We start from the raw sequence: 72,089 nt of genomic DNA on the forward strand, positions 1-72,089 counted from the left end.
CCACAACTCGGTGACCAGGACAACTGAGCCCTGCCATGTCAGCATCAGCACACCGACTTTACTAAGGCGAGTAGTGACGTGGCCTCACACGATTCGGCAGATGTCCTGCGATTGTAGGGTGCCCGGGAATTCTACATTGACATGCCGAACATCTGATTCATCCAGCTATACAGCCATTTCCTTCTCAACAAGGTTCCAGGCTCCGGCTCTCAGCCCCCGCTCCCACTTCTACAAAGACTTGCGGGCAGCCGTCCTTGCTCACTATGTTACCTCGAGCGCTCACTCTCCTCCAGCTGGTGCTCCACCACAACAGCTCTCGCCATCTACCGCATCATTCTGTATCTTGTTGTCCCACATCACCTGCGTCCACCTGTGCCGGTCGTCAGCAAGCGCCGACCTCGGCATCAAACCTTTACTTGGTCTGTGAGCCTCCTCCCCAGCTCAAAGGCAGCTGCTCGACGATTATTTCCAAGGAATTCACTGGGCCAAACGCAAACGCTTTCGGCTACTCTACAACTTGTCGGTCTCCTTCCTTAGACGTTCCCACAAGCTGCCTGCTTTCCACTCAGGGCACCTCACTCATCACCAATTCAGAGGCTCAGCCACCGGCTCCACAAGGCGCAAATTTCACTCTCACTGGCACGGCGACACCACAAGCACAACCTTTGCGATGCATTCAGTGACCACTGCAACCCTGATGCTATCGGCATTCGAGATTCCATTGCAAGCAGCCGCACGCAAGCCTTCCGATGTTGTGCTCACACCTTCCGCAGATGCACGGCCTACCGAAGTTTTGCAGGAGCAACTGTGCCATCTGGTTTCTTCAGCTCGAGAATCACTTCTACGTCAACAACATGAGTGACCAACACCTACGCTATCTCCACGCAAGTCCCGAGCTGCCAGACGGTCTACTTTTGGAGCTCCGACTTCTACAGGCCCGTGCATCTGCGAGTGCCTGTGGCAGATGGCGATTTTTCGCTCTGGTATCATTGTGGCTGTGCCTCACTCACAACCTATGCTGCCTGGTATGTATCTCTCTCAGATTGCGTGAACCCGACACTACCAATGACCGCACGGTCTGCACACTTTACCTGGGCTTTACCATTGGACTTTATTTCAACTGCATTTCGCACTAGGAGGTCGGCCCTGTAGCCGCACGACTATCGCCTCCAACGCAGGCAAAGAAGATGGGCTCACGCACACGCAGAGCAAGAATATAACATGCTAGTGCGCATGACCAGAACGGCTGCTCCTGAGATCCCGTGACACCATGGCTGGCTGGCTTGAATAAGCCGTGACTACCTTTTGATGCTGCCTCCCATAAATTGGTGACCAGGACGACCGAACCCAGCCTTCCCACATTTTTTTTTTACATAAACCTCTGCTCACAGTGCTTCCGTCGCAAGTCAGAAAACATTGCCTTAGCCTGCAAGTCATAATTACATTCATGTAATTAACCATGAGGACTTGTTCATTTGCATTCCAGCAGAAGGCTTAAACATTTACACAAGTCGGAAATCAAAATGGAGCAACTCCCATGCATTATGGGAACAAACGTTATGGTAACTTCTTGCTGGTAACCCAGCATTGTTATGATTAACGTGAAGTGTTGCTAGGAAGACCGACATGTTTGTGTAAAATGATCAACTATGTGTGTAATGACAGCAAAAAGACGTCAGTGAACATGATTATGCGACACTGACGGCATGATTTCTACTCCGGCCATTTGAAGTCAGCTTACGACATGCAGACTGTTGCATTCTACGTGTACTGGACGACCACATGAAAGAGAAGCATGGATTGTGAAGTCATCAGTGATTATGTGTCATATAAATGTACGTACCTATGGCTGTGTCATGTGATGTATGTTAAAACAACGATGGCTTCATAGGTTTCTCAGCTCAAAGCAGTTTTTTAAAAACCCATATGGGTTTCTTTGAAAAAACTTCATAGCCGAAAAAAAAATGTCTCCTGGTCCGGGCATGGAACCCAGGACATTGTGCTGAAGTCAGGTTGATAAGAATTTTCCTTTTCGTGAAGCCTCCTTGATCTTGTGGGCTTCCAGAGAACTGATTTGCCATTAACTGGGCTTAGGAGCAGGCAAATGGTCGACGCCCTGACTTTGACCGCCTCAATGCCTTGGGGTACCATACAAGAGTTTATTGGCTACTAGCCTGCTTCTAAGGTCACATGCAATTAAAATGACTTATATTTACTAACACATGCAGGATCGTTCTAATAACATACGCCTCCATGAACTCATGCACTGCTCAAGATCATAACACGTGAAAAGCACAGTTCACATTAGCAGGCCTTGCAAAGCATGCCAAGATGCACACCATGAAATTTATTTGAATTGGTTGAGTGCTTCCTAATATGGCCATTTAATGGGACACTAAAGGCAAATACTAAGTAGATGTGGCCTATTGAAGTAGCATTTCATAAACCTCACAGTGCTTGTTTTGTGCCAAGAAAAGACTTAGTTTACGAGAAAATTGCATCTGAAGGGTTCGCATACCTAGAGAGCAAATGAAATCGCCTGCACCTGAGAACAGAGTGGTGACGTTGCGCCATCACTGCCCTTCACTTCCATCGGTGAGTAAAACAGTGCCCTACAGACGGTGCTACAGGTTTCTCTGCAAAATGCGTATGCGCGGCCATGGAGCAACCGAGCCAAGGCAAAACGCTGGACTCGCCACTGCAGCTGCTTTTGATCAAGTAGCATGGGCTGTTCGGGAATCCTGCAACATCACATGAACATCGAATTCTCTGTAACTTGCTGTTTGTGCGAGTTTCGCGAGCCAGAAAAGCCAGCTCAGCACTACATGATAACGAAACTACTGAAACGTGAAAGCGTGGGCGATGCTTTCAAGGGTAACCTCAATGGGTTCTTTTTTCTAAAAATCTTACAGAACTAGACGAGTAGCATTTTTTTATCTTATAATGCAATGCAGCAATCTTTTTATTACTAGGAGATGAGTCCTAGCGACAGAACTTTAATGAGTGCCTTCGTCATCGGGCTAGTACGTGAATGTCCTGGGGCAGCCTCTAATTGTGTCCTGCATTTACTTCAGTTTCTCAATTACTGAAGCTCTGTTCGCAATAATAGTGATGCCTTAGACATTCTCGAGCACTAATCTATTACTTTAGCTTGACTTAATATTTGCCTTTAGTGTCCCTTTAGACACTAGTCCCTCTGACCTGCATAGGACTTGCCACAGCAGAGAGGTATGGCGCTGATAACCCCTACAGCACAACACACAAAGTGCTTGGCATGGCTCGTCATACATCCTTGTCTTTCAGTATTCGTGGTACACAGACACAATTGGGCTAATCGCTTCGGTGCAGGAGAAACCACTGGGGCACCATATCTACCAGCCAAGTTTTTAAATTTGTGGCTAATTCTGAGCACACATGGCACAAAGTCATGTCTAGTGATGTCTGTTCTTTTTATGTACCATGGTGTGTCCTAATGAGCAACGCTTCACCTTTCAAAGAACAGATTTGATAACAGCATGTACAACAAATTGAGTGAAGCTGGATTTTAAATGCCCGTTCATTTGATGAAATCACATCAATAGGCCACTTGCCCCAATTGTGCAATTGGCCAATAAACCATCGTAGCCTATCTTAGGGCATCAAGGGGCAGCCGAAGTCGGAGCCCTCGAGCACTTGCCTGCATGATGCCTGCAGTTAAGACGTGTGCTGCTGTGGTAGTGAGTGGTAGTGGCTTATGCCAAGGGATGGGAGGGTGGCTGCCGCGGTAGCTGAATTGGTAAGGCACCACATGCCTGATGAAGGCGATGTGGATTCAGCTGCTACCTACAGCAAGCTATCTTTTCGGCCACTTTCATCTCCCTTTCCATACTATCTATAAATTCCAAAAATGAACAATTAATTTACCCTATGCTTTCTCCGATTTCATTGTCTATTTTCATCATCTGGTCAAAGAATGATGGCTCAGCTCCATACGGGCTACTTCAGCTTGGAAGATAAGAATGTCCGAGGAGGCCTAAGGAAGTGACCTGCTCGGCAGTTATGGATACTGTTCAGAATAAGTTTTTAAAAAAAAGAAGGTTTTGAGCTAAATGCATAGCAAAAACTTGATTTGTCATAATGGTGCTTAGAGTAAATACTCGTGCAGTAAACATGAAAGTTTTAGCTAAATGTACCCCAATTTCTGACAAGAAATGCAGAAATAAGATAACTTCTCAATCTAGTATATGCTCCTGACAGTGCAGCTTGTCAGTGAGCACCGCAACATTGGTCACAGCAGAAGCACAACTTGGGGACAGATGGGGAATAGGCACCCTGCAAAACAGTGCAGTTTGCAGCTTTGAAGCTGGTCAGGGCACAGCATGGTATTTGCGAATTGAATAAAAGCATGAATCTTTAAAAGGAGGGAGCTGACGCATACGCTTTCCATTCCGCGCTGTGGTAGTTGTTAAGTCGTCAGTCCTCACATCACTGGCAACTGCACTTTCTGTGCTCGAATGTGGACATTCCTAACGGCATCGCCGTACATTTGTGTCATTCTTCTGCCTGTCCGTATGGATCCTACGTTAAGATGTCCTCTTTGGCACGTTAGGGCGAGAAAATAGTTTAGTAAATCACAATTAACATAACATACATGTTTTCTTTAGATTGTTGCTCCGGGTGATCTAGTGCCTCCCTTCATTCGCCCCCCCCCCCCCCCCCCCCCCATGCTTAAAGGCTTCATCGCCTCTCTTGTTTCATGCTGGTGGCCAGACCAGGCTCTAGTTACTTCAGCGTCCAGTGAAGGTATGCGCCTGGGGGGTGCTATTTACATGGAGCAGCAGTGTCTCCCTAATCGGACCCTTTAATCTGATTTGCAACTAGAGACAAGTTTTACATTTAAAATAGCGCGAGGCTTCTCACCGACTTGTGATAGCACTGCAATGCATAATGATAATGCAGCAGAAGTTGACGTGAGGCAGCCCTATTACAAAAATCCGGACTTATATCTACCTTAATGGGCCCCTAAATCAATTTTCCATTTCGCTTTCTTCAATGTGTGGCCGCAGTAGCAGATCCAGCGAAATGCATAGATGTTTCAGTGACGTGAATATAATGGTCCCACTTCATCATTACCTCCGTGCATTAGCTTGCGAAGCGGCTACTCACTATGAGCACGCTAAAGTAAGCAAAAATTGAAGGCTCACTTGAGCGTCGAAGCAGTGCCACGAAAGTGCGAGCTACACGAATACCAAGCCGAGTCGTGCTCGCAGACTCTTTTGAATTGCTATCTCAAAGCATAAATTCATATATGGTGTGGAAAACTGAAAAAATATATATATATATATATTTGTGTGTTTCTATTGCTATGAATGTTGGCACTCCAGCAAAAAAAGACCCCTTCTTTCACGCCGAAAATGTGCACAGCAGTGTACAACATTTGTCGTATGTGAAAGCGAATAATTTTGCTATTGGCTTCAAGTAACAAAACAAAATTCGTTCCATTTCTGTTGCTCTAAGCAAGAGCTCTGCACGTAGCGCCGTCTTCCGTAAGTTTGCAACAGCGCTGGTTCTCGTCATGCATTCTAGATGGCGCCACTTAATGGCAATGTGGCGCACGACTGTCAGAGAATAAATGGCGGACACTGCGAGCAGCGCGGCGGACTGGGGATTGGGGCTCTCCGTTGGGTGTTATTGTCGGTCACCTATGAAGCTGCTAACTGGGTACCACGTAGTTTGGAAGTACAACGGTAAGCTTCCTGATTTCACTTCCTTGCATTTTAAGCGCGTGCAATGTGGTGAACAAAACAAATGACGCCGAATGCTGGTGCGCGTTAGGCTTACGCCTGCATTTCCGGTAGCTTTACGTCCTCACGCTACCAGAACTTATTGCAGCGTCTTGGTTGCGTGTTCTGTATTTCTAGGTTTATAACTGTCGCTAAGTTTGCACGAGCAGTGTGTGTTCTGTAGCCTAGATGGCCTATCCCAGTCACGATGCCATCAAAATGTGAATGGCATATCGCCGAGAGCACCGCGAATCCTGTTTTAAATAGGTTACCGGATCGGAACGTGCTCGTGTTGGGAGGTTATGTCCGCCCACAAGTCGCCGGTGAGCGTGTAGTCGCACAGGAGTGGCTTTTTGTGCGTACTTGCGTGAAATGCAGGTTCGGTTGCGCTTTTTAATTTGTGGCTTACATTACGCAGAGAGTTGATACCAGCCTGCTGTAGGAGCGCTGAAGACCCCGCCGACTGACGCCAAAATGAATTCGAGGCACACTGAGGTGGCTCTGAAGAAAGGTACGCGGTCATGCTTTGTTTTTGCTTCTTCGAATGGGTCGTCGCATCTCCGGGGAGGCCACGTGTGGTGCCTACATCGACCCTGTGACGTAATCGTGTACAGACATGTTTACTTTTCCTAGCGCTGCTTCCATTCGCAGTGCTTTGCACGTAGTGTCTTCAGAATGCGTTTGTTCGTAAATTATTGCAGTCGAAACGTTGACTGGTTGACATGCGTATATCGTAGAGCATGCCTTCCGGACTCTTGTTTGGTTTGATCAGCAGATCTGAACAGTGCATCGGGTGACTTCGTACCGTGAAGTGATGCGAAGGGTTGGTTCGTTAATGGATTGCACAAAGTTGGCGATGAGGTGTTTGTGTCTTGTGTACCCATGAACGGCTTTGTGTTTGTGCGCGCGCTGGCAGTAGTGCCGTGTCTCTGTACAGCCAAGAAGAGTTTTCTCGCAGCGTCTAAGGCTGGGATAGGACAACACTTGGTTGTATAGACATTTTGAATTTCCCCTGTACATGTGGGAAGTGTGCAAGTGTCTCTTCTTGAGTTTTCTTTTTTTTTCCTTCATGTGTATACTACATCTGTTACGATTCTGTACTGGCACAACAAGGGCAAGGGATGCAGAAAAGGCACTCCAGGTGATGGAAAGCTAGCCAGCTGTTAAACTCATTTATGAAGGAGCAGTAAATAAAATTTTAAGGCAAACTATGTGTTCCTGCTGTTATAATTTAGATCAGGGCGTCAGAGTACTATAGTTAAAAAAATTGACCATGACGCCTGTTCATGTGTAGCACATGAAAGTAGCACAGACACCATTAAACATGCTATGTTAACACCTCGCAGTATTCTGCCATAGGTGTAGTTTCCATGGCCATGCCTTTGCTTGGTTTTAACTTGCAGTAAATGGGAGGTAACCTTAAGTGATGTCCCTTGATATTTACAATGACCACGCGTGTATATATGTGTGCCAAGTCATACGACACACAGTAAAACAAGAGCTCAACTCCACGTCGACTCTCTTGATGTCGCCAGATAACTTTAGATTCCTGCTTTTTGGTGTTGTAATTGTAGATCAACACTGCAGAAAAGAAAAGTACATATACTGAGACCCTCCTTTTTTTTTTTTTATCAAGCATCATATCGGGTCATGTGATGGCATGCATAGATTCCATGTGTCGCTGTTCTTAGACATTTGAGGTAACACTTAGCGAAGACTTCAGCCACATCTTTTAAGTGGCCATGACATGGTTCTCTATATATTCTCAAGTTATCATTGTAACTGAGAGCAAGGTGTAAATATTGTTATACACAATGCAGATCTAATGGACTTTATTTTAAATTATTTTTAGAAGGTCCCAAAGTAAGAACTGTCGGGGAGGGACCTCCTGTTGTAACATGTATAAAAATATAGAATATACAATTAGCAACAAAGGTAAAAACAGCATGAAAATACAATCGACATATTAGAAATAATTAATGACAATCTGGTAGTTTGGTAACATATGTTAAGCGACGCTTTCATGAAGTGGTTCATGAAGTGAATAAATTTGCCCATTTTGTTCCCACATCTTTGACGTTAATGAAACAGGCGTGCAAGATTTGATGGGTATGTGTAGAATGCACCCTCTCACACAGTATGTTTGCAGGTGCCTTAACTAGATGGTGCCATCACATTCAGAGAGGCACTGGATCATGTCCAATCGCGTGGCTTGTCTGAATCGTATCTCGTCTGTGCTTGCTGTTGACTTATATTCTAATAACTCAACTTTACACTTACTAGACATGGCAAACAGAAGCAGGGTTTTGGGTACGGGCTAGTTGGTATTCCATTGCAAACATCGTTTACAAGCACATACATAGACAGGGACCAAAAGGACGTCATTCTTTTTATCGTTCTTTTGGTCCCTTTCTATGTATGTGCTGTAAGTGATGTTTGCGATGGCAATAGCTTATTTCAGTAGGGTGAGCTTTTATTGTTCGACCTCACTATGCAGTCATGTTGTGTGCCAACATAGTTTTATCATGGGGCTGCACGTGATGTTGCCAATGCCTGGCTGTTATGGAGAGCTTGTTCCCTAGAGTTGATTATGCTAAGTCTATGGCATTAGGGAAGTCTCATCTGATTGCATACTTATGTCACAGTGCAGAGAGAGTGAAACGTACATCTTGGCATGCTTGCATTAGTTTGGAGAGGAAGCACATCTGCGTTGGTATCCGCTGTGGTTGTTTAGTGGCTATGGTGTCTGGCTGCGAAGCACGAGGTCGCAGGATCAAATCCAGGCCACGACAGTCGCATTTCGATGGGGGGGAAATGCGAAAACGCCCGTGTACTTAGATTTAGGTGCATGTTAAAGAACCTCAGGAGGTCTAAATTTCCGGAGTCCCCTACTACGGCATGCCTCGTAATCGGATCGTGGTTTTTTTGGCTCAGTAAACGCACAGTAAACGTCACAGTAAAGGTGCGCTGTGTAAGCAGAGGACATTTCTACGGTAGCCATGGGACCATAACATATTCAAGCGAAGAAGCAGCATCGTTTGTATTCGCCATGTGGCACAACATGTTTTGGAATGTGATAAGTCAAACATGAAGCAGAATGTCAGCATTTGACATAGAACAAACAGGAATGGCTGCTCACTAGAGATTGTGAATGGGTACGGGAAGCAGCGATCATCCACTTTCATCGAGGAATAAAAAAAGTCATTCACTCTCGTCTTTCATGCTAGCAGTGTTATACATTGGTGCAACGCAAGCGTATACACTTTCCCATAGAATCTGCATATTATCATTAATAGGACGAAGCTGGCTATTTATTGACCAGTGTTCTGCTGCTGAGTGGGTTTAATTCACAGCATTCTGATGGATTGTGATGCTTCACTTTGAGTGTGCACCCGGGTGGCCAAAATCTGCTGCGGCCCTGGATAAGACGCCAATAATTTAATCTTTTTTAAATGTAAGGGCTCCTACTACACTTCATTGTACGTGCCCTGTTAAAAGATCTAGTCAAGATGAAGGTATGGGCTGTCAAACTTGGCTGCAGTGGTAGCATATGCAAATGCTACGTTGCCTTCTCTATTTTTCACAATTGCAAAGCAAATTTTTGTTTGCAAAAACTACGTGCAGGATTCTGAATCCCTGTCATAAACACTTTCGTTGCCGCACCTATTGAAGTCCAACAAATTGATCAACAGTTTTTCTACATGTTTTGAAACATTTCCATTGGAATTCTTCTACGAGCAACATCATGCACTATCTTAAATGATGACTGAACTTTAACTATTTGTTAGATGTGACAATTTTTGGCAGATTGGAGAGTCTGGAAAAATAAAACTTTCACTGTAGGTATCGTCGAAACTGATCACCAGTGCTCCTAGCGTTTCTTCGCTTTTGTCGACTCGTCAACACAATTTTTATGACAGCAGTGAAGACACGGAAGCTTCTCTTGGCTTGTCAATAGACACATTTATTTTAGTGTGTTTAGCATAATAGCAGGCTTAGCAGGACAGTGGGATTGAAATGCGCATGGGCAGAATGCTGAACTATGCATAGCGATTAGCTTACGCACGCTATTTCTCGGATTTCACGTTACCGTCTTTGAGCGGTTTACTTAAAACATGGCGCCGGTTCCAGCAGCCCACTTCGAACTCAATTTGGCATTGCTTTTGTAGAATTCGCTTCGTTCGCGACTGTGTAAATGGCTTTCGCTTAGTCTCGGGCTGCTTCGATGACTGAGTATTAGGGATAACCTTGTGGAGTTTTTGAGATCGCTTCTCGTTTCGAACGTGTCAATGCCTAATGAGAGAAACCTTCAAGGTGTCAGCCCCACTCATTGGTGAAGTTAGGAGATAGGCGTGACAACTGCATATGGCCTCCGAGATCAGAATATCTCGGAGGCCATATAGGAGGCTCTTGTAGACAGCCTGTACTGCTTGTACAGGCTCGTCCACTCTTAGGGTGAACACGGCTCACCGTGGCCGCACTCCACGGGGCGCCAGTGCGTCCGGTGCGGTGGCGCATCGAAGCAAAGCGGCGCAGGCGCACACAGACCTCGGGGAGGCGCTTCGCGTCGTCTGCTACAACGCTGGAGCGCACAGCTCTTGCTTTGCAGTAAAGTACGTTTCGCTACACCCAGGTAACTGAGTGACCGAGGCGGCGTTGCGGGAAGGCGCACTTCACTAACTGGAGCATTTTCCATCTGGCTCGGTCTATAGCTTGTGAACAGCCTGCTTAATCAATATACATTAGCAGAAACAAGCGTCTCACCACATAAATCACTTAGCATGTTTTTAATAAGCGATGAGGGTAAAAATACGGTCGTCTTTTGGCGCTCTTTATTAGGCTGGGGCCATTTTATTTTACTCTCACAGCACTTGGTGCAGTGCATACCGAGAAACCTATTAGGCGCGCTCTTCTTCGTTGGAGTCATCATGTGATGAGCCTAGCGCGCCGTTTCGCACATGTGTTGATGCCAGAACGAATTTGCTTAATTGAGCTATGAAAGCGACCGAAACCCGCAATAAATTCCACAGAAAGTTATAGAGCGGTTGTTCAATCATGCATCATCATGTTTGTCATCGATATTACCATTAAGGAGGGCAATAATATTATTCAACAGCAACTAAGAAGTGACATCCGCTACTTCGCGACTCTCTTATTGACGCATTAATGTCGCTGGTAGGGGTGCATGGAGCGCTTTACGCGATGCAGGAAAGTGCTCTCCTCGGCATAGCGACTGATTTGGCAGCAATTTTACTCCCGCTTTTCATCTATCTACATCCTATAAAAATACACAATTCATTTTTGTTGTCACAGTTTGGGTAAAATCACCGAAGCGGTGCCAGTCCTTTGACGGCTACCTGACGCGAGAAGTAACATTCTCATTTAGAGGAATCGTCAGTCAATTATTTGATTACATTGATTGGGTGAAGTAAAACATGTGGCGCTGTCGTTTTTTTTGGTTGTTTTTTTTTTTCTCCTTAGAGTCAATGCACGCCGCATGCGAATGCTGTTTCTGTCCGTTTTGAATAGGTAATTGGAGTGGAAAATCTATAATCTACATGTCTGTTTTCTAGCTTAAATTACGTCTTGCCGGGCAATTAATTCGTTATTCACTTCTATTTCATTTGAGTACTTCCTCGGAATAGGTCATATGCATATTCTCACTAGCATATAATAATCTGTTAATTGTGCGGTATACGTTCCGAAGCGACACATGGCCTCTGCGTTACGCCATATAGGTGGGCATCGGATAAATTTGGAGAAAAGGAGGAATTGATTTCGCTTTCTTTAGGGGTTGAGGGGGGGGGGGGCGAGGCAGAGTGGGCAAAACCCAAATATGAATATGGCACAGGAACCCTTGCCGCGAACAAGTGATGCTGTTGCCATCGTGGAGAAGGGGCAGGTCCGTGTGTTCGACGAACGCGGCCACGATAATTAAACTGGCGGTCATGAGGCCAGCCCAGTGTCGTCTACCGTCAGCATGCCGGTGGTCGGCAAACGGGCTCGACATTTGTAAAAGCGAAGCCCGGCCCAAGCCATATTGCTGTGGTCGGGCCAGTCTACTTTTTAACTGACCATGGGCGTCAGCCGGATCTACCACCGAGCCCCCCTACCCTTTTTTTTTTTGCTTAGGTCACGCTAGCCCATCTTAGCATAATATGATGATGCGCTGCAGCCAATGGGTCCTCAAGCGAGTGACTGGCCGCTCACGAGTTAGATTCTGGGATGACTCGTCAAATCGAAAGACACCAGAGGTGTTTCCATTAAACGCATTTCTGTCGGCTTGCATGATGAATTGCATTTTATTCGGTTGCTGGTTGCCATGGCACTTCAGCGATAAAATCGCTGTAACAGTGCAGGATAATTTTATTTCCCCGGTGCACTTTCGGAAACTAGCCATGTCGCGGGCACCGGAAAAAGAAAGACGACGCATTGTAGATCTGTGCTTACAAAACTATTCTCAACGCGTATATCGGAGATGACAAAAAGGCCACTGAAAACTGTGAATCGAATCGTCCAGGCTTACAAGAAAGATGGAAGAATTGCGGATGCTTCCCATAAATCCCGGCAAAGAGTGACCACTGAAGTTGAATACATGACCATTGTTGTGGCGGCTGCTGCAAACCCGACCTCCACCATTCGGGAAATTAAGAACCGCCTCAGGCTGGGTGGTGTCTCTGATACGACTATCAAGCGTCGCCTCCATGCCCCAGCCTAATAAGAGCGCAAAAAATTACTGTATTTTTACACTCGTCACTTATAAAAACATGCTAAGTGATTTATGTGGTGAGAGGCTTGTTTCTGTTAATGTATATTGATTAAGCAGGCTGTTCACAAGCTGTAAACCAAGCCAGCTGGAAAATGCTCCCGTTAGTGAAGTGCGCCTTCCCGCAACGCCGCCTCGGTCGCTCAGCCACGTGGGTCTAGCGAAGTGTACTTTACAGCAAAGCCAGAGCTGCGCGCTCCAGCGCTGTAGCAGATGACGCGAAGCACCTCCCTGAGGTCTGTGCGCGCCTGCGCCGCTTTGCTTCGATGCGCCACCGCGCCGGACGCACTGGCGCCCCGCGGAGCTCGGCCACGGTGAGCCGTGTTCACCCTAAGAGTGGACGAGCCTGTACATGACCTTGCCACAGATTGGTGGACATGGAAAGTACAAATGCAACACGCGTCTGGTTTCTATTGTACTGCCTCTCACACTTTCCAAACACACACAGATAGAATCACTTAGGTGCACTACGTACACGAATTTCAAAGTGTAATGAAATAGCATAGACTACGGTGTCACGCTATACTAAAACTCACTTTCTGCAAAGTTCATTTGTGAAACCGTAACGCCATTTTCCTTAACCCCACTGTTACACTAACATTAAACTAAAAATGTCTAATCTTCTGATCTGAAGTATAGGCTGCCTTAACAATGTCGCAAACAATTATAGATGCTCATGAATGCTTGTTATGCCTTGGTAATTGTGTTCGACTAATGGTAATTGCTGATATTATTCTGCTTATCTTTCAGTGCATACATCTTGGTTTGTCGTATGCCAAGTTTCCTTACTGATTTCATGCTGCATCTATTTTTTACGGCTTCCTCAGTCCTCCTCGCGTTGTAATTTCGCATATCCCTTATTTTCTCCTTCCTGATCAGTTTTGACAGTTCCGCGAATTCTATCTTATCTCTTGAGTTGGACACTTTCATTCTTTGTCATTTCTTTATTAGCTCCTTTGTTACTTGGGAGAGCTTGCCTGCTGGTTGCCTTGGTGCCATGTCTCCCACTTCAGTTGCTGCTTCTGAAGCCATCCAAGTTACGGTTTCATGTATTAGCTCTATCTTCATCTCTCTATTCTAAGGCTACATATTTGTTTGTAAGTACCAGCCTGAATTTGTCTGCTTTTACCCTTACTGCATCAAGGTTGGCCTGTTTCTTCTTGACCAATTTTACTCTCTCTCTTCAAACTGAAGTGAATCCTAGCTCTCACTAACCTATGATCACTGCACTTTACTTAACACTTCTACATCCTGCACTATGCTGGGCTCGGCAGAAAGTATAAAATCAACTTCATTCCTTGTCTCACCATTAGGGTTTTTCCTGGTCCACTTTTTGTTGCTGCGCTTAAATTAAGAAGGTGTGCCTTATTCGCAGCTCATTCCTTTCCACGAATTCTAACAATCTCTCTCCTCTAGCGTTTCTAGAATCGACACCATAGTTGCCAATTGCTTGTGCACCAGCCTGCTTTTTCCCCACTTTTGCATTGAAGTCTCCCATTACTACAGCATACTTAGTTTGCACCACGAAGTAAGATACACAGGAGCGGCAACGCCGCGCAACTCATTCGCACGAGACAAACCGTCCAACACTGATGCTGGGGGTCTAATTCATTCATTTGCTCTCCCTCCGGTCCTCGTTGCGCTTTCGCACATGTGTTCTCCTTACCTTCCACTTCCCGCCGACTTCTCTCATCGCGTAGGTCCGTCTGTGCATGCGCTGAGTGGAAGAGGCCGGCAGCAATGGCATCTTGGAACGGGTGGAACGGGTAGAGGGTGTTGTCTGGTAGAAACTTGAACCCTCGCCTGCCTCAATTGGACAGTCATCATCATCATCATCAGCCTAGTTAAGCCCACTGCAGGGCAAAGGCCTCTCCCATACTTCTCCAACTACCCCGGTCATGTACTAATTGTGGCCATGTTGTCCCTGCAAATGTCTTAATGTCATCTGCCCACCTAACTTTCTGCCGCCCCCTGCTACGCTTCCCTTCCCTTGGAATCCAGTCCGTAACCCTTAATGACCATCGGTTATCTTTCCTCCTCATTACATGTCCGGCCCATGCCCATTTCTTTTTCTTGATTTCAACTAAGATGTCATTTACCCGCGTTTGTTGCCTCACCCAATCTGCTCTTTTCTTATCCCTTAACGTTACACCCATCATTCTTCTTTCCATAGCTCGTTGCGTCGTCCTCAATTTCAGCAGAACCCTTTTCGTAAGCCTCCAGGTTTCTGCCCCATGTGTGAGTACTGGTAACACACAGCTGTTATACACTTTCCTTTTGAGGGATAGTGGCAACCTGCTGTTCATGATCTGAGAATGCCTGCCAAATGCACCCCAGCCCATTCTTATTCTGATTATTTCCGTCTCATGATCCAGATCCGTGGTCACTACGTGCCCTAAGTAGATGTATTCCCTTACCACTTCCAGTGCCTCGCTACCTATTGCAAATTGCTGTTCTCTTCCAAGACTGTTAAACATTACTTTAGTTTTCTGCAGATTAATTTTCAGACCCACCCTTCTGCTTTGGCTCTCCAGGTCAGTGAGCATGCATTGCAATTGGTCTCCTGAGTACTAAGCAAGGCAATATCATCAGCGAATCGCAAGTTGCTAAGGTATTCTCCATCAACTTTTATCCCCAATTCTTCCCACTCCAGGTCTCTGAATACCTCCTGTAAACATGCGGTGAATAGCATTGGAGAGATCGTATCTCCCTGTCTGACGCCTTTCTTTATTGGGATTTTGTTGCTTTCTTTGTGGAGGACTACGGTGGCTGTGGAGCCGCTATAGATATCTTCCAGTATTTTTACATATGGCTCATCTAGACCCCAATTCCGTAATGCCTCCATGTCTGCTGAGGTTTCGACTGAATCAAACGCTTTCTCGTAATCAATGAAAGCAATATATAAGGGTTGGTTATATTCTGCACATTTCTCTATCACTTGATTGATAGTGTGAATATGGTCTATTGTTGAGTAGCCTTTACGGAAGTTTTGTTTCCACAACCGCAGATTGCAAGATCAAAGCTGGAGCACGAATGTTTATGTGGTCAATGCAGGAAGCGGTAAGCCGGCCAGATAGGTATTCTTCACGCGTTGCTTTTTGAACAGTAGTCTGCAGTCCCCATTTCGACAATGTATCAAGATAATCTGCGACCAAGCCAACTGCAGGGCGTAATATATCGATATTCATGTCGCCTATCAGGCAAACGTAATCTTCGTGTGACTGAGTCGAAAGTGCTTGATCAAGTTTGGCTAAGAACAATCGACCGTTGAAACAAGGAGGCCGATAAATAGCGAACAGAACCAATGACAAAGTAGGCTTATTTAGTCGGAGGGCAATAACTTCAGCGTGGTGAAAGCTAAAACTTAGCTTTGTTACGATCAAGGTATCTCTAACAAATACTGCAACTCCCCCACCCTGTTGTATTTGGCGCGTGTAGGAACACAACCTGTAACCAGGTAACGTGTAATGCTTCAGGCTGTCTGCTGTGACATTCATTTCTGTTATTACAAAGACATCATAGTCGGAACGAGTAGATGCCGTGACTGCACAAAATTCATCCCAGTGTTTTCGAACGCTGCGAATGTTAACATGTGGGGCACGAAAAGCATCACCTTTGCAAGTATTGAAAAACTTCGAAACTTCTACAAAATTATTGCAAGTCAGAGAGCCAGTGTCTGCCATGTTAGCTTATCTTATCCAGGTCCGACTCCTTCTCTACACGGATGAGGGATGCGCCCTCACATTTCTTGACGTAAATCTTGCCATTCCTTGTCCAAATGAACTTGAAGCCCTTTTCCCTTCCTTTCAGACGAGCCAGTCTGAACAGATCCTTGTTGTGGCGCGTCAAATTTTCATTGAAATAAAGCCGCGGCAAAGACCCTGCTTGAACCAAGCCCGAGAGACCCCTTCTTGCTCTAAACCATTTGTCTTTTGTTGCAACATCGCAAGTCTGGACCAGTATGGGCGGAATGGAATCCGTTCTGCTGGGCAGGCGATGTATAGTAGTGATCATATTAGATGTAAAGTCTGTTATACTTAAATGCTGGGCCAACTCACCCATAAAAGACCTCAAATTCTCATTAGGCGTGAGCGGTAGCCCATGCAATTCAAAATTGAACTTCCTACTATATTGTTCGAGATCATTTACTTCGCTCCTTAGTTTGTCCAGCAAGTCAGCCTGAGTGACAGCAATTGAAGACAATGATGCCACTTGAGCGTGTAGATAGGTAATCTCCGCTTGGTTAGCTTCCATGGTAGAAATTATGGTATCATACTTATTAGACAAAAATTGAATTGAAGACTGAATTTCACTGACTTTTTCAGCCATCTCTTCCCCCGTAGCTTTAAACGTAAGCAGTTCTTCTACCTTAGTAGCAAGTGCCGTAACTGTTGTCGTCAGTTGATCTAGTTTAGCATTTACTGCAGAAAAATGATTGGCGAATGAAACGCCATCGCGGTTTGAGCCTGTGTCTGGCTGAATGTTTTCGACACGTTTGCAAGAGGGACAAGTCCAAGTCTCACGCTTTGTAACTGACATCTTTGCGTACGCGCTCTCAGTTACTGAGGAACAGTTCTTTCCAAGGTGAAAACTCCCCTTGCAATCAAAACAAGACAAAAAATTCCCTTCCAAAATAGAGGTACAGGCAGAACAAGCAGAGGCAGAAGACATTGTTGCAGCCAGCGGCATAACACACTATAGGTATGTATGAATATCGATGGCAGAGAACTCACCTGCCAAGAATGAAAACAGGGTTTAGCTCGAAGAAGCGGCTTGCCGCTGACTGCAACGTTTCCCGAGAATTCCAGGCTTTATGTAGTCAGCGTGAGGTACCACGTGATCATCAGTCAAGGTGATAGCGCCCCGGCCCGCCGGTGGTTGACCGCCAGTGGATGAGACAGCCGTCCAGGTGTATGCATGCATGATAGAGCAATCCAGGGGCTTGCGTTCCCAGCCGTAATGCCGCGATCCTCTTCAGCAATACACCAGTCCGGCCTGCCAAGAATGAAAACAGGGTTTAGCTCGACGAAGCGGCTTGCCGCTGACTGCCTATGTCTCATTCATATTAGTAATGATATTGCCGGCGCTGTCTCTTAACGCTTACATCTGATTCTTGCCAATTCCTAGTTTCTTCTTCACTGCTTTTAGGCTTCCTCCGTTCCTGAGAGCATACTTCCTTATGTCAGCTGTCTTACGCTTGTTGATTAACTTCGAAAGTTCTGCCAGTTCTATTCTAGCTGTAGGGTTAGAGGCTTTCATACATTGACGTTTCTTGATCAGATCTTTCGTCTCTTGCGATAGCTTACTGGTATCCTGTCTAACGGAGTTACCACCGACTTCTATTGCACACTCCTTAATTATGCCCACAAGATTGTCGTTCATTGCTTCAACACTAAGCTCCTCTTCCTGAGTTAAAGCTGAATACCTGTTCTGTAGCTTGATCTGGAATTCCTCTATTTTCCCTCTTACCGCTAACTAATTGATCGGCTTCTTATGTACCAGTTTCTTCCGTTCCCTCCTCAGGTCTAGGCTAATTCGAGTTCTTACCATCCTATGGTCACTGCAGCGCACCTTGCTGAGCACGTCCACATCTTGTATGATGCCAGGATTAGTGCCAGAGTATGAAGTCTATTTCATTTCTAGTCTCGTCATTCAGGCTTCTCCACGTCCACTTTCGATTATCCCGCTTGCGGAAGAAGGTATTCATTATGTGCAAATTATTCCGTTCTGCACACTGTACTAATAACCCTCTCCTACTAATCCTGTAACATATGGCATATTCCCCCACTGCCTTGTCTCCAGCCTGCTTCTTGCCTACCTTGGCATTGAAGTCGCCCATCAGTATAGTATATTTTGTTTTGACTTTAAACATCGCCGATTCCACGTCTTCATAGAAGCTTTCGACTTCCTGGTCATCATGACTGGATGTAGGGGCGTAGACCTGTACAATCTTCATTTTGTACCTCTTATTAAGTTTCACAACAAGACCTGCCATCCTCTCGTTAATGCGATAGAATTCCTGTATGTTACCAGCTATATTCTTATTAATCAGGAATCCGACTTCTAGTTCTCGTCTCTCCGCTAAGCCCCGGTAGCACAGGACGTGCCCACTTTTTAGCACTGTATACGCTTCTTTTGGCCTTTTAATTTCACTGAGCCCTATTATATCCCATTTACTGCCCTCTAATTCCTCCAATAGCACTGCTAGACTCGCCTCACTAGATAACGTTGGAACGGAAAGATAACGTTTCAACATGGAAAGTGGTGAAAGGAATGAAGTAGGCGTCTGCTTAAGAATGTTTGGTGCGTGCTTACCGCTTGGTTTGTCTTGGAAGAGTCGTCCACGTAGCAGTAGCTAGACTTGGCACACCACATATCGCTGTGGCAAGTTTGGGGTGCAATCATTACAGGGGAAACAAAAAAATCTAATTTTGACGACACAATTCAGGGGTGCGATCATTACGCGAGTGCGATTATTATGCGAGTAAATACGGTATATGATGCCGGTAGGGCGAGCTATCCGATTGGCTGCCCGGGGCGCTTCATTGATACTTTTTCCAACTTTATGGTGAACAAATGTTTGTAATAACTGTAATGTTGATTTGTTTCTATAAAAAGAGAAACAGCAAGAAAATGCCTGAGGGCAGTTTATCACTAGACTCTGGGCTTCCGGCACACAGAAAGTGTTGTCTGCTTGTGTTACAACGTGCTCCGTGTTGACAAGAGCTCTGCGGTGAGTGTCGGTCTCAGTTTTTTTCGAGAGCACCATGGTTTGCCCTTGTTATGTTGTCAATTGCTACGTTTGCAGCCCATAATATGTCAAGCTGCGACGTAGTGTCGCTCTGCAAGACAGCAGATAAGCGGAGTGGCTGCAGCGCATCAAACTGTCGGTACCCGATCGGCGCCAGGATTTGTACGCTTGTGGCCACCACTTTATGTGGAAGGATTACGACCACAATGGCATGTCCAGTATTCAGGTAAACGTAAGCACTAGTCCACTGGGCCTGAGTGTTTTACGTGATGGGCAGGAGGTGCAAATGTGAATGGTCTGCACAGTGGAGCCACCTGGTGGCACACAGCCGCACAAAACGCAGAACTAATAGCCCCAAGAACGATCTACATGGGCGTTTCGAGTGCTGCTCGCGTGACGTCGGGCCACGGACTTGTGCATGTCATCGGTTACAGTTCGCTTGGTGTCCGGGCACCTGCTGCAGTGTTTCCATTTGTTCGCTCTCATTGCCTATGCCTGTATACTTATGACGCTCCTCTCAGATATATTTTTATGACTTCTTCGTTCGCGAAAATGTATTCAAGGAACTCATTTCCTAGGTGACAGTATATTTCTCCAAGGCAATGCTACAGTGCCAACTGCAGAGCTCAGACCAGCCTATTGTGGGTTTTTCAAGCGCGGATCTACACTTGCAGCGGTAGCTCACTTAACGAGGACTTAACACGGCAGTTTAGATTCTGTTTTTAACTGTCGTGGAGGCATTACGGAACCAGGGTGTAGACGAGCCGTATGTAAAAATACTGAAAGATATCTATAGCGGCTCCACAGCCACCGTAGTCCTCCATAAAGAAAGCAACAAAATCCCAATAAAGCAAGGCGTCAGGCAGGGAGATACGATTTCTTCAATGCTATTCACAGCGTGTTTACAGGAGGCATTCAGAGACCTGCATTGGGAAGAATTGGGGATAAAAGTTAATGGAGAATACCTTAGTAACTTGCGATTCGCTGATAATATTGCCTTGCTTATTAACTCGGGGGACCAATTGCAATGCATGCTCACTGACATGGAGAGGCAAAACAGCAGAGTGGGTCTAAAAATTAATCTGCAAAAACTAAAGTAATGTTTAACAGTCTTGGAAGAGAACAGCAATTTGCAATAGGTAGCGAGGCACTGGATGTGGTAAGGGAATACATCTACTTAGGGCAGGTAGTGACCACGGATCTGGATCATGAGACGGAAATAATCAGAATAAGAATGGGCTGGGGTGCATTTGGCAGGCATTCTCAGATCATGAACAGCAGGTTGCCATTATCCCTCAAGAGAAAAGTGTATAACCAGCTGTGTCTTACCAGTACTCGCGCATGGGGCAGAAACCTGGAGGCTTACGAAAAGGGTTCTGCTTAAATTGAGGACGACGCAACGAGCTGTTGAAAGAAGAATGATGGGTGTAACGTTAAGGGATAAGAAAAGAGCAGATTGGGTGAGGGAACAAACGCGAGTAATGACGTCTTAGTTGAAATCAAGAAAAAGGAATGGGCATGGGCAGGACATGTAATGAGGAGGCAAGATAACCGATGGTCATTAAGGGTTACGGTCTGCATTCTAAGGGAAGGGAAAAGTAGCAGGGGGCGGCAGAAAGTTGGGTGGGTGGATGAGATTAAGAAGTTTGCAGGGAGAACATGGTCACAATTAGTACATGAGCGGGGTAGTTGGAGAAGTATGGGAGAGGCCTTTGCCCTGCAGTGGGCGTAAGCAGGCTGATGATGATGTGCAAATTGATGTTTTGTAAATTTGCAGCAGTATTAAATATTGCAGCTCTGCTTTAAAAGTAAGTTTATATTTATTAGTTACAATGTGTTGTTAATTTTAGTACCTTATGCTTAGCAGTAGGTTGTCTGTGTGAGCCCTAACCTAAACCAGCTCATCAAGTATTTTTTGCTATGAAACCCTACACTAGCATAGCTGAGAAAGAGAGCTTTGTTGCCATGCATGATTTGTTTTACTTCTCTCCAGTTTGGACAGTCTTATCACTGCGGTGCCAGATGCACTTGTTGTTTTTGAAAATTATTGACAGTTCAGTATAAAGACAGGCACATAATGAAATTGTATGTGCAGCATGAATAATGTAGTACAGTCTGTACTCATTGCAGCACAATCCGAAATTGGGGTTGGGGTATGTTGTAAAATGGCAAAACATTGTATATGCTGCTGTGTAGTCTGAATATTGCAAACCAGGAAGCAATCGCAAAAACAATCAAGATTGGAAGTAAAAAAAAAAAGTTGTATTTATGCTAATGACACAAACACAACTAGCGGACCACCACTGTTACTTTTAGCTGAGTATTCATATTCTGATCCATAAAATTTGCCAAAAGGAAGTGTTAACCCAAAACAAGTGAAACAAAGGCACACCTTGTGCAGTATCTGCAAGGCGAAATTGACTGTCTTGAACACGCACCAACTGGGATGAAGTGACTTCTTACATTCTTCATCAATATGCTAACATTTCTTTTCAGGCCTCTGGTAAGATGGTGTAGGTAGGGCTTCACATTTGGGATATTGTCACCACTCCACAAATGTTATTTTACCACCTTCTTGCTTGACGCCGAGACGACAGTGCTATTGACAGAAAAGCTGAATGGCACACATACACACATTGCCGATGCAAAATATGTTGTGTGGGCCTCGTGTAGATGAAATTTGTCCAAAATTTAGTCTGGCAAGTGCATTTTAGTCAGGTCTATTAGAAGTGAAAGTTGTTGCAGAAGTAATATAGACAGGTTTAAGAATTGCACGACACAAAACACACCGACATAAAGGACGAGTGCCAGCTTTCACCTGATTTATTCTTGAAAACGGATGTTGAAGTAAACATTGGGCGCATGCGTATACAGACAACAGCATATCATATTGACCGCAAATAAAGACAGGGACAGAGGGAGAGAACACATAAACAGCACGGGCGGTAACTTTCAACTGTTTTATTCACGGCAGATCGTAGCAAACAAGAACACTCATCAGCCTTGCATGGCAACCAATTATCAAAAAATTTATTTCCGATTGAAACAATCTAATAGAGCTGTCACTAACGCAGTCTTGGCCTTTCTTTTTTATGTGATAAGCCTCCATAAGTTCGCGTGCAGTCTGGTCATGGCTTCTCCCCAGAATCTTTATCTCCTTAAACAGAGGTGCACAGCGACAGGCATTGCAGTGCGCAGTCAAGTGCGCCAATTCATCTTTCATTAACTTTTGTTCGTGTTCCCTGGCTCGATCATTCAGGCACCGTCCTGTCTGCTCTATGTAGGACTTGCCACATGCCAGGGGGATTTCGTACACAACTCCTCCATTGCATTTTGCATACGGCTTGGTGTGGCTCTTGCCACAGCCTTGCCTTCCTTTAGGATCACGGGAGTTGCAGGGGCAGAGCCGCGCCAGCTTAAAAGGGGCTGAAAAGACAAGGGGGACTCCAAACCTGCCTGCCACCTTTTTTAGGTTGTGAGTGACCCTGTGAATATACAGCACCACTTCAGGTCTTACGGCCATAGTAGTCCTCGCCCTTGCTTTGCTCCTAGATCCTTTTACCTTCTGCAGGAGGGTTTCCACCACTGGCGTTGCCATCGAGTCGGGGAACCGTGCCGTCTTAAGACGGGAAATCTGATTGTCAAAGCCAAGCTGCATCTTGTACACACACGATTTGCGGGGAGCCGATTCTAAGCAGAGTATCGCTACTCCTCGTTTAACAATCTTTGACTGGGAGGAATCGTATGGCACCAAGCCCTTTTGTGCCCAAGGGAAGTACTGCCAGCACGCGTGGCCTTTAGCAAAGGAAATGCGTAGATCTAAGTAACGCAGGGAATTGTTGAGTGGAAGTTCGTGAGTAAAAGGAACCACGTTGCCAAGTTGTTTAAAAACTGCTAGAATGCTGTCACAAGAAGTTAAACTTCCTTGCCCGTTAAAAACAATTAAAAAGTCATCCATATACCTAAAAACTTTGAAATGTTTAAAAACGCCCCCCCCCCCCCCCCAAGCGCCTGATCAAGCGCTCTGTCAATGGTAGCTAAAAAAATTTTACACAAAAGCGGCGCAATGCACGAGCCGATGCAGATTCCACATTTCTGCAGATAGAAGTGTTTGTCATAACAGATAAAAGTGCTATTAAGATAGGTTTCTAAAAGAGTTAAAAAATCTTCCACCGAAATACCAACTGCACTCTGGAAGGGAATGGTGCCGTTTTCTTCAATACACATCCTCACAGCAACAAACAAATCTTTATGAGGAACAGAGTAGAAAAGATCTACATCAACCAAAAATACCGGACCTATGTCCTGGTTAGCTCTTGGAAAATAACAACCTCGTCGGAGCTTTTTGTAACAAAGGGGTCAGATATAACAAGCGTCTTTAAACTCTTTAAAATGAAGTAGCTAACTTGAACCGGCCACGTTCCACGTTCGCTAACTATTGTCTTGAATGGGATGCCGGGTTTATGTGTCTTCGCAGTAAAGAAAACACTTAGCGCGGCGCCTGAATCGCTACTGACGTCCCTAGCTAGTTTAGCGAGATTAAGAGACATGCACATTCTTATAACCCTGCTTTTTACTCTAGTTTCAGAGTTCCTAACAGGTTTAAAATTCTTCTTCAGTGCCTCGGAGGCTTTAGCACCAAACATGCCCTTCGGGAGCACAACAAATCCCCCCTCTTTGTCTGCTTCCAAAAGAACAAGCTCGTTGTCTTTACAAAACGTCAAAGTCCTATGAATGGTGGATACTGTTCGATTGGAAGCCGGTTTCGAGACACTCCTGCTAAGACAGGCAACACCTTCCAACAGGCACCTGTCATGGTGATCCTATAACAATTTACATTGCTCTATCTAAAAACTTCTGCTCATTGCGAAAGAATGCACTGCAGACCCTTCTTGATATGAAGTCCCTCTATCAATTCTCGGTCGCAGCTTTTCCCACGTAATGTAGTGTCTGCAAACAGCGGTGCAGACAGCGATGCTGCAGTTGGCCCATCCTTTACGAAACGCGGCTGCTTAAACCCAGAAACGAGCATCTTTACAGCAGAAACCTACGCAATATTGTCGGCTGTAAGGCGCATCAAAGAACTAAAACTACAAAAGGCTATCATATTTACAGATCCGTTAAGCATCGTCAAAGCCTTAAAGTCTCTGCAAAAAAATAAAAACATTGTCTTTACTTAACTTTATTCAATCCTGTGTACTTTGTATGCATTTCGTCAACATATCGTACTATACTGGGTACCTGTCCACAGAGGAATCGAGGGTAACATGCTTGCTGATCGTATAGCTACATCAGTAACTACCAAACCATCAAGTTTTTCCATAGATGTCACTGCTACAGATTTAAAGCCTTTCCTAGGCAATAAACTGTGAGGCCACTGGCAAAGCACGTGGGACACTGAAACACTCAACAAACGTCACCAGCTGCTCTCAATGCCAGCGCTACAAGTGTCCGTGACAAGCGCCACACGGCCTGCTTCAACCAGTTCCCCCTTCTAGCGTCCCCTTTGAGCAAGTTGGTATAGATCTTCTGGGCCCTTTCCCGCGATCCTCCAAGGGCAATTGTTGGGTTATCGTTTGCGTAGATCACATTACTCGCTATTGTGAGACTGCCGCATTGCCATTGGCCACAGCTACAGAAGTTTGTCTTTTTACTGGCTCGCGTTATACTCTGACATGGGCCTCCTCGCATGGTAATCAGCGATCGTGGGCGACAGTTTACCGCGGACGTGGTTGAAGAAACCCTTCATCTTTGTTCATGTAGCTTCCGCCATTCTACGCCCTACCATCCAAAAACTAATGGTATGGTCGAGCGCACAAACAGAAAGCTTGTCAACATGCTGTCCATGTACGTCGATTCAGTGACACAAGAATTGGGTCTTGCCTTTCATTACCTATGCCTTCAATACCGCGAGACACGAGACCACTGGTTACTCACCATTTTTCCTTCTTTATGCTCGTCCGCCGCGCTACACCCTGGACACCATATTTCCCTACTTTGCTCATGACAACGAATCAATTGATGAGATGCTCTGTCGAGCAGAAGAAGCGCGGCGCCTCGCTAGACTACGCACCCTGGCATCGCAGGACCGGTCCAAGATACGCTATGACGGGTGTCGCCGCCATGTTTACTTCGATCCTGGTGACCTAGTGTGGCTCTGGACGCCGTTGCGGAAGCGTGGCTTGTGCCAGAAGTTCGCCCACTACGTCGGCCTATACGTTTTTCTGGAGCGCCTCAGCGAAGTGAACTATCACATTGTGCGTCTCGTGAGCAGTGGACGACGCTCGGCCAAGGCTGAAGTGACGCATGTCGCTTCAGCCTTGGCCGAAGACGTGCGGTTGTAACACCGCACGTCTGAGGTGTTACAACCCACGAGATGCCTGACTCGCCCGGCGGTCCCCGTCTGCCAGCGGGGAAATGTCACGAGCTCTGTCATGAACCGCAGCTGCCGCGCAGACAACCAGAGGGAAGAAAGGAGTACGACGTTAGCCAAGCTGCTGCGGGACCGCTCTTTAAACCGCGCCTATCAACCAGATTCGTCTGGTCCTGCATTAAACACCTCGTGTGTAATAATGTATTAAAAACATGAGTGTGCCAAATATTGATCCCTGTGGCACGCAAATGTTTATCATTGATTTAGAAAGAACACCATTAATTGTTACTATTTGTGTTCTATCTTTTAAGTAATTTTGTATTAAAGTTAAATCAGGACCTGTTATTCCGATAGATTCAAGTTTAAAGGATAAAATGCAATGGTTATTTTTATCACAGGCTTCAGTTAGATCTACGAACACTAATCCAGTATGCGTGCCTTTATCGATTGCCATCTTTAATTGTTCAATTAAGGCAGTGAGAGCACGTTCGGTTAATAGCCTTTGCAGAAGCAGAATTGGCATGTTGAAAGAATACTAAATTTAGATAGGCAATTAGTTAAGTGTTTTTCTACCAGCCGTTCAATGCTGAGAAGGGGTAGAATGCATATTGGTCTGTAATTAGTAATGAAGGCACAGTCACCCTTTTTGAATGCAGGAGTAATTCTACCTTGTTTTAATTCTTGTGGGAATGTTCCAGTTTTAAACACTATGTTAATAAGAATTGCAAGAACCTCTGAGATTAGGTTTGCAATTAGCTTGATGTGATTTGAATGCATATTACCAAAACCCGAGCTAGTTGCTTTTAAATTTCTTATATTTTCTATTTCCTGTGGTTTGGTTGTCAATGGGTCATGGCGTAAGGGTCATTGACGTAAATATACGGTGCCACGAACAAGTCCCGAAATGGATGGCACCATATATTTACGCCGCCATCTGTACGTTTAAAAAGTGCGCCTTTTCTGTGATGTGCTGCCACTATGTGGGAATACAGGGAATTTTTTTCGCGCGCCTCCCTCTCTTTGTTTTTGTTGCATGATTTGTTTTAGCGCTAGTTTGCCCCCACGCATTTATATACTACCGCTGGCGCATTGTTGCATGGGCGGGCGGCGGTTCGGCTTTTGTTCCGCGGGCAGTGTTGGTTTCTTGCGCTTGCAAAACTGATGGCTAACTCGTTACTAATTGCTCAAAGAGCGACCGCTTCTTTCCCGCTCGTTTATTGCTGGATGCCGCCGTGCATGCGTTTCCGTTGCTTTTTTTTTTTTTTTGAAACTCGCGAAAACTAATTGCCTCTGGTTGGTGATCAGATTAAGATTAGCGGAAGTTTGTCACACGTTGTGCTGTTTTGGCAGGCACAGAACCACAGATTTCTGGAGTGCGCGCACCTATGCACTTCGATTACGCTATGGATGTACATATTAGTGTAAGAGCAGGAACATTTGAGTCTTGCAAAATATTCTCGTGTGTGCATTTTTAAAGCCTTGAACTATGTGTATAAAGATGCATCAAATTTATAATGATTATAAGTTTATTTCCTGTTTTATTGTTCATATTCATGAATGAAGAGTACATATATACCAATGCAAAATATTTTTTACTCACTTTACGGTAACCCTAGAAAAATTGCGGTAATTTTTTTCGAAATAAGTCCCTAAGAAGAATTGGAATCTGCAATAAAAAAAAAAATTGACCCTGGGTGGTCGCATATGGCGAAAGAGATTGACCCTCAAAGGGTTAAATGGTTATTTTGCTTCGTTGTCACTCTTTCACAATGAGCAGCAGTGTTTAGATACAGCAATGTAAATTGTTATCAGTCCTTCTTGGTTGCCGTTGTTGCTGAATGTTGTCTGTATGCGCATGCGCCTGATGTTTACTTCAACATCTGTTTTCCAGAATAACTAATTGAAGTTGGCACTCGTCCCGTCCTTCATGTCTGTGTATTTTGTGTTGTGCCATTCTTAAACTGTGTAGCAACTAGCCCAGAAGAGTTTTAATCAACAATGTAAACTGAGCAAACTAAACAAGAAGCACCTATCCCAGAGTAGGTGGGTGCACTGTAACAGGCATGGACTGTAGTATATTAGTATGAATACCCAAATCAAAGTGAGCACCTCCGGCTGTCGTGCTATGTACAATGGCACACGTATCATACAGGGTTTGATTTGATCACTGCAGATCATGCTTGCCATTGTAAGTCGTCTTGCTGTGCTTTCTCTATGCAAGTTTGCCTAAAAGAGATGTTCCTTTGGTCACTCTCTCTGAGTGTTCCTATGACTACCATGTAAGGATACACGAGAGGCGTTCAGGAACCGTCGACTGGAAATTGCAGGCAGTGCATGTGTCAAAGTTTTGTGGTCTGCACAAATGTTGTCCTTTGCTGAGCCAACTGCTCACTGTTTCATGCCACATTGACAAGAGTTGACCAGCCCAGCTGTTTGCGCTTCTTCTTCTGGAGTGGCATGCTGTGCTACCTGTTGGCTTTCGGGTGTGCATGGAGCAGGTGGCCACTAGTATTAATGCAGGGACTCTATTGCAAGCTCCCTCCTGCCACAGTGCTTCCATTTGCGACGAAAGACCGTAGAGGTTGCGTAGCCTGATTCTGCTTCACTTGATGTGCACAACTGGAGTGGCAACAGCTGTTGAATAGCTATTGCCTCTGGACACCAAGGCTGATGAACGTTTTCACTGCAGTCGCGAATTGAGCAGCTTACTTGCCATCACAGGGGTGGTGTGGAGGTTAACAATGGTTATGCTGAGCTTGTGATGCCAGCAGCACTGTCGGATGTGGGAAAAAGCTTCGGAGATGCAGTTATATCTTTTTTTTTTTTGCGTAAAAGATTGGCAAGAAAGAGAACATAATACAATTTGGCAAAATTGTCTGTGTTGTCATGAAGCGAAGGTCTTGCATGACCATTTTTTTTTCTTGTCCTTCACTACTCCACTCATTTCACAAGATTGGTGAAGTGACGGCACAAACTTGATTGGCCATTATGTCACAGACAACTGGGAAAATAATTTATAGAGAATAATTATTGCAGTTCTCTATTGCAGTCAAATCTTTGATTGGGTGATCATCTCCTAAGTACCCAACCAGATTTGCCTTTGATATAACTTTTTTGTAGCCTTCAATACACACACTTTGCAAGGCGTACAGCTTATTTTAATGTGTTATCATTGTGTAAGTGCCTCCCATCACGCATTAAGCATTCATTAGCAGTTGTCAAAAAGGAGTTGCTATAATTTCTTATCAATACCTAATACTTTCAATTCTTGTATTTGTTGCTTTGTGTTGTGAGAATTGTTCTTCTCTTTTTTTTTCTTATTTTGCTGTGTTTTCTAACATCCTGTTGTTGCACTCCACATTTATTGTTTATATAACTTCCTGACACCCCTACATACAGCGTTGTGCTCTTGGACCTCCATCTGCAAATTTATCAATGTACTTTTTATGTTTGTGAAATAAAAAACACCGGTCAATAAAAAAAATGGTAAGAACTTTTCTAGAGTTTTTGCAGCTTGGCAACCTCTTTATTAGGAATGGTAATAATTTGAAGTGTTTGTTAATTGGCTGCGGTAACCAGTTTCGTTGCCGCCAGTCTAATGGGGCATACAATCGCTGCAGAGGCGGCAAGTGCCGAGGATGAGGACCTGACAATCCCGCGTGCTGCCATGAACAAGATGATCAAGGAGCTGCTCCCTAATGTGCGCATTGCGAATGAGGCACGTGAGCTTATCTTGGCCTGCTGCACCGAGTTCATCCATCACCTTTCCACCGAGGCCAACGACATCTGCAACCGGCAACAGAAGAAGACCATTTCTGCAGACCACGTGCTGGGTGGTGAGCTTGTCTTCATCGTTCAAAAGACTCTCGAAGTGGGTCAGATCTTTTTAATTGCATATTTAAATTCTCCAGGGTGACAAGAAAAGAGGGCATCATTATACATTCTGAGTTCATAAAATGTACGCAAAAATGCTCGCAAAAAGTATGTGGTTAGTTATTGAAGCAATGATATCTAGAAGATCATTCCAAAGTGTAATGGCTTGTGGCAAAGCCAAAGAATTGAAAGCTTTAGTTTTACCTAATATGTGTTTGATGCTGATATGATTATGTAGGTGCCTGGATGTGCATAATGGTTTGTCAAGTGGCAGTGGAGATGGCGTTACGCTATGAATATATCTGTGGATTAACCCTTTGTCAGGCTCGAGAAATCTACTCATGGTTTCCACTGTATGTTTTGCCAGATGAACTGTACCACATAGAAGAACCGCCAAGTAAATTACTATTGTACAAGAATATCTGAAAAATCAGCGGGGCAGTCCCTCTGATAACTTGAGGTCATGGGCGAAGGTGGGACACACTTCGTCCCTCTGCACACCTTAGGCTCCATCTTTTCGGGCTCCGAGGTGATTACGGCTTCATGTGAAATGATTCCAAGCACACAGTGCAAAGAGCCACTTGGCAGTCTCTACACACAAGCCTTGTGTGTGTTTCCTGCAAACTTGTCAAGTGCCATTGGCACCTTTTGCACGTAGTGGGGGCGCGTGGGTAGAGCCCTTGCCCATTGAACTGTACGTCTCTTAGCACTCCTGTCATAATTGAGCAGTTCTTGCTTTCGCTCGTGGGATCTACTAGACTGTACCGACCCGTGAGAATTGACAAGCTATCTGCCCAGGCTGACCTGAAAGAATGCCTATGTTATGCTGTTGCTACGCAGTATGTTGCTACGCAGTATTCACCTTTTTGCAGATGATTGTGTAATCTTACGAAGATAACTTGTGATAATGACGTCGCCGTTCTCCAATCTTGCCTTAACAGTCTATTCATGGTGCAAGACGTGGCTGATGGAATTGAACATAATTAAATGTAAATTTACCGTATATACTCGTGTAAGGGCCGCCCTCGTGTAAGGGCCGCACCCCAACTTTGAAAGCGGATATTTCGAAAAAAAAAAAACAAAAGTTCAAAATGTCCCGCCAGAAAAGTGTAGTTAGTTCATTTACAGCCAGATGGCGCTGCACGCTTTTCCGCTTTTATTCTACTTCCGCCGACGCGCCGACCACGCTGTTGACAGCGCGCCGCCATATTTGCCTTGTGCGGCCTCTTTGTTGGCATCGTTCCTAGCATCGTGTCGATACGTTGGCAGCGCGACTTCAGATCGGTGTCGTCGGTGTCACTTTGTTGGTTGTAGTGAACCCTGCAGAAGCCAGCGCACGTGACGGACGATGGGCCGGCATCTGAGATCATTCACTGCAGCATTTAAGCTGCAAGTGATTGACTATGCCGAGGAGCACGGGAAGCGGGAAGCTGGACGAAAGTACGACGTCGATGAGAAGCGCGTGCGTTACTGGATGAATCAGAAAGATGCCCTCGCCGCTACTAACAGGAGCCGAAAGGCGTTTCGCGGGAAAAAGTGCAAGTACCCGCAACTCGAAAGCGAGCTCGTCAACTACGTCGTCGACACACGAAGGGACGGCTACGCCGTATCGACTGACATGATACGCGTCAAAGCCCTCAGCATCGCTCGCCACATGGAAATACCCCCGGCACAATTCAAGGCAAGTCGGGGCTGGGCTACGCGGTTTATGAACCGTAACCAGCTTTCTATTCGGCGCCGAACGACGATTTGCCAAAAACTGCCGCGCGAGTACGAAGACCACGTCATTAAGTTTCATCGCTTCGTGAATGCTCTCAGGAGGGAGCATGAATACGACCTGTCCCAAATTGGGAATGCGGACCAGACACCTGTGTGGTTCGATGCACCGGAAAGCACCACAGTGGATTTAAAAGGTGCGAAAAGTGTGTCTGTGCGCACGACTGGTGCAGAACGCCAAAGGTGCACTGTGATGTTGTGCATCACGGCAGACGGCAGGAGGCTTCCGCCGTACGTCGTATTTAAAAGGAAGACTCTCCCAAAAGAGAAGTTCCCTCAGGGAATCGTCGTACGTGCGCAAGAGAAGGGCTGGATGTCCGAGGAACTGGTCGTTGACTGGATTAAGACCGTCTGGGCAAACAGACCTGGAGGGCTGTTACAACGGAAAGCCCTCCTTGTTTTGGACAGCTTTAGGGGCCACTTGACCGACCGCGTCAAGAACCGAGTTGCCGCAACTCGTACGGACTTGGCCGTCATTCCCGGTGGCCTGACGAGTGTGCTGCAGCCGCTCGACGTATGCGTCAACAGACCATTCAAAGTGGAATTTCGCCGATGTTACTCTGAATGGATGGCTGGAGGCGTCCACGAGAAGACCCCTACAGGACGGCTGAAGCGGGCGTCGCTCCAACAGGTGTGTGAATGGATTTTGAATGCGTGGCGTGCCATGTCAGTAGAAGTAGTTGCTAAAAGCTTCAAGGTAACGGGAATTTCGAACTCCATGAACGGCACCGAAGATGACCGTCTCTGGGAAGACGCGGACGCCGAGGCGAGCTCCTCCGAGAACGAGGACAGCGAAATGGAATCCGAATAAAAACATTTCTGGCATGTCATTTGTGACTCTTGCACTCTGCTACTGTTGCATAAACAGTACAGACCTTTGGCCTGTACTGCCTGTACTAAATCGGCCTGATTCGTGTAAGGGCCGCACCTAGCAAAATTTTCGAAGAAAAAGTGCGGCCCTTACACGAGTATATACGGTATGTGCATAACCAGATCAAAAACAAAGCTGCCTTTCTACAGACTAAATAACATACCACTGGAACCTGCATTATCGTACAAGTGTCTTGGTGTACACACAACGTCTAACTTTACCTGGAATGATCATATGGCATACATTACTGATAACACAAATTGCATGCTCGGCTACGTTCATTTTACCTGGAATGATCATATAACGTACATTACAAATAACGCAAATCGCATGCTCGGCTAGTTCATTGAAATTTTTTAAGATCAGCTCCTTCCTTAAAGCTTCCCCTATATAAGTCGCTAATTAGAACTTGGATACGCTGCATCAATATGGGATCCCTTTCAGGAAAATCTGTAGCATGCACTCGAAATGGTTCAAAACAATTCCATTCGTTTTATTTTCTCGGAATACAGCCACACCGCCAGTATAACAGCTATGAAATCTAATCTTAAGCTACCTTCTCTCATATCCCGACGTAAAATACATCGTTTAGTTCTTTTCATAAGCTTTACTACCATCCACACTTGCGCAACGAACTAATTTTTGTTCCCCGATGTGTTTCTAACAGAATAGATCGTATTCATAAAGTTGAAATTCCATCATGTAGAACTCGCGCATTCCTTCATTCATACCGCAAACATTGAAAGAGTGAAATTGCCTTCCCACGCAGACGGCTGAAATTAAAGATTGTGAATTGTTCTGTGTGCTTTGACAATGATGTTATAACTTTTTTGCATATATTGTACTTACTGTAACTGCTGTAGATGTTTTTTTTTCTTATTTTCTTATATACTGCGTTACACTGTGTTCTTATTGTATACAGTCGCCGACTGATTTTCCGGACTCCCAAAATTCGGACATGCTCGATTATTCGGTTTGCTTCGCGGCACCGCCATTCTCCCCATAGACCATAATGTATAACAACTGCCGAAAGTTCGGACACCTTGCAACCCCTCGTCTGGTTTTTCGGACACTCCTTGAGCCAACTCAATCGAGAGCACTATGCACCGACTCTGACCGGTGCATTGTTCGATTTGCCGAACGCCATTTTTGTTTTGAACGGAGCCTCCTTGCTGCCCCACGAAGTGGTGCTACTGCAAATGCCCGCTCATCATCGTTTCTGCCTGGTTCGATAGAGTGGTTACAGCAGTTGCGGTCTCCCTTAGTAAGCCATGTCATGACAATCCAGCAGCTGATTTTTCTTTCTTCGTGCATGAAACTGCGAGTAGGCCACCTTTTTCGTTTTTGCGACTGGTGACGGTGTGGTGATGTTTGCTTTGTGTGCTGTGTCGAGGTAGCGGTGATGCAACGCGGCATACGGAAGCATCGCGTCAATTGTCTAACGGCGCCAACAGTGCCCGCGCAGACTGCGCTGGGGAATGCCGGCAAGTGGGTGCTGGGAGGCCTAGGATTTGTTGCTTTTCGATGTGCTCCCTACTGATGCCGAAAATGTTCTGCCGAGACCTGCACAATGGTTGCATTGCGATTCCGAACACCGTCTCATTTGGCAGTTTCACAGGTGCTGATACTGCTGTACTGACATGCGCAGAACTCGACGACGGTGAGATCATTTGTCAGGTTTCTGCTGCTCCGCCAGATGATGACTCAGAGTCGGAAGATGACGCACCATGTGCTACGCTGCTGTCGCATGCGGAGCGTGTACAAGCAGTGACTGCTTTCAGCCGCCTATAGTGACAGTACAACCCTCTCCGAGATTCAGGCTTATCTGATTGCGCCTAAACAGAACAGCATGCAACGGCGCATTCACGATTTCTTCAAGCGTACTGCCGAGCCCGAATAAGTGCGTGGAAATAAAGGATTTCTCTCTTTTTTTTTTTTTCTTAATCTGCTTTTTCAGACCCCTGTTTATTCGGACATTTCCGCAGTCCACGTGAGGTCTAAATAAACGGTTGGCGACTGTACATTCTAAAGCTTTAAGCTGTTGTATTAAGCTATTATTGTATATATAGGAACGACCTCTTCTATCTGTGACCACTCCCCTCTGTAATGTCTTTGACTCTGAGGGTAAGTGCGGTTGTGTTGCCAGACCTCGTTGGTGCCCGGCCCCCTCCTGGTACAGCTAGTGACAAACCCCCAATCTTTGGTCGACGTCGTGGGATGCTGCTTCACATTCTGCTGGAGTGTTGGAAAGCAGAAGCACTTTCCTTCAGCATACTGGCAGTGCATATGTCTCCAGCGAGATTTCTCGGTGCAGAACTGTTTTTTGACACAAAAGCGGTTTAGCTTTCTTAAGGGATGTTGTCCTACATGTTACAAGCCCATGAAATTCACAGCACCTCTCTCATCAGAGGGTGCTGCTGTGATGTATCATTTTGTATAGCACGTGCCTTCAGGTTCTTGCGTTCAAGGACTCTGTTAAGGCCGTAGTGCTTTTTTTGCAAACTTTCGTCACTGACAAATTTTAGTATATTTTGTCAGCCTTTTTCAGTGTATCTCTCAATGTTCTTAGTAAACCTCATTAGTCATTGCCATAACTTTATTACAGATACATTTTATGCACTTTACTGCAATTGTTGTTAGGCCTTGTACAGCTATGTCACGTCATTGCCAACTCATTCACACTGGTCCAGTACTTATTTTCGCTTTACTTGACGCTCGCGCCACAAAAGGTTGAATTCGTCATCATCATTGGTCCTGTCACACTTGACAAACCTTTCACTGGCAGAGGTGGCCGAGGCGGTGTCGTTCTGCGGTGTGAGGGCGCTCCGTGTGCAATCCCCACTTTTGGGCCGACGTCAGTGAGCGTATAAGGCACAAGCTCTTGCAGAGCCAAATTCCACGTCGGCAAGGGCGGGGTGGCCCTTTTGTGCCAAAAACAACAAAGTGAGGCGCTCGCTCGCACAAGAGGCTCCGCGGTGCATGCGACTTGCAGCATTGTGCAAATCTCTTCATCGAATACATGAAAAATCAAATGTATGCAAATTGAATGATTCAATTGTTCATTATTTGATTTGATGATATTCGTTTGCAAGTATGTGTTCTTTCTTCACTAGTTTCTTCACCAGCTCGCCGCATACTGTTTCAGCCCTGGACAGCCTGGGCTTTGGTGCATACCGGCAAGACGCTGAGGCAGTGCTCAAGGACTGCAAAGCAGTGGCAGCCAAGCGGCGCCGCCAGAGCACGCGCCTCGAGAACCTGGGCATCCCTGAGGAAGAGCTGCTCCGGCAGCAGCAGGAACTCTTTGCACAGGTCAGTGCAATGTTGACCCTCACCTTGAATGTCCTCGCCCTGATAAATCAGCAGTAACTGTTTGTGCCTGGCGCTGACATTATTGGGGTTCGATTTGTTACCCAGCAAAACTTGCATTTTGCATGATTTAACAGAGAAAATGTCAACTGATGTATGCAGCACATACAGTCGCCGACCGTTTATTCGGACCTCACGGGGACTGCGAAAATGTCCGAATAAACAGGTGTCCGAAAAAGCAGATTCAGGAAAAAAAAAAGAAGTCCTTTATTTCCACGCGCTTATTCGGGCTCGGCAGTAGGCTTGGAAGAAATCGTGAATGCGCCGTTGCACGCTGTTCCGTTTACGCGCAATCAGATAAGCCTGAATCTCGGAGAGGGTCGTACGGTCACTATTAGCGGCTGAAAGCACAGTCATTGCTTGTACACGCTCCGCATGCGACGGCAGCGTAGCACATGGTGCGTCATCTCCGGCAGTGTAGCAGAAACCTGACGAATGATCTTGCCGTCGTCGAGTTCTGCGCATGTCAATACAGCAGTGTCAGCACCTATGAAACTGTCAAATGAGACGGTGTCCGGAATCGCAATGCAACCACTGCGCAGGTCTCGGCAGAACATTTTCCGCGTCAGTAGGGAGCACATCGGAAGGCGACAAGTCAATTTAGGCCTCCCGGCAACCGCTTGCCGGCATTCCCCAGCGCAGCCTGCGCGGGCACAGTCGGCGCCATTAGACCTTTGACGCGATGTTTACGTATGCCGCGTTGGCTCACCGAAACCTCGACACAGCACACAAAGCAAACACCACCGTGCCGACACAAGTCGCACAAACGAAAAACGCGGCCTGCTCGCAGCGTCAGCGAAGAAACAATCAGCTGCTGGATTGTCTTGACATGGCTTACTAAGCTGAAACCGGAACTGCTGCAGAGCCACTCTATCTAACCAGGCAGAAACGATGATGATGAGCGGGGATTTCCAGTAGCGCCACTTCGTGGGGCAGCAAGGAAGCTCCGTTCAAAACAAAAATGGCGTTCAGCAAGTCGAACCATGCACCGGTCAGAGTCGGTGCATGGTGCTCTCGACCGAGTTGGCTCAAGGGGTGTCCGAAAAATCAGACGAGAGGTTGCAAGGTGTCCGAACTTTCGGCAGTTGTTATACATTATGGTCTATGGGGAGAACGGCGGTGCCGCGAGGCTGACCGAATAATCGGGCATGTCCGAATTTTCGGAGTCCGGAAAATCGGTCGGCGACTGTATTTGTCTCAATTGCAGGTTCTTAGCACTTTCAGAATTTACTGAAAGTGATGAGGTCTAAGCATAGGGGGACCCAGATGAGCACCAACTGTGAAATTTCATTACTGTAACTCCATAATACTTATTATTATTAATCTTTTTTCATTCCAGCAGTGCATATCAACTGAGATTTCTTCAGGTGCGGTGTGCCTATATCGAGAAGTGGCCATTCAATGACCGATTGAGAGGCTTTGTGTTAAGCCGGTAGCAACCATTGTACTGTCAAAAGTACAGCACCATTTTCAGTTGTAAATACGGTCTAACCTCATAACGAAGTTATAACCAAGCCAAAATTATTTTGTCAGGGTTTCTACCAACCGGCAACACCGGGAATTCTCAGGGAATTTGAATAGTCTGGAAATACTCAGGGAAAACTCAGGGAATGTGTGCTTCCATCAGGGAAAGTTAGCTGTAACTTTATTGAAAGGGAACGAAAGTAGTGTTAATGCTGGCTCCAGTAACAGTGGAATCGCAACGAATCGTCATTGACGCCGTGTCATCAGCACGAGGTATTGCCAGGGTAGTAAACGACCGATTTTTTTCGGACATGCCCGATAATTCGCACGGCTTTGCGGCACCACCACATACTCCATATAGTCGCTGTATATTGCCCTGACTGTAGGTCTCAAATGGCATTAATCAGAGCCACTATGGCCGCCATTTTGATTATCTCATCGCCTCGAACCAGCACTCTCTCACGCAGATCTGCTGGCAGCAGTAGCCACCACCACGGCAGCGTTAGGCCTAGCTGCTTCTACGTTCACTATTAAGCTTTTTGCCGTGCGGTGCCATGTTTTTCATTGAAAGAATTCGCTGCTGTCAGCAATGGCACTGACTCCGCCTTTGTAATCCTCGGGATTGGCTTCGAAGCTCGCAGAGCACAGTGCGTTGCGTAATGCCAGTCTCCGAAAGTGAGCTTAGCCTCAGTACAGCAGTGTCACGTGGTGAAGCATAACAAGCGTGGGAAGGGGCAATTGTCACGGGACACGGTATGTATTCCTTAATTATACACGCGTGCACCCCTGTCACAGTACGAGTGCCGATATGCCTAATACGTGTACCGACAGGCCTTCAGAGCGTTTTCGAATGTGCCTGTGGCGGTTTGAGCCCTTAAGGGCAGTAAATGACATGCATTTATTTTTTCCAAGTGGCTGATTTTTCGGATGTTTCCGCGGCCCCTAGGGTGTTTGAAAAATCGGGCATAGACTATGCAACTGAGCAAGAAGATGCTCCAAATGGTCTGTGGGGCAAGCAAGTGGCGGAAGGAGGACAAGAACAGAAAGCACGGACGCATTGAGGAATGCACAGGAAAGGAAGCGTGCTGCCGCCGTTTTGAAGAAGGTTGAGCTCAAAAAACAGTGTTAGCTGATGCCGAGATGCAGGTGTCCCTCATTCCAAACCAAAATAAACGCTTTAAAGCAGTGAAATACAACCCGAGGCGTCGTGCGCGGCCTGAGAGTATGGCAGGACAGTTGAGGTTGACTTACGAGCTTTTGAGAGAGAATCTCAATTGTGAAAAAGTTCGGGCCTCATACCACTGAGCTTGCTATAAGTTGATATAGATAGCTCATATTCGAAAATATTTGTCTCTATGCATCTACTTTTTATTTGTATTTGAGAACGTCCAACTCGATGTGCAATTTTCTCGAAGGCATTTTATTTGCTGTGCATTTTACTAACCCTTCCCTTCTATACTCTTTTTGAATGGCATAAACAGTACTCCTTAGCATTCAAATTGGATTAAGTCGTCTTAATATATATATTTTTTTCGTCTGCTTACTAAAGAGTGACAGCATCGGGTGATATGGTTTCAGCCCGTCTTGACATAAATCATAGTTCTGCATCACTCAGGGAATTTTGCAAGGGCACTCAGGGGAAACCTGAAAAACTCGGGGAATTTGGAAATGTCAATTTGGTAGACACCCTGTTAAAGACATGCATTCATTTTTGTGGACTGCCAGATTTTTCGTATGTTTTTGCGGCCCCCAGGGAGTCCGAAAAATCAGAAGTTGACTGTACAACTGACCAAGAGGATGCTTCAAATGATCCATGGGGTGAACGCGTGGCAGAAGGAGGATGAGAACAGAACGGATCGACGCACTGAGGAATTGCGGGAAAGGAAGCGTGCCGCCGCCTCTTTGAAGGAGCTTGAGCTCAAAAAACAGTGTTGGCTGACGCCGAGATGCAGGTGTCCCTCATCTAAACCAAAATAAACTCTTTGAAGCAGTGAAACCCAACTCTGAGATGTTGTGTACAGGATGAGAGTATGTAAGGACAGTTGAGGTTGACTTCCCAGCCGCTGAGAGAGAATCTTGGTTGTGACAAAGTTCAGGCCTCATACCGATGAGCTTGCGATCAGTTGATAGAAATAGCTCATATTCAGAAATATTTACTTATCTATGCATCTCCTTTTCATTCGTATTTGAAGATGTTCGACTCAATTTGGAATGGGTTTTACCATTTTCTTAGCTGTGCATTTTACTAACACCTTCCTTCTGTTTTCTTTTTAAATAAAATAGATATTACTCCTTACTATTCAAACTGGATTAAGTCATTCTTTTGTTTCAACCTGCTTACTAGAGAGTGACAGCATCAGGCAACATGGTGTGAGCCTGTCTTGACATAAAACAAAGTTCGGGCTCATCAGGGAATTTTGCTAAGGTGCTCGGGGAAAACCTGGAAAACTCAGGGAAGTTAGAAATGTCAGCTTGGTAGACACCCTGTTTGTTATATACGTTACTTTGTTATGTCCATGATTGCCATTTACTGCAATGTATGCCCAATTCGTGGCACAACTGTAAACATGAAAATAAGCAGAAGGCCTTGTGGGCGGCGGAACCACTACATGACCAGGCATGCATTGAACTTTGAATAAAACAAAAAGATCTTCAGCATGTCTCTTTCGCAACACTCGACTTAGCAGCTGACGCAACAGCCTTTAGATAGCTGCCTTCTGCTCCATTCTGATGAAATTTTGTGTCCGCTTTCCACTAAGCTTGTCACAGTTGAGCAGCTCATGGCAAGCAATGCAACGCTTCGCTGGGTGATCGAGGAGGCAAGCGAACTTCGCCACGCTGGCTTGTCTCGGTCGGCTCATGTCTTCCGAGATTGCACAGATGTCATTGCGATCTTGGAGACCACACGCAGCTGTAAGCTCGCGTGGCGCAGTGCAGGGTGAAGTGAATGCACGGGCTGGGCATGACCCCCAAGATTGCACCAGGGAGATCTGAGGCCAGGCCCAGTTGTAGATGGCTGTGTGACGCATCATAGAGAAAGAGAGAAGTGAATGCACTAAACTTTTGCACCACTGTGCTAGCTGCGCAGCATGGTGCAACTCGTACTGGTTTGTACGTGACCCTCGAGACTGCACCAGGAAGATCTCGGAGTCCACGCCCAGCTGCGCCTGCCTGCGCGGCGCATCGTGCAGAAGTAAATGCACTGATGTTACGCGCTGCTGCGCGTAGGTGTGCAATGTGGCGCGGCTCACACAGCCAGACACATGCAAGGGTGAGAGGTCAGTGGAGATGTGCAATAGTGAACTGCTGCCTGTGTGCAGGTGTGCAGCTACATGTGGTGGTGAGGAATACCAGTGCTGCATAAGACGTATTCAACGTGGTGAGGTGGGCGTTTTCAACTGCTGCAGCGAGCGCATGCCAAACTTGGCGGAAAGCGATATACTCTGCGCACGACTGGGTATTTTTTTGGCTTAGGAGAAGAATCTAGTTCGTTATATCCATTGGCAGGACAATTTCACTTTGTTATAACAAGGTTTAGATACATGGATACAAGGAAAATTTAATTTACCGTATTTACTCGATTCCAACGCGCCCTTGATTCGAACGCACACCCTTTTCATTACATAAAAAAAAAGGAAAAGATGCCACCCTCGATTGTAACATGCAACGCGTTTCCCATGACCTAAAAAAAAAATAGAAAAGGCCTTTACAGTACCGCACACCTCATCATTTCATACAGAAATACAACTTTCTCTCATTTGGAAAAACAAAGATTTACTCCCAATGCACTGAAGTTGCAATTACCGTATTTACACGAATGTAAGTCGACCCCCCCCATATCGAGTGACAGGAAAAAAAACAGAAGAGCATACCCGAGGGCGCATTCGATAACGAAAATTTATTAGTAACTGACATCGTCACTGGACTACTCATCTTCACTAGTGCTGCCATCGTCATCGTTGCTACAATCCCACAGCGCATCATCGTCCTGTGAAATTTCGCATTTGGCGAACGACCGCACTACGACATCTTGTGGAACAGCAGACCTCGCCGAATGCACCCAACCACACGCAGCCATCAGGGAGGCTTTTTGGCAGGTCTGGTTGGCGTAATTTCGCAGTCTTCTGCCGCCACTCACTCGTTGTACTCACGGTGGAGCAGGTCCTTAAAAGGCAAAGATCCGGGCTTGTTTCATGACTATGTCGCACTTCACTGGCAGGGACTGATCGCGCATTTCAGCGACATACGCCACAAGCTTAGCCTACAGCTCCGGAAAGCGTCCAGACTTTGGCACATTGGAAATTCCTCACTTGCTGTCACAGGTGAAAATTTCGTTTCGCTGCAGTCGCCACTCTTGCACCACGCGTTCAGAAACATCGAACTTGCGGCCCACTGCGCAGTGATTTGTTTCTTCGGCGTAAAGGATGGCAGCGCTCTTGAACGCTGCTGTGAACGAGTGCCGCGTGATTAGTGGGGCTGGAGCATGCGTGACGACTGAGGAAGCATAGAAGTGGCACGTGCCCGGCAGTCAAGTGGAATGCGTCAAACCAATGCATTTCATCAAACTATAGAGAAAGCTAAGTGCAACAGGCAAAGAGAAAACCGCGAGGGGTGTCTGCTCCACTATGAACAACCGATGCTCCCCACAAGTGCCGCCGTTCTGAGGCTGCCGCCGCGAATGGAACAACGGCGCTTCCATCTACTATCGACACCCCCTCATGAGTGTTGCGTGCACTGTAAAACTATCAAAAATGTTGAAAAACCCTTCCGAAAAGCGAGCAAACACGCGGGATAGCGAAAAGCTATGGGTAGGGCCATAGAGCAAACATAAAATTGTAACTATGTTGTAGCTCCCGTTGGTCTCGCTTTTTTTGGCGGTGCCATGTTTTGGTTTCGATTTTAAGTCGGCCCCCCACTTCAGATTTTCAAATTTTAAAAAAGTGGTCGACTTACGATCGTGTAAATACGGTAATAAAAAAAAAGTAACAGTTTCGCCCGAAAGGCGAAGCATCGATTGCAGTAGCAAATTAGTAGGCAGCTATACGAAAAGTAAGGATAGTAGTTTTATCGGCCGTGTAAACTTTCAAACACTTGCTTCCCAACTAAATTAACAAGCATCGTTTCGCACGCACAGAAGCAAACACAAACACGTCTCGTTCAATGACTGCGGAAACGTTTTGTGAGAATGCTGGAGTGAGGAGGTGCGGTAGCAGAAGCATGCGAATTGACCTTTGTGCGGCCTCTCGCTTCAGTGTGAACTAAGCGACGAGAACACAGCGCGGTGCACTTAGTTGCGTAGACTGTCTCCATATCGCAGATCGCTTTCAAGATAGGGGCAGCACAGCCGTGCCTACGCAGCAGCCGCCAGAGTAGAACGCTTCCCCTGTTTGCACTAGTCCCGCATGCAAGTTTTGGGAAATCTGAACGTCCCTGATGCGACCCGATTTCTGCCCGTCTCCGCACACATGATCACTTTCCTTTTAATTGCGGCATTGTGATGAACACTTGGCGTGTCTTTGCAATCAAAACTTCCATGCTGATAGAGCAAAGACAGAAAACGTGAAGGCGGCGGTGGACTAACCTAAGCATGGATACTACAGCACACTGATGAAGCTATGGCAGCTAGGCCCGAAGCGCGTACGAGGTGGCCATTTTGAAATCTTGATGGCGATATGGTAACGCAGATTTAGGGTCGTACTCAATTCTAAGGCGCACGCAATTTTTGAACCTGTGTTATTGGGGAAAAAGTTCGGGTTAGATGTACTACGTTATACACATATTTCGTTATATCCCGTTTTGTTATAACAAGGTTTAAGTATAGTTAGGGAAGAAACCTACGGTTTTTCAATGCACCATTTTGCTTAGAAGGGTGTTGCCAAGACAGTCTTCCAAAGTAGTTTTTTGTCAGCTGCATGTGGGGGTCTTGGACGTATTCATTGACAAACTTGCACGGTAGCACCTGCTGCACTACTGTAAAGCCACATTATGAGGTGAAATTTGCGCAGCCATGTACTCGTACATCAAGGCAACATTTGCATATAACATGCACCCCACATTTACTGTACTTCTTTAATTCTCTGGGTGGGTTATATACACAAGAATACGGTACTGATTCACCTTCCAAGGCCTATTAGTTCCTACAATTTGCGCTGCCCTCTTAAATCTTGACCACCGGAAATGAGGCACTGCTGTGCGCCATATTGAAACAGCAACTGAATCGCCTCACATACAAGGTGGGGGTGACTTCTAGGCTAAGGATTGTGGCACTAAGGATGGCCACAAGGCTGGCTCTGATGGTAGGCTGTTGTGAACGCAGTTTCGTTAGTCTCTAGTTTCGTGTCCAATTGCACCGCCCGAGCAATTTTTAGGTGAATTTTCCTGGGACGACATTTTACGTGTTCAATGTAGTCCCACTGTACTGTCTTGCTGGCACTTTATTTCGGTGTTCATCGAACCTGCGTGGTAGTACCATGGAGTTTGCCGAAGGAGGATGTCGCATTCTGTGATTAAAGGTTAACTTGATGTTTATGGGTGATAGCAGGGTTTTGTAAAAGAGCCGCTGTGATCAGAATCGCACATGGTGCATAGTGTAGAATTGTATTAGCGACCAGATGCTGGCTTCTGCACGTCTTGAGTTAGTGACTACATTACGATTTGTAATAGTACCACCAGTTTTACTGATCGTATAATAGGGCTAGGTTGTTAATTTGGCATTATGTACAGTAAAACCTCGTTAAACCGTACCCGCTTATACAGTAGTTTCGTTTTAAAAGTAGTAAAGTCAAATCCCCAACTCAGCGGCCATTGAACATAATGTTTTTTGTATCTGCATAAACCGTACCAGCTTATTGCATAGGTATCAGTTAACACTTAACGTTTCCACTTTTTGTCTCGCAAACACGGCGCTGCTTAGTCGCCATCGGGCAGCTCGGCAGAACAACAAGCCTCAGAGATCTGAACAATGGCCTTGAAGCGCCCCGTGCGTTTGTGCGTGAAGCCACAGCAACATCAACATCATGGCGCTGCTTTACCATACTTTCGTGTAGCGGCAGCCGTCAGCATTTGTCCAAATTAAGCGGTGCGGAGCCGAATTCTGATGAAGTGACGAAGGTTTGGTCCCATAGACTAACGTGCACTTTGGCCGGGACCAATAAAGCTGTCCGAATTATCAGAACTTCCAAATTAACAGGTGTCAAATTAACGAGATTTTACGGCATTAATCTTACACCCCACTCTTATATTCTCTCTGTTAACTCAGTATACTGTAGTCGAAGGCGACTTCAATGCAAAAGTGGGGGAAAAGCAGGCTGGTGAATAGGCAATTGGCAACTACGACATGGATTTTAGGAACTCTCGATGTGAGATGTTGGTAGAATCCGCAGAATGGAATGAGCTGCACATAAGCGTTGGAAGCGTTGGAACAAAAAGTGGATCTGGAAAAGCACTAATGGTGAAACAAGTAATGAAATTGATTACATACTTTCTGCCGATCCCAGCATAGTGCCGGACGTAGAAGTGTTAGGTAGTGTAAAGTGCAGTGATCACAGGTTAGTGAGGGCTAGGGTACACCTCAATTTGATGAGAGAAAGAGTAAAATTGGTCAAGAAGAAACAGGCCAACCTAGATGCAGTAAGCGTAGAAGCAGACAAATTCAGGCTGGTACTTGCAAACAAAAAAGTTTGAATGAAACCCCCCACCCCCCAACCTCCGGTGTCACCTGAAGTTGAAACAGTGAATGTAACCCCCCCATTGGATGGATAAAAAGTCTCCCGATTTTTTATCTTGCCAGGTTGACAGGTCTGCCAAGTGTTTAAAATGTGACTGGTTTCAAGTTTATTCTCAGATGAAAGTTATGTCCGTCTTGAATATTAGAGAGTTGCGCGCCACAAGTGCGCATGCGGAGAACCCAAGCCAGTCTTGGGTTCTTGCGTTCGCGTTAACCCAAGGCCCAAAAATAGAAAACTAGCGTGGGCCCCCAAGCCGTCTTGTGCCGCCCTCGCGGGTGACAGTGGTGACGTACAGCAGATGGTCGCAGAGCAAACTTTATTTACTTCAACTGATTTTCGCCATTTTACGCGGGTGAACTCGCAGTTTTTTTGCAGCGCGACACAAGAAAACACCAACTAAGAGCACTTCGCTTCGATTGGCTTTGCTTGGCTTAGAATCGCACACTTAATTCGTAATACTAACCGGTACTAACACAGTGATTACGTTTCTTACATTGTTCGCTCTTTTTGCTCAAAAATGCATTCTGTTCGTTTTCACTTGGAAGAAAAGAGGTTATTCTTTTTTTTTTTTTGCTTTCAAGCACCTTTCCATTTTCCACACTGTGGCGTCCCGAGCGCTCAACCCACCGCTGTCTGCATTTGACCCAATCCTCAAACTCTGCTGCTCATCTAAACCCAAGAGCAACCGATGCAACACGGCTTGGGGGCCCAGTGCCTTGCGCCCCCAATTCTAAAACTCTCTATTGATATAACGTTTGCAAGGTCTCTGCTTCACCCACCGCCATGCCTTAGCGGCTGTGATGTTACGCTGCTAAGAACAAGGTCGCTGGATGAAATCCTAGCTTTGGCAGCCGCATTGTGAGGGGGATTAAATGCAAAAACACCCGTGTCCCATGTATTGTGGGCACGTTAAAGATCCCCTGGTGGTCAAAATTAATCGGGAGCCCCGCACTATCAGATCATTGTTTTGGCATGTAACACAGCAGAGTTCAAATTTAGTGCATTTCTGCTTTATGAAAATGTTTTATTTCATCAGTTAGGCTTTTGTATCATGCTTATTGTCTAACGAGTACGTCGCTATTGTTTAACCACAAAGCTACTCTTAAATGTACAAACTGCTCCATGTCCAGCAGCCTGGAAAATGAGAACCATGAGTTGTAAAGCAACAAGCATTTTAGTTAACATGGACGGCATCCCTTTATCTGCATATAGGATCTAGGCCAATGCCAGAAAGTGCATGTACTAGGAAATGAACCCTCGTCTCTTATACAGAAGGAGACACTGATCAAGCAAAGGAATTGAGTCGCCTGTTTGTGCCACACACTTTGTGCTCCTATTTTTGCTACTACTAAACCCTGTGTAACTATTGTTGTGTTAGAATGCTCCCTGGATGACCCTTTACAACTTCTACTGTACCACCCAAACTTTCAACGAGGCCCTGGGCCCTTTAAAATTGTTGAGGGGTCCATGAAGGAAACCTTTTTCATGGGGCCTCCTGGCACTCGGGGGCCAGGGGCTGCAGCCGTCTTATCCCATAGGTTGGCCCTGTTTGACACATACGCTGTACCCTTGCACTGCCAAGGCAGATGCTGCGGCCATTGCAGCCACGATTGAGTTGTCACTGTTGGGGTCAGGTGCATGCGTGCTGATCAGTCGAGTTCCGTGAGCACCAATTTCAGGTAGAAGTAATTAGTCTTGACCATTTGAAATCTATGGGAGCCATGCAGAACCTTTTCACGTATTTTATTAACCAAAGATATATGTTAAGTAGAGTCAGATGACTGGGAGTCTACTGTATTTGACATTGAGCATTCAAAAATGCAAAATTTTTAGCAGGATACACGCAAGTGCAGTATGGGCAGAAATCGAGGACAAGGAAACCAGTGATGACCAAGACAATTGCCATGGACTTGTGATGAGCATCGAAAAGTAATAAAGTGCATGCTTTTATCGTAGCTGAATTTATTTTATTTTATTTTTTTTGTTCAGCTTACGTTTGAGGAAAGTTGATTTTTATTTTTGCTGACCTTCCAAATTTAGGGAGTCAACTTAGAATGGAGGCCAGCCTAGATATAAGTAAATCCAGTCTATTTGGAATGATTCAGTTTCCAGGCCCCATTAGAGGTTTGCAGCATAAATGATGTCTTGTACCTAAAAGGCATCTCCTTGTATGAAGTAGTTACCAGCAATGAAATTTTGCCATGCCCTGGTGGCCTCCTTTTTGCCGTTCAGCTGTGTGATATGCAGAACCATGCCCACAAGTGTTAAATTATTTTTTTTCTACCACCAGCAGGTGTTAGGACATAACATTGACTAACCCTTTCAGACGCTGTGTACACAATTGTGTACAGCAAGATAGTGCATCAACAACAAAAACACTGACAAAAGTAACATCTAAAATGTGTTGCATACATCTTGAAACACCACAATTGGAATTGTGCTGCAATTTTGAATAATGTGCCGAATGTTTTAGCAAAATAGCTGGCAAGGTAGACGGTTGGGCCTTTTTACTCTGTGTCAGTGCGTTACATGTAGCGGTTTCACTTCTTGCAGTGTGTTTCACTACGTCATGCACCAGGCATAATTTTCAAGTGGCTGGATAAGTGCTTTTCAAGCTTTTGAAAACATGAGACAGTTTATGTTGTCATATTTGATGTTCCTGTAGTGAGCTTTCGCATGGAGTCTACATTCTGTTAACAGTTGAAAGTTCTTAATATTTTCTGCAGCTGTACACTTTCTATGATTCTGAAGAGGCATGAAATATCGTGAAAGCAGGTTTTCAATCAACGGGAGAAAATGGCATCTGAAAGAGTTCATCATCATCATCAGCCTGGTTACGCCCACTGCAGGGCAAAGGCCTCTCCCATACTTCTCCAACAACCCCGGTCATGTACTAATTGTGGCCACGCCGTCCCTGCGAACTGTTTAATCTCATCCACCCACCTAACTTTCTGCCGCCACCTGCTATGCTTCCCTTCCCTTAAAATCCAGTCTGTAACCCTTAATGACCATCGGTTATCTTCCCTCCTCATTACATGTCCTGCCCATGCCCATTTCTTTTTCTTGCTTTCAACTATGATGTCATTTACTCGCGTTTGTTCCCTCACCCAATCTGCTCTTTTCCTATCCCTTAACGTTACACCTATCATACTTCTTTCCATAGCTCATTGCATCGTCCTCAATTTAAGTAGAACCCTCTTAGTAAGCCTCCAGGTTTCTGCCTTGGACGTGAGTACTGGTAAGACGCAGCTGCTATACACTTTTCTCTTGAGGGATAATGGCAACCTGCTGTTCATGATCTGAGAATGCCTGCCAAACACAGCCCAGCCCATTCTTATTCTTCTGATTATTTCAGTCTCATGATCCGGATCCGCAGTCACTACCTGTCCTAAGTAGATGTATTCCTTTACCACTTCCAGTGCCTCGCTGCCAATCGTAAACTGCTGTTCTCTTCCGAGACTATTAGACATTACTTTAGTTTTCTGCAGATTAATTTTTAGACCCACCCTTCTGCTGTGCCTCTCCATGTCAGTGAGCATGCATTGCAATTGGTCCCCTGAGTTACTAAGCAAGGCAATATCATCAGCGAATCGCAAGTTACTAAGGTATTCTCCATTAACTCTTATCCCCAAGTCTTCCCAATCCAGGTCTCTGAATACCTCCTGTAAACACGCTGTGAATAGCATTGGAGAAATCGTATCTCCCTGCCTGACGTCTTTCTTTATTGGGATTTTGTTGCTTTCTTTATGGAGGACTATGGTGGCTGTGGAGCCGCTATAGACACCTTTCAGTATTTTTACGTACGGCTCGTCTACACCCCGATTCCGCAATGCCGCTATGACTGCTGAGGTTTCGACAGAATCAAACGCTTGCTTGTAATCAATGAAAGCTATATATAAGGGTTGGTTATATTCCGCACATTTCTCTGTCACCTGATTGATAGTGTGAATATGGTCTATGGTTGAGTAGCCGTTACGGAATCCAGCCTGGTCCTTTGGTTGACAGAAGTCTAAGGTGTTCCTGATTCTATTTGCGATTACCTTACTAAATACTTTGTAGGCAACGGACAGTAAGATGATCGGTCTATAATTTTTCAAGTCTTTGGCGTCCCCTTTCTTATGGATTAGGATTATGTTAGCTTTCTTCCAAGATTCTGGTACACTCGAGGTCATGAGGCATTGTGTATACAGGGTAGCCAGTTTTTCTTGAACAATTTGCCCACCATCCTTCAACAAATCTGCTGTTACCTGATCCTCCCCAGCTGCCTTCCCCCTTTGCATCTTTCCCAAGGCTTTCTTTACTTCTTCGGGCATTACCTTTGGGATTTCGAATACCTCTAGACTATTTTCCCTTCCATTATCGTCGTGGGTGCCACTCGTACTGTATAAATCTCTATAGAACTAATCGGCCACTTGAACTATCTGATCCATATTAGTAATGATAGTGCCGGCTTTGTCTCTTAACGCATACATCTGATTCTTGCCGATTCCTAGTTTCTTCTTCACTGTTTTTAGGCTTCCTCCGTTCCTGAGAGCATGTTCAATTCTATCCATATTATGCTTCCTTATTTCAGCTGTCTTACGCTTATTGATTAACTTTGAAAGTTCTGCCAGTTCTATTCTAGCTGTAGGGTTAGAGGCTTTCATACATTGGCGTTTCTTGATCAGATCTTTCGTCTCCTGCGATAGTTTGCTGGTATCCTGTCTAACGGGGTTACCACGGACTTCTGTTGCACACTCCTTAATGATATCCACAAGATCGTCGTTCATTGCTTCAACACTATGGTCCTCTTCCCGAGTTAAAGCCAAATACCTCTTCTGTAGCTTGATCCGGAATTCCTCTATTTTCCCTCTTACCGCTAACTCATTGATCGGCTTCTTATGTAACAGTTTCTTCTGTTCCCTCCTCAAGTGAAGGCTAATTCGCGTTCTTTGTCACTATGGTCACTACAGCGCATCTTACCGAGCATGTCCACATCTTGTATGATGCCAGGATTAGTGCCAGAGTATGAAGTCTATTTCATTTCTAGTCTCGTCATTCAGGCTTCTCCACGTCCACTTTCGATTATCCCGCTTGCGGAAGAAGGTATCCATTATGTGCAAATTATTCCGTTCTGCACACTGTACTAATAACCCTCTCCTACTAATCCTGTAACATATGGCATATTCCCTCATTGACTTGTCTCCAGTCTACTTCTTGCCTACCTTGGCATTGAAGTCGCCCATCAGTATAGTGTATTTTGTTTTCACTCTACCCATCGCCGATTCCACGTCTACATCGAAGCTTTTGACTTCCTGGTCATCATGACTGGATGTAGGGGCGTAGAGTTGTACAATCTTCATTTTGTATCTCTTATTAAGTTTCACAACAAGACCTGCCACCCTCTCGTTAATGCTATAGAATTCCTGTATGTTACCAGCTATATTCTTATTAATCAGGAATCCGACTCCTAGTTCTCGTCTCTCCGCTAAGCCCCGGTAGCACAGGACGTGCCCGCTTTTTAGCACTGTATATGCTGCATTTGTCCTCCTAACTTCACTGAGCCCTATTATATCCCATTTACTGCCCTCTAATTCTTACAATAGCACTGCTACACTCGCCTCACTAGATAACGTTCTAGCGTTACATCTTGCCAGGTTCAGATTCCAATGGCTGCCTTTTGCTGGAGAGACTTAATAAAGTGAGCACTTTTACTTCCATGCAAAAGAAGTAAGCGTGCAGTGTCGTGTGGCAGTGCTAGTCCGATGGGATGGAGGAGGTGCAGTGAAGAGAGAGCCGGCTGCAATTTTTTATGGAGGGATGAAGTTTGTCATTTTTGCTTGATTGTCTTATTTAAGCCTAGTAGCCACCGTGTTTGTTCTTGCAAGTGAGGTGAAGGAAAGTGCTTTTGAGACTTTCAGGGGTGCGGCTCCTTTTAGCGAAAGATCGTGCAGTGTTGATAATTGACTTGGATGTTGGTGACAGTGTTGCATGGTGTGGAAATGTCCTTGCCTGCTGCACAGGCCCGGCAACAACAAGCTGAGCTGGCCCAGCAGGAGTGGACTCAGATGCAGCAAGTGGCACAGCAGCAACTTCAACTGCAGCAGCGCCAGGCCCAGGATGAGGACGAGTACTGATGCGGTGGTGGGCAGTGGGGTGGGGGCCAAAGAATGTACTCGTAGGTGTGTGGTTGACTTGGGCAAGGCAGAAGGGCAAGCACTGCCAGCAGAAAGGTCCCTTGCTGCCCAGGAAGGCCACCCATGACGGCCCTTGGCAGGAGGTTGTTTTTAGGCAAGTTGGTGTTTTTTGTGCAAAGTACAGAGCATGAAGCGAGGGTAGCGCCAACTGTTTAATAGCAGATTGCACATGTGTCATCTTGGTTTTGTATCTGGCTCTGGTATTAAACATTTGGTGCTTGCCTTGCATCATGCTCCGTACTTTGCTCCAAGAACAAAAATTTGTAGTCAGCAAGGGGTTCTCTGCTGATAGCGAGGTTCCTTCTCGCCGATGTAGACTGTGAGCAAGCCGTTTGAGTACAGGTACCCTTGTCAGAACTTATGTTTATTTTTTTCTTCATGGATCACTGGCTTTACTATAGACGTTGCTGGTATGTGCAGGTGTTGGTAGCACTCTTTTGTTTGACTGGGGAGACAGCGGCGCTCAAGTGAAAGGTCTTCTTGACTCTGGGAAATATATGTAATTAAGGTATTTTTCGAGAAGGACCTTTAGAAAGCATTTTGGTTAAAATACTTTGACAAGGAATTGTATGCACAGCCTGCATTAAACATTCTAGATTGAGAGCATTAATGCGTAGCGAATAACTTCAGGTTTTGCTCAACCTGAAAACTTTTTGTAGAGATGTCATTTTATATGCACTGTACGACACACTTTGCCAAGTGCTTTAATGTAACATCACCGGAGACCATAAGTGTACTCTGGTGTCGTATTGGGTGCTCTGTAAGGAAGTTTACCATATACAACCCTGTCGGATTTCCTAGCACGGAGGCACTGTGGTGAAAAATATATTTAGTACAGTTTGTTTGTTATGTGGAGTGCTTAGAGCACGTGAGCTTGCATGAAAGCTGTCATGTGAATGTGCTTGAAAACAGGCTAAATAGGAGTGCATTGTTATTGTAATGCATATTGATTTCTCTTTTTTAAAAGCACTTTTGCTGTATGAATGAAGCAGGCCCTCTGTTTTGAGTTCTATTAGGGCTGTTGTCTCCCTCTCTCGATTTTACACCCTTTTTGTATTTAAGCGCGGTTTTTGCGACATGGATGCATTATGTAAGATATGTGATAGAAGTATGTTGGACTGTCACACAAGGACTTTGGATGCAGCGTTTTTCACATTGGTTTGCTGTACTCTCATCACTAAAGATTGTTTGAGATTCAGAAATAGTATAATGGCGGCTGTCTACTTTTAGAAGAGTGCTTGCTGGATTTTTGCATTTACTGCTATGCTTGATCACTGGCAGTGAGAGTTTGTGATAAACAATGTGCCACAAATGATGATGTTCTGTTTGCCACAAGCTGTGCACATTGCACGACATTTGTAATAAAGACTATTTTAGTGTAATTGAAGCTGGACCGTTTGAGTGAAGCCACAGGGTGCACTTCATTCATAGCAGCAAAACCTCCATTTTCAAGACTACTTCGGGAATCGGAGGTGCGCCTTGTGTGTTGATCGTGTCACACAATAGGGGTAGCCATGTCGTCGTTGAATGTTTTCCTGCAGTCGGGTGTTTCCCACGATTGTTACCGCTTGCATTTCAGAGTGTTTTCACTGTTGTGGTCTGCCTTGAGCGATGCTTTTTAAGAACTTGGCCACCCATTCCTACGTTGAGCGTCCCTCGTAACTAGTAGTACTAGACTATAGTCGAGTGGGCGAAGCGGCCCGCTGAGGCTCTGTGTGTGGAAAAACTGTGCGAGGGCTCAGCAAGCAAACTGGATTGGGGTGGAGACGCACTTTGCAGCATATTCAATGTGATTTCACTGCTGGTGCCGCGACGAATTGCTCGCATACAGTCTTATAATGGTGCTTTATTTCAAACTGCAAATTTATATTGACATCTTTTTGCTACGTATACATATTTGAGGCATGGGTTATGCAACATGTCTTAAATTTTGCTGTCAAGTACGTCGTCTGCTAGCAAGCGTGCGTTCGTTGTGTGAACAGCGAACGCATGCTTGCGGTGTGCCCGCGACTCATGTCGACCGGTGCCAATTGTACCTTTAGCTAGGTGAACTGCTATTTGTAACACTGTTTTCTCAAAGTAACATGTAATTTTTTGCCACAGAAGCCACCTATCTAACATGAAGCTATGTAAAATTTTATTGATATCGTGTCATTTTACACGCGCTTCTAGTTAATTGAATATTGAGTGGGGACAATGATCAAAGATAACATAGGGAAATAAAATAGGTTTATTAACTGCGTCGTACGAAGAGATGCAGATGACCATTGCACTTCTAGGTAAATCTAAGGGTACATAGACATATTGTAACGCACAGTTGAGTGATGGTCCTTTAATTACTCTACCTTGGGCGAACTTGTGCCCGACAAACTGCTAAACAAGGGCCTCACAGGAACGTCCACAGTCTGTTTGCAAGAGACCCGCACCTCTTCTTCCCTCGTGTGATGACACTCTGCTCCGATTGCGCATGCCTTGCGAGCCTGTGTTGCTCGCTTCACTGCCGCTATCGTTCACAGGTAGCAGTAAACAACTGAACGGACGCAGGAGGTGGCTGGTGCGCGTAACTTGAAATCATCTTGTGTCAATATATATGGATGACTTATCTCTAAGAGAAAAATTATCAAATATTCTAAATGCACTGATGGAAAAAGTGAAAACTCCCGACCAAATTAAGCGTGTTTCTCTTAAAAGCTGCACCAGCGTCAGGTGAACTAATCGACTTTCCGAGAAAAGTAATCAAGGCAGTCATTGGACGTTAATATGCTCAACAGTGTTGGGGAAAAATATTGCCTATATGCTCAAACTGAATTGGGGAAACCGGAAAGTCTTTACCAATGTAATCTCCGTGGCTTGTCTGGCGATCTCCTTGAACGTGCCAGCGAGGGAAATTAAGTAGGAACATATAGTATAATTAAAGGGTATTTGCTATTCAGATCGTATTCGACTTCAGAATTCACTATTAAAAATTATGAAATAGCCGTTTTCATTCGAATGGAACACATAACGGCACTTTTGAAGTCTCGAAGGTGAGGGGCTGACGCAAGTAAGGACTCTTATGCCAAATGATTGTGCTGCTCATTGAATATAAACGCCCCATTTTGGGGCAGCCTGTAAATCTGCTCACTTGATTCAGGCAAGGAAAACATTTTTTTTTTCTTTTACAGTCTCACCATATATCTGCAACACATTAAAACTGGGTGCCCAATACAGTACCACACTTCAACAAACATGGCAGATCTAGAAGTATCTCTGTATGTGAGGCATGCCGTTCCTTTAGTTGCTTAATTACGTAATGTTCTTATGATAGCACACCGGATAACTGAAAGCAGCTGTTTATAACGCAGAAGCTGCTTAGTTGAGAATGGCATTACATTTAGGTATGAAATGTAAAATAAGCGTAACATATTTTTCTCAGAAATCACTCGAAAATTTCTTTCGTTTACATTCCTAGAATAAAGCCGAACGACACAGCGACCTTTTTTTTTCCTTGAAGGAATTTTGGCGTTTCACATCTGGCAATATGATTATGAAGCACCCTGTTCAATTCTCACCTCCTGGCATTCTTTAATGTGCACCTGAACAGAAGTACACGAGTTTTTCCATTTCGTTGCCATCGAATTCCACTACCTGGTTTGAACCAGAGTTCAACAGCGCAACGTCATGTCCACTATGTAGCCACTAATTAGGCCTACTGCACCGCTTTCTTTTTTATTATTATTCACAGCGAAGCTGTTAACGGCTACTTTCCCCACTATCGTGTCTGCGTGTAGAAAAAGAAATCCTGAAGATAGTGAAATGCCGGGCCAATTCCGTGGCGGTGGTTCAGTTCGCCATTAAAAAGGGCCCACATACACAGCTTCGATGGTCATCCTTCTTCAGAGTGGAAGGGCACTGAGGCTTTTTTTGTTGTTGTTAAGCATGGACTGCACAAAAAATTTTACACGGCTTATGGGCCAAATATTAGCATATAAAATGGCTACATAAAACTGCTTTCGGTGTCCTAGGTCCAACTTCAATAGAACAGCCTGTACCAATTACTACGCATTCTGTTACGCAAGGAAGACTGAAAGGAACTGTATGTTGCATTTCATTTTCTTTTTTCCTTTTCTATAAGAATACTACCCGTAAATCTGAGTACAGGGTGCCAGATGCGGCAGATACATTTTATTTGTTTGAAGTGACAAGCAGGAAGTTTACGTGTTTTTTGTCTGAGTTTGGAAGACTTACTAATGGGACGGTATATGCGCAAAAATACACGAGATGCATGCTGCTTGAGGAACCAGAAAAAGATCTGTTCTCCAAAGAAAACCGCACAATAACAGTGGAATGAAAGCTGACACTGTAGCCGCAATGCACACGCAATCGCTGAGTGGCATTAAAACAAATTAAAGTGCAATAACGAGAAAGGCACCCATTAATGCATGAATACATGTCATAATACAATTATGAACACCGTTTGAGCGTTCTGAACGCATATACCAGCATGCAAAGTAGTACGAATGACTTCGAGAAGTATCGCCAGCAGTTTCCAAAGCCGCGACCTTGATGCGGCCCAATCGACTTCGGTCGCAGTCGCCACGGTATTTCGTCGTCACGCGCCTCGCTGCAAAGCATGCGCTGCCCTAGCCGATAGTCCCAATCGACCTTATTCTAGTACAGTTGTAAGCGAGGGATCAAAAGAATGCGGAGCGCAGCAGGGGATGAAAGACTGGAATAACGAATAGAGCGCGAGAAGGAAAGCAGCAAGGTATGGCGAAAGCGTGAGAAAATCGTGCTGCACAAGACGGGCTGTGTGGCGATCACTGCTACGAGATGGCGCCAGAGTAGCGCACTGTCTGTTCACTGATAGCATGCGGCGAGCGCCTCGACCAATACCATATATGGAAACAAAGCGCTGCATGGTGGGCGGAGGTTTGTCTGCGGCGGCTGCTGTCGCACCTATGCGTCACCCACGTTCTGCCTCTAATGATCTCAATTAGCGAGGCAGTCGTGTCACACTTCGCCCCATTTGCAACGTGCCGCACGAGACATTGTCAGCGCCAGCCAATATATCTCGAAATGAAAACTCGTATAGAGCTGCGCTCAAATTTTGCATTAGGGAGTGTTGTAATCGGTGAATTTTGCAGCGAAGCTGTATATGGCTAGTTTCCTGCAGATTGATGTCCGTAGACCAATAACTCTGGGCCGGTCCCGAAGATAGTGCAATACCGGGCCAGCCTGCGGCAGAGGTGAAGCAGCTTAAAGCACTCCGCCAACTTGCAAAAATAAGTAAAAAAAAAACTCGGTGCCCTTCCACTCTGCGAAAAAGGATGACCAGCAAAGCTGTGTATGTGGGCTCCTTAATGGCGAACTGCACCTCCCTCGCGGGTCGGCCCGGTAGCATTTTTACAGTTGCTAGTAAGTACAGCGGGGCGTGGTATTTCTCGAGGTTTTTGCGCGAGTAAGAGGTGATAGAAAATTTGGGTGCTTTAGCTCGTTCAATATCTGCCTAGGCACTACGTAGGAGTTTCTTTGCGAGAGGGGTCGAGTTTACGCTCGAACGCTGGCTGCCGGAGCGGCTGAAGCACTTTATGGTGATCGCTGTGCCTCAAGACTTTCTCGCGGGTGGGGCGCTGAGCCAGTCATGCCGGATTATAACTTTGTCGCGCCTTGCGGCACCCTAGTTTAAAAATCCAGGGGGAGCGACAGGGGTTGTAGTAAGGCTGGGTCTGCTTTTCTGGAGAAGGATCTTCGCTCTTGGCAGGCTTTTCACACTTGGTGTCCGAGACTTTTCAGGATAATTTTTGAGTGGGCGCCTTTGAGTGAAGTAAACGCACAGAGCCTTTGCAACCACGGTTGAACACGATTATCTCGTGTCACGCCGTGAGGCTTTGCATTTCGTCCAGGTTAGGTTAAGTTTAGGTTAGTGTAAGCGCGGTGTATTCTCGCAACGGTTACGCCGCGCCGATTATTTTCTGTGTGTCGGCCACGTTAAGTTTGGTTAACGTTAGGTTCAGTTACGTTAGTCTCGTCCACGTTAGGGTGGCGCGGCGTATTCCCACAACAACGGTTACGTAGTGAGGATTACTGTATTTGCGTGTCGGCCTCGTTTGGTTAGGTGAACGTTGATAGGTTAGCGTAAAAGGCGTTAGGGGGCGCGGTTAGGGGGCCTCCGCTTAGCGGTTGCAGGAATCTGGACTCGACGGGAACCAAAGGTCAGCGGGTGGCCTCGCATTGGGCGCTCACGGGAAGACTACAAATGAAGCTGTGCAGGGTGATATGGACTGGACAAGTTTTGAAATGACGGAAGCTCGCAGTAAAATTGAGTATGAACGGCTGAGGAATATGGGAAGAAAGTAAATGGGCTTGGAGAGCGTTGAGGTATCTGTACAGGAAAAACATTGATTCACAGTGGAGGAAGAGAACTAGGAAGCTTACCAGCAAGTATGCGGCCTGTAGGGTGTGCAACAAAGAAGGTCAAGCGGAAAGTCGGAGAGGCTGAAATAATCTCATGGGTGGCGGCAATGGCAACTCAAAGGGAAGCTCATTACTTTTCGAAGCAAGATGGGGATGCCTTAGAACACGCACCTATAAAGCGAGATATAAGAAGAAAGACGCATGTGCTTGCTGCGGTAAAGCTAACGAAACTATGGATCATGTTTTATTAGAATGTGAAGACGTCTACCCAGCGGTCGATTTAGGCACCACTGGCCTCCTTGAAGCCCTTGGGTTCACCGAGAGCAGTGGTAAAGCAAACATGTCCGCAATAGAGATTAGTAAGAGGCGACTGGAGGATTGGTGGAAGTAGGGAAACGACAAAAGACGGAGACGAACAAAAGCGCAGTTCGCAATAGGGGATCAGAAATTTGAGTGTGGTAGTTCATAGTGTTTTTTTTTCTTTTTTTTATTGTTGAACCTACGTAGGCCATTAGGCAGTATAATAGTGTTCACCATAACACTAACCGTAACATTAGCAAGAGCTTGGTGGCGCAACCCACCGCCCCGTTCCAAAGGGGACGCTCATAACATCCATCCATGCAGGGGTGTCGAGGGTCACCGGCGGCCTTTCAGCCACTCGCGTTCAACCGCGTTTGCTAAGGCGCTCTGCGGTCTTAATTTTCAATATATGCGGACCGGCCGCTTCCACGGTCCCTACTGCTCCCACGGAAACATCTGCGATGTTATTTTCAAAGTACTTCGCCGCAAGGCGCTATAGAAGTATGACCCGGCACGACTGACTTGGCACGAGCGCCGCAGGTGCGAGAGATATTGTCCGACACGGCGATCGCCAAGTGGGGCGTCACCTGCTTCACCTGTTTCACTGCGCTGCCAGCTAGCGTCCGGGCGTAAAGAAACGCGACCGCAATGCGAGCACGACGTTCGAGGAGCAAAATCCCCCACATTTGCTCTCTCGCGCACGGACGTCCTGCGCCTCTGGAAATGCCACGCCCCACTACACTTACAAAGTGGCGGCCCGGTATTGCACTGTCTTCGGGATCGGCCTACGTATAAGGAGTGCTTTATGGCTGCTTCACCTCCGCCGCGGGTCGGGCCGACATTATCTTCGGGATTCTTTTCTACACGCGGACACGATAATGGGGAAAGTAGCTCTTAACAGCTTCGCTGTAATATCTGGGGTCCAAATACAACGCGTGTCAGATATCAGAACACATCCCTATTGCAAAAACCAGCGGCACTGGGACCCAGTGCGCCGGATTATGGGCCCAGTGCAGCGCGCTGGACGCTGGGGCGCTGGGAAGGCGCTGGGAAAGCGCGGCGTACTGGGAGGCACTGGCTGCTCGTGCGAAAAACAGCTCTAGCGCGTTAAATATGCGGCGCCTGGACACCGTATATATTTTTTTGAATACAGAAAGCAAGGAAGAGCGCTTTAGTGCAATAAAAAAAAGAAAGAAAAACGTAAAAAAATAAAATTGCTCCGACAAGGATTCGAACGACCGACCTACAGATCCCAAGCCCGTCACTTTACCACTACGCCACGCCATTTTTTTTTCTTCATTACATGGAAAAGAAAACTGAAGGTGTATTACTGAGTGGACACAACTACACACCTAAAACTCAGGCAAACACACACATGCATCCAACAAGTGCATCCAGTCTGGCGGAGGTTCCTGCACAGCGTACACACTTCTTACATACGCAGCACTTTCGCGAAAGAAGGATTTTGTAGTTCGCGGGCTTTCGGCATGGCGATCACAGAGTCTGCTTCTCCACAGGCTATATAAACCAAGCACAATGAACATGTCATAGGGAGGACCACCTGTAACCTTAAACGGTAGAAACCTAATTGAGTATGGAGTCATGTCAATGTCCTTTTTAAGCGTCCTTTGGAGAATATCCCAGAAAAATACAGCGTCCCTACAGTCTATAAAACAGTGATCTATGGTTTCGGCACGTGGACAGAGCCGACAGTTTGTTGACCACGGCACAAAGCAACCCCTCGAATGCAACCAAGTTTTAACAGGGAGTGTTTCCGAATGTAATTTAAAGAAAAATGTTTTTACTCCAGGAGGCACACACATTTTTCGGACGCGTTTAAGTACATCCTGATAAGGTCGGTTTAAATAAGGTGCACGATACAAAGGATCTGGGAAACTAGAGTCAACCAGTGCCGCAGAAATTGCTTTTCGACTCGCTGTGAACACGTACTCCAGGCTGAATCTAACTTTCAAGAAAAGAAATGTGTCAACAACCTCTTTGAGAAAGCCCCAAGGAGCCTGTGGGACATCTTTGACATTTGATGACACTACTATGTTAGGAACATAATGAACTAAACGCAGTTGCAACATTTCACGCAAGAACGGATGGTCACTGTTAGAAAGAAAAACAGGCGAGAAACAATTTGCCTGACGAAGAGGTGTACTAATCCTAGACCACCACGTTCAAGGGGGAGAAACAGATTGTCGCGCCGCATCCATTCACAGCTCGAACTCCAAATGAATGTTGCAAATACGCGATGCAGTGCCTGAAGGCGAAGTCTTGAGCAGTGCAGTACTTGGAGCACATACATAAGACAGGAAGCTAAGAAAACATTACACACTTCAGCACGAAAGAACGCTGACAAATTCCGCTCCCGCCATGAATTCACTTTACGTTGAATTTTGCCAACTTCTCCCGACCAATGAGGGCTGCTATTTCTATACTGCGAGAGAGGCACACCTAAATAACGCAGATCTTCTTTCCATTGGATTCCTGCGAAATGTGATGGCATTGTGGCCCATAACCCAAACCAAAAACCTGAACTTTTTTCAAAGTTAACGCTTGCACCAGAAGCAGCACAAAATTCTTCTGTAATTGCAAGAGCAGTGTTTACACTCTTTTTATCGGTACAGAAAAAGGCCACGTCGTCTGCATACGCAAGAACCCGAACCTCATTAGTCAGTAATTTAAACCCTTGGAAATTTTGTTCTTTAAGAATGCCCATACAAAGTGGCTCTAAATACAAGCAGAACAGAAGCGGTGACAAGGGTCATCCTTGTCGTACTGAAGATAAAAGCCTAATCGGATCGGAGAGAGAGCCATTCACTATAAGCCGCGTTGAGCCATTAGCGTAACATATCCGGACACCTCTAAGGAGCAGAGATCCGATATTTATATGCTCTAGTAAAGTAAACAGGAATGAGTGATTTACCCTGTCGAACGCCTTAGCCAGATCTAGCTGTGCCACTGCCACCTGTCCAATCCCCTCAGCTACACACTCTAGCACCGATCTCGCAACATGAATGTTCGTCTGAATGGACCGCCCCCTGATGCCACATGTTTGATGATCACCGACCACAGATGTTACTACAACTTGTAAACGGTTAGCTAATACCTTAGCAAAAATTTTATAATCCACATTGCCTAAGGAGATAGGCCGATATCCGTCAACTCCTTGCAATTTCTTTTCATCATCGCTTTTGGCTATAAGGACGGTGTGTCCTTCGTACATTGTGGCGGTTAGGTACCCTACTTCCAAGGCCTCTCGGTACACCTGAAGTAATAATGGCGATAAGAGGGAACGAAAACACTGATACAATTCGGCAGTAAGGCCATCCGGGCCGGGCGTTTTGCCCTTCGCTAACGAATCGATGCATGAAGTTACCTCATTGATATCAATGGTTTCGTTTGTATAATCGTACTCATCCTGATTTAACTGGGGCAGCAACGATACAATTTTTTTTGGCAGCATCTGTATCTAATGGCATATGGTCTCGGAATAGTTTTTGATAATGTTCAAAAAATGCTTTAGTTATTAGAGTAGGCTCGTTAACAATGACTCCACCATACTCTATCTCTAATATTTGTTTAGACAGCGCGTGTCGGCGCTCATCACCAAGGGCCCTACTGCAAGGCTGTTCTTCCAGGAAACGCTGCTCTCGCGCCCGCACTAGTGCACCTCTGTATTTTTCTGCGTTCAAAGTTTGTAACTGTGCCTTGACCTTATGGATATCATCTATATATTGACCCGGATGTATGCATTCAAGCTCATGCAATTCACTCAAAAGTCTATACAATGCTTTGTAATTATTCTTCTTTTCAAACGCTAATATTGATGATTCTTCGATAGCTATCATTTTAGCTTCCTGTTTGAATAATTCCCACAAAGCAAAGAGTGGCAAGTCCTTGCGGCAAGACACATGAGCTATAAGGTCAGTGATACGATTTAAGAAACACTCACGCGAAAGTAACTGGTTATTAAACTTCCACAGCTCCCAGCACATACGCCGACTTTGGTACCGACGGCTTCCAAAAGATGCTGAGACTAGGCAATGGTCACTAAAGAATATAGGATGCACAGTGTAACCATGAATAAGAGGTAGCGCGCTAACTGAAACGTAAATTCTGTCAAGCCTTGCATGCGAGGTACCCTGGAAGTGCGTATATCGACATCCCGCCTTTTCATTTTCCCCAATGTCCACAAGCTGATAATCACATATCAGGCGTTGCAACGCATCACTACTTGGATCATGTCTCAGCTTCAGTGACGTACGATCTTGCGCATTACATACACAATTAAAGTCTCCAAACAGGACCAATGCACGATCAGTACAGAAATGATGTTCTAGAGATAAGAAGAAACACTCGCGCTCACGTAACTTGTTCGGGGCATAAACACACACAAATCTAAAGCTCGTGCCACTGATATTGACACGTGTACTTATCTTTATCGGGCGACCACGTTTCGCCGCTTGACAACTGTAATCGCACAGCGAGGGACGCGCCTGAATGTATCCGATGTTTCTGGAAAGTTATCGATGCTTCTACCCGGCTGTCTGTTGTCGCCGAACCTTGGGTTATCTGATTTCATCGCGTAACGCGAATGGTGTAGAACTTTGTGGAAGGCAGACGGGTCCGAACGATTAATCTGGAACATTCGACGACTGCTCTATAAAAGCCGACGCGCTTGACCCGCTGATCAGATTTTCGACGATCGCCGAGCGAGTTCGCCGCTTTCGTTGTGCTATAAGTGTAGCCTGTTTTGTGGGCACAGGTTCGCCCACAAAACAAAAAAAAAAAGCGACGCAAGACACCGCCGACAAGGCCAGCCGGATTACTACAGCCAATCGAGCCTCCTTGCCGACCATTCCAGCAGATCGGGATGGACTTGCTGGGACCCTTTCCGACGTCAACAACCGGAAATAAGTGGATCGTCGTGGCGACAGACTACCTCACCCGCTTCGCTGAAACTAAAGCACTGCCGAAAGGTAGCGCAGCCGAAGTGGCGAAATTCTTTGTCGAAAACATCCTGCTTCGACATGGCGCCCCAGAAGTCCTCATCACCGACAGAGGAACGGCCTTTACAGCGGAGCTTACCCAAGCCATTCTGAAATACAGTCATACAAGGCACAGGAGGACCACGGCCTACCACCCGCAGACGAATGGCCTTACGGAGCGGCTGAATAAGACCCTCGCCGACATGCTAGCGATGTACGTCGACGTCGAACACAAGACCTGGGATGCCGTCCTGCCGTACGTAACATTCGCTTACAACACGGCGGTGCAAGAAACAACACAGATCACGCCGTTTAAGCTGGTTTACGGCAGGAACCCGACGACGACGCTCGACGCCATGCTGCCCCACGTCACTGACGAAGAGAATGTTGACGTCGCTAGCTATCTCCAGCGCGCCGAAGAAGCCCGACAGCTCGCCCGCCTACGGATCAAGACCCAGCAGCGTACCGACAGCCGACACTACAACCTCCGACGACGCTTTGTTGAGTACCAGCCCGGCGACCGTGTTTGGGTTTGGACACCGATACGCCGACGAGGACTCAGTGAGAAACTACTCCGACGCTATTTCGGACCCTACAAGGTCATCCGACGTATTGGCGCTCTGGACTATGAGGTCGTGCCAGACGGCATTTCGCATTCACAGCGGCGCCGCGCACGATCTGAAGTGGTCCACGTGGTGCGCCTTAAACCCTTTTACGGACGCTGACAAAATTCTTTATTTTTTGTTGTTGTTTTCTTTGCTACGGGTGTTTTTATTGCGGTTGTATGTAGCATCGGGTCGATGCTTTTTAAGAGGGGGGTATTGACACGTGTACTTATCTTTATCGGGCGACCACGTTTCGCCGCTTGACAACTGTAATCGCACAGCGAGGGACGCGCCTGAATGTATCCGATGTTTCTGGAAAGTTATCGATGCTTCTACCCGGCTGTCTGTTGTCGCCGAACCTTGGGTTATCTGATTTCATCGCGTAACGCGAATGGTGTAGAACTTTGTGGAAGGCAGACGGGTCCGAACGATTAATCTGGAACATTCGACGACTGCTCTATAAAAGCCGACGCGCTTGACCCGCTGATCAGATTTTCGACGATCGCCGAGCGAGTTCGCCGCTTTCGTTGTGCTATAAGTGTAGCCTGTTTTGTGGGCACAGGTTCGCCCAATAAAAGCTAGTTTTGTATTCCACCGTACTGCTTCTTTCGTCACCGTCACTACCCCGTGACAATATCAATATCGCAGCAGATTAGGCGCCCTTCCCTATCTGTAAACAAATGTAGCAAATCACATTGTAGATGTTTGCTAACAAATAACATACAGCCTGCGGAAACGCCTACTGCATGGCTGACACAAACATTATAGTCAGATATGAATGGAGATAGAGCTACTTCTGTGTTTTCGTCGGATTCAATCTTTGTTTCTTGGATAGCAGCAATATCTAATTTTCTATTGCGTAACAAATGAAGAAGCTGTACTTGCCGTCGCTTACTTCGTAAGCCACGGACATTTAAAGTGCCAAAATGGAAGGGAAGAGCGCCCGCCATGATTACCTATGTAGGTGCAGCGTCTAAACGCTGCTCCAGAGGTGCACCACTCCTTTCTTGATGAGGTGATGCACTATGGACTTTTTGGTGCACGTTAACACAAGGGACATCAGCAGGTGTAGGTGTTCCCCGGAGCGGTTTTGTCAACTTTGGCACCTTGGGAACACGAGCCTCCTTTGCCGAGGGCGATGGATTGTCGGATGGCGCTGGACGCTTAATTCTTGGCGGCCTCGCACATCGATCCACATTCCACTGACGGTGGGCGATCTTGAACTGGTGGAGAGTCTGCCCAAGACACAGTTGGTTCGTCGTCAGGTGCCTTAGTCTCATCCTCGCTCGCAGGCTTCTGGCTAAGGCTAATGTCAGCCGATGACGGCTTAACCTGTTCTGGTCGATGAGTGTCAGGGAGTGTTTCGCCAGTTGCGTCCACAACTTCGCTCACGTCCATTAGATGATCGGTGATGGCATCATCCTCGGCTGGTCTATTTCCACGAAGTTTGTCAGCGTAGGTTCCGATGCATGCATCTGCAGGGTGACCATAGCGGTGACAGTTACTGCAGCGCGGTGTTCTACAGTGTCGCCGGATATGCCCAACTCTGTTGCACCGGAGGCAAAGTGGTGGTCGGCCAGGAATCAAGATAAGGCACTGGTGGCCATATATGCTCAATAGATGTGGCAGATTACTGGCAGAAACCCCATCTTTCAATGTGAACGCCACGTCTCGGTTGGTCATTTGCCAGCCCTCCATGCCGTCACATCGCCACATTTCTCTCGTGATGGACTGCACTGTGCCATATGGCTCTAGCGCTTCAACAATCCGTCTCTGTTCGAGGTGTGGGGGAAGCCAAAGAAGCTTCATCTTGATATTCTTGCATTCCGGGTCTATGACCAGGCACTTGAGGCCTTTCACCAGCAACTCGCCTTTGTCGACAAGTTTCTGTTTCGCGATGCTGTTAACACATGTGACTAACCACAAATGGCTCATCTGGTATTGTCCAGCGCCGAGGATATCAGTTGCATTTAGCACTGAAAGGAGAGCATCGCGAAAGTCCGGGGCCCGATACGGCCGCCCTGCCAGGTCAGCATGCAGGAAAACTGAATTGAGAACGGTGTTGCCGGTCGGTAGACGAGGGAGAACGACTTTATAATTACCGGAATCAGTAGTTGACGGTGGGTGTGATCCTCGGCCGAGGGCCGATGCGCTGTTTCCAGCGGAGCTCATCGCAAACGTGGCCGTTCGAACACGGAAATTCGCGGATAATTTGCCATGTCAAAGCCGAGAAGCAGTTTGTTGCGCAGAGCTACGTCTCGTACAGTCATGGTTGATGCGCTATCGCCCAGCAACTAAAACTCACGCCTGTACCAGAAAGAAAAAGTTGCTGTCCGTATTCAGCACTATGCTTGGAAGTGCCATACCATCGATTTTCACTTGCGATTGCTGTTTTAACTTCGAAAAAAAGTCCTAAATGAACCGCTGACCCGGGATGGTGTATGGCCTGTTACTGCCGATTTCGATAGCCATTTCTCGTTCTTCACGCAAAGGATACGCACCGTTTCCTTAGTGCAGTGATGCCTTTCAGTCAAGACGCCTGACTAGTCATAGATCTTCGTCAGAGAAGCGCGGGCTAGTGCTGGGAGCCCTCGGCGCTAGCACACATACCTGTGTTTATGACGCGTCACATCTGCAGTCATCGCTTCTTATGCTGGCACTGTAGACATGAAAAAAATGTTTATTTAAGCACATCGATGCGAAAGCTGACATATAGAGTGATTTATCCTTGTTAGATTCCTTGATTCCTGCGCCTAGACACTCCCAGAGGATGGACTCGGCGGATACGCTAGGCCTAAGCTTCGGTGGGGAGCGATCTCGGCGCGGGTAGTTAAAATAGCAATCGCAAGTGAAAATCGATGGTGTGGCACTTCCAAGCATACTGCTGAATACGGGCAGCCACTTTTTATTTCTGGTACAGGCGTGAGTTTTAGTTGCTGGGCGATAGCGCATCAACCATGTCTGTACGAGACGTAGCTCTGCGAAACAAACTGCTTCTCGGCTTTGACATGGCAAATTACCTGCGAATTTCCGTGCGATGGCGTGGCGTAGTCGCCAAGTAAACTTCTTGCATACTTGGCGACTACTTGGCGATTCGTTTCCTGACAGTTCGGTTTTCCACTGAATACTTGTACTCTGCGTCGCGTAAAACGTTATACAAAGATCTCTTGTGCATGCTTTTTCCGCCTCCATTTTACCGATCACTATACATTCAATGGCCAGGTCACGATGTTCTAAAGCGAGTTCGTAAAATGTATGTATCCCCTTGCTGCAAAACGTTCTTTTATAAACTTCATAGTGAAACCATACCGGTTAAAACATGGCTACAGAAAAAGGGTATCTTTGTCTCTTCTTTTAACTGTCGCCTTTGTGACGTGCCAGAGACGATTGAACATTGTTTTATTAGCTGCACCGACGCCATACTATTTTGGGATGTCCTCCAACGGACTTTAAAAAAAGACTGACATCAACGCTCATACTGTGCGATACCTGCTGCCGACCGCTGATAATAGTGCGCCTTTTGACATGTTTTTTCTCATCGGAATGCACAGTTTGTGGAAAACGTGAATGATGGACAGAAACGCCGAAACGGTTGTACCTACGAGGGTGAATTTCATCCAAATGACTCTACACCTAAAGCAGGTTTATGATGGACTGGATACCCAGGCGGACTGGTACCCCATTTTGGTGAGGTGCCTATCCTTACCACCCTTCTAAAGTGAAACCACATTTCTACCCACAGTATGAACAATGCCTTTTCTCTGAGTGACTGTCAGTGTGCTCTCCATTCTCTGACTACGCACAACTGGTGAATATCGGGTTGTTGCTACTGTAATAAATACCATGAAAGAAAGAAAAAAAAAAGATGGCGTGGCGTAGTGGTAAAGTGACGGGCTTGGGATCTGTAGGTCGGTCGTTCGAATCCTTGTCGGAGCAATTTTATTTTTTTACGTTTTTTTTTCTTTTTTTTTCTTTTTTTATTGCACTAAAGCGCTCTTCCTTGCTTTCTGTATTACCCGCCGTGGTTTCTCAGTGGCTATGGTGTTGGGCTGCTGAGCACGAGGTCGCGGGATCGAATCCCGGCCACGGCGGCCGCATTTCGATGGGGGCGAAATGCGAAAACACCCGTGTACTAAGATTTAGGTGCGCGTTAAAGAACCCCAGGTGGTCGAAATTTCCGGAGTCCCCCACTACGGCGTGCCTCATAATCAGAAAGTGGTTTTGGCACGTAAAACCCCATAATTTAATATTTTTTTTGCTTTCTGTATTCAAAAAAATATATACGGTGTCCAGGCACCGCATATTTAACGCGTTAGAGCTGTTTCTCGCACGAGTAGCCAGTGCCCCCAGTACGCCGCGCTTTCCCAGCGCCCCAGCGTCCAGCGCGCTGCACTGGGCCCATAATCCGGCGCACTGGGTCCCAGTGGCGCTGGTTTTTGCAATAGGGATGCTACATTTTGACCCGCGTCGGCCATGTCTACGTTCGCACCGCCTTCGCTTTGTGGGCGTTCCAAGCGCTTGCGTAACTACTTTCCGCTCTCCCGTGGTGGCGGTCCCGTCGAAATGTCACGCGTGTCTTGTTTCCTCGGGCGGCGGTGCCGTTGTCCACGCGAATGTATATAACATTCGCGGTGATTGAGTCCTTACCTATCTTGAAAATTGTGTCTCACCCCTGTGTAGTACGCTAAACAGCTTCGCTGTTGATCCACTTTCACAGAGTCCATGGAATTTCTCATGATTTTTTTCTCTTTCTGAAGAACTTTTGTAGCTTTGCATGATCACCCAAGGTCAGGCAGCCAAATGCACAATCATCAGTCCTTATTTAGCACATTTATTCGAGGGTAGCCCAGCACAGGAGAAACGACGTGCCATCCTAGTAACCTTAGACACTGGCCACAATAACTTTCAACTACCACCTTCTTGAATGTGGCAAAATCTCGTTTTCAGGGTGAGAAGAGAGCCCGTGACTTTTATTGGCTCTCAGCTATGACAAGCGATGTCATTCAGACAGTTGAGCCTGACCAGCAGGTAGAGGCCATCACGACTGGAAATCCTAAAGTAAGCCCATGATGCCAGACAGCTTTCGGTAGCAGAATCAACAGTCAGGCTTTCTGTACACAAGCACCTTTAGGTACCAGTCCTATGTAGTGGATTTGATTCCTTGCATGTGGCTTTTGATTGGGTGGATGTGAATTTGTGGCTGTATTGCTGGGTTTACATGAATGTGACACAAGCTTATCGTATCAACGACCCGCCGTTGTTACTTAGTGGCTGTGATGTTGGGCTGCTAAGCACGAGGTAGCGGGATCGAATCCTGGCCACGGCGGCCGCATTTCGGTGGGGGCGAAATGCGAAACATCCGTGTGCTTAGATTTAGGTGCACGTTAAAGAACCCCAGGCGGTCCAAATTTCCACAGTCTCCCCGACGGCGTGCCTCATAATCACGTCGTGGTTTTGGCACGTAAAACCCCATAGTTGTTTTACAGCGAAGCTGTTTATGCGGACCCTGTGCCGTCGTTGTCGGACTTCGCTGAAAAGGGGCCACTTGACCGAGCGGGAGAGACCTCGACCGGGGGGGGGGGGGAGGGGGGGGGGGTTGGAGTGATCCCTTCAATTTCCCCCTGTGAGAATGCTATCTTATACGCGAATCTTACACGGTTGTCACACGGTACATTTTCGGCGATCGAATCAGATGGGCATAGGATTTCTCGACGATTGATTCCACCCTGCCGCGAAAGAAACATGTTATGCTGTCGGTTGGCCGCAAACCGGAGCGCGTGGTTGCCGGCAGCCACGTCAATCCTCAAAACGATTGCAGCGCCCGCATCTCCAGTGGTGGGCCGGAGCTTTGCATTAGTGGTTCCGCACATTCCATCCCAGCTACAACTGTGGGAAGACCACGAGTAGTGCGTGCGGCTGAGGAAAAAGGTGCCTACTGCGAGCGTCAGCGATAGTTGGCTCGTAGGGCCGAGCGCCAGAGACGCCGAGTTTAAACGTCAGCGTTCCTAAAGCATGCTCACCACGCGTAGGCGAAAATGAGGTGACACCCGCCGTGGTTTGGCTATGGTGTTGGGCGGCTGAGCACGAGGTCGCGGGACCGAAACCCGGCCATGGTTGGGGCGAGAACACGCGTGTGCTTAGATTTAGGTGCACGTTAAAGAGCCACATGGTAAAAATTTCCAAAGTCCTCCACTACGGCGTGCCTCATAATTGGAAAGTGGTTTTGGCACCTAAAACTCCATAATTAAATGAGCTGAATGGTGAAACAAAAGCTTACGATATAGACTGCTCGCGAAGTTTGACTTGCAAGGTGTAACACTCGGTGTAACTAACAAAGCTTCGGACTGGAAGAGTCGGTGATTTTTTCGAAGCGTATTGCATCTCGTGTAAACGAGGCAATTCACTAAAAGGGCGTATCGCATCAAATGCGCCAAACAGACGTACGATATTGAGAATCCGCATTTCCATAGAATAAACCTCGGAGAAGGGGAATTGTATCTTCCACAATGGTATAAAAATAAGCTGTGGAAGCGCGTGGAACTTACTACAGAATATGACAGATGGCGCTGCTCAAATAGGAAATGTAGAGTTACTGTATATGCTACCTGTGGTAGCATATACAGTAACTCTAAGGAAATGGAGTTGGCAGTTGGGCGCTGCGGACGCTTGTTTCGGTGCTCTTCGGATTACGCGTGGTGACCGGGACCGGACGGACGCACGGCTGCGAGTGCGCTGTGACTACGACAAATAGATGAGTTCTTTCCTTTAATATTTTGAGAATTTAGGCTATTCTGGTGAATTGCTCGCGAAAGAGCAGGTCAGTGACATAACGGCCGGCAGTTATCGATTTGCAGGGCTCATTTGTGAGTGAACTAGTTTAGACAGGTAGTTAGTATTTCTTTTCTAGGTGATCGGCTTTTTGCGGTAGGCAGAATTTTATTTGAGCACGTGGTTAAAAAATTATGGGGCTTTACGTGCCAAAACCACTTTCTCATTATGAGGCACGCCGTAGTGGAGGACTCCGGAAATTTCGACCACGTGGGGTTCTTTAACGTGCACCTAAATCCAAGTACACGGGTGTTTTCGCATTTCGCCCCCATCGAAATGTGGCCGCCGAGGGCGGGATTCGATCCCGCGACCTCGTGGTCAGCAGCCCAACACCATAGCCACTGAGCAACCACGGCGGGTTGAGCACGTGGTTACAAGCGTTTTTTTTTCTTCTAGCTTTTGTGGTAGCGATAATAGAGTGCTGCTAAGATGGTCAAGCAACTGAAGGTCAAATGCAAGGAGTGAGGCGGCGGTGAATTGGAAGGAAACACGGTTCGAATGTGTAGAGGAGGCTGAAGGCGCTAATTTTATGTGTAATTGCTGCGTATTAAGTGCGCGCCTGGACAGGGCTGACGAAGCGAACACCATCCTAGCGTTACCTACGGATGCTCTAGAAAAAGAGCTACAGGTAGAGAGGGCAGAGAAGCGCAAACTCCAAGAGCAGCTTAGTGATTTGTTGGACGAAGAAATGGCTGACACCGCCATGCGAAGTCACATTGGTGGACTCTCCAGCGCCAGCCGCGTGGATGGAGCCTGCACTGGCATGGACATCAATAGGAAAGAAGGTCAGGCAAGTTCAAACAGGAATAGCTGCGCACACGTGGCAACTAGGAAGCCAGGAGGCGATGGAGAGGAGGGGAACAAGCCAACCCCAAGGAATGACGTCACAGTCGATGATAAGAGGCAGCATAATCTGGAAGTTAGGAGGGAGAAAGGGAATACCCTAGTACTTATCGGTGGTGACTCAAATACGAGTAGGCGCAGAATAACTATAACGGAGCGTGTAAGGGGTGATAAGCGGGTAGCAGTTCCCAGGCAGGACAATGGACGCAGTACTGAGAGAGACAAAAAGCGAACTTTCTAATATTGCAGAGCGCAATTTGGTAGTGGTAGCGGCGGTGCTGAAATGATGTCCTGAATCGTGAAACCGCAAAAGTAGTGGAAAAATTAGCGGAGAGAGCTGACGATTTAAGGGCGATAGCACAGCAAGTCCAGATCGTGGTATGCACAGTGCCGGAGGTGCAAGGACGCAACGGAGAAATTACCAAGAACGTTGGGCTGTTAATCGGGAGATAAGAAAGCTAAGCTAGGAGAAAGGCTTTGAAGTGGCAGACAAACGGAGAAGTGCATAGAGCAGGCTTTGGCGGAAGCTTTACACGAGATGGCATCCACATTAATGGAAGGCTAGGAGCCGAGATCGGCTGGTGCTTGGCAGGCCGGGCAGTAGCTTTTTTAGGGGTCCACTGCGGTTAAGGACGTAGGGGTGGGTAGAAACAATGTAGAAAGTGCAACAATAGAGGCTGACGCCAATAAAATGGCCCCTAGCAGGTCCAGGAAGAAAACTAAAAAAAAATTAACACCAGGATCAGGTACATAAACATGCAAGGCGATAGAAAGAGAGCGAAATGGTTAGAAATAGAACAGCAGTTAACGGACGAAGAAGTAGGTGTATACGCGCTGTGCGAAACACATCTCGGGGATCTAGACGATCCACCGTTTATGGAGGGCTACGTCTGGGAAGGGAGCAACAGAACAACAACGGGGAGGAAGGCAGGAGGAGTAGGTATGCTGATACATCAGGGAACAAATTGGCAAAGAATAAAGTCAACTTGCAAAGAACATGTCTGGTTATCAGGTACAATTGCCGGTAAAAAGGCATGGCTAGAAATTTATTTAGGGACAGGGGACAAATGCAGGCAAGAGAACAAGGATCTAGTGAAGTGTCTCGACGATATAAAGCAGTTTGGAGAAGGTGCCGATATTATTCTGCTGGGTGACATGAATGGCCACATCGAGGATCTGGATGGATACACAGATTGCAACTGGAAGTTGATGCTA

The 72,089-nt window shown here is 46.3% G+C and overlaps 2 protein-coding genes and 1 pseudogene across 2 annotated transcripts; 2 read left to right on the plus strand and 1 right to left on the minus strand.

The window, feature by feature from the left end:
* The first annotated feature begins 5,567 nt into the window (after nt 1-5,567).
* NC2beta (negative cofactor 2beta) lies at nt 5,568-52,292 on the plus strand. Its single transcript, XM_065440589.1, has 5 exons — nt 5,568-5,726; nt 6,181-6,273; nt 29,273-29,488; nt 35,318-35,481; nt 50,732-52,292. The coding sequence occupies exons 2-5, from the start codon at nt 6,237-6,239 to the stop codon at nt 50,843-50,845; spliced, it is 531 nt and encodes a 176-aa protein (XP_065296661.1). The 5' UTR covers nt 5,568-5,726; nt 6,181-6,236; the 3' UTR covers nt 50,846-52,292.
* Nucleotides 52,293-64,367: 12,075 nt separating this feature from the next.
* Nucleotides 64,368-65,280, minus strand: LOC135908733 (uncharacterized). The gene has a single exon (XM_065440584.2). It carries the CDS (start codon nt 65,136-65,138, stop codon nt 64,368-64,370), a length of 771 nt encoding a protein of 256 aa, XP_065296656.1. The 5' UTR covers nt 65,139-65,280.
* Nucleotides 65,281-70,719: 5,439 nt separating this feature from the next.
* The window catches only part of LOC135908754 (uncharacterized), a 157,414-nt pseudogene continuing 156,044 nt past the window's right edge, over nt 70,720-72,089 (plus strand).

The sequence above is a fragment of the Dermacentor albipictus genome, unplaced genomic scaffold, assembly GCF_038994185.2.
Source record: "Dermacentor albipictus isolate Rhodes 1998 colony unplaced genomic scaffold, USDA_Dalb.pri_finalv2 scaffold_18, whole genome shotgun sequence".
In the NCBI taxonomy this organism is placed as follows: Eukaryota; Metazoa; Arthropoda; class Arachnida; order Ixodida; family Ixodidae; genus Dermacentor; species Dermacentor albipictus.

What these genes read in the sequence shown, in the direction of transcription:
- NC2beta (XM_065440589.1), top strand. Translation starts at nt 6,237, where the DNA reads ATGAATTCGAGGCACACTGAGGTGGCTCTGAAGAAAG. An exon ending in TGCAGACCACGTGCTGGGTG is followed by an intron (nt 29,489 to 35,317) that starts GTGAGCTTGTCT and finishes ATACTGTTTCAG; the next exon opens with CCCTGGACAGCCTGGGCTTT. An exon ending in AGCAGGAACTCTTTGCACAG is followed by an intron (nt 35,482 to 50,731) that starts GTCAGTGCAATG and finishes CCTGCTGCACAG; the next exon opens with GCCCGGCAACAACAAGCTGA.
- LOC135908733 (XM_065440584.2), bottom strand. Translation starts at nt 65,138, where the DNA reads ATGAGCCATTTGTGGTTAGTCACATGTGTTAACAGCATCGCGAAACAG.